Below are 58,122 nucleotides of genomic sequence, written 5' to 3'. Positions count from 1 at the left end.
TAAAATGGACTCGACTTGGCTTGTCAACATGGGGTGACAGGCCACAGACGCACTATCCAGCCCGTCCCAATCAACAACTCTTGGAGTTACACACTCATGAGGCCTACATCAAATAACACGGGTAGGCGATGCAGCTTTTAATGTAGGGTAACGTGCATGGATGAGTAGACACGCTGGCCGCTGGCTGGCGGGTCTGACCCTTTAGTCTAGCGGTTAGCGAGGCCTCCTGCGGTGCGGGCGATGCGGGTTCGCTTCCCGGCCGCGGCAGTTCCTGTGGTTGCGTTGTCCCCCCCCCCCCCCAAAATTCGCTACATTGGTGTCAGAAGTGGGTGGAGCGACCGTAAGGCCATCGGAAGCGCATGCGCCCTGAGGCGTGAAGGAGCTGATATGCTTAAGCGCGGGGACGCGCTTCCCGAAGGAGAGGGGGTAGTGTCACGTGCATGGATAAGAAGACACGCTGGCTGGCGGGTCTGACTCTTTAGTCGAGCGGTTAGCGACGCCTCCTGCGGTGCGGGCGACACGGGTTCGCGTCCCGGCCGCGGCAGTTCCTGTGGTTGCGTTGTCCCCCGAATTCGCTACAGTATAAAATAAACAAAAACGTAAACATCCGTGTCGATGAACACCCCGTGCGTGGATCTCTGCGGTTCTTGTCGGTGTTTTCGGACTCGGGGCCGCGGTGGAAACGGGACGCTTGGCACCAGGGCGCCGTGACTCTGAGGAAGCGCTCCCACAGACAATAGGCTGCCTGCGAGCAGGTGGGTGACTAAGGAAGGCCGCGCGCGCGCGCGGGGGAGTCGTTATGGCAACGGGAGCTTGCCAAACAGAATGCTGAAATTGGACAAGTGTGAACGTCCAATCGATACCCCTCCCCTCCCATATGACTCTTTAGGCGCCGCCTCTCGCTGCGGAAAATGTGCTTATCATGTACAGATTCAGTCCGGCGGGCGCAGCTCGACATAGCGGGGCTCCAATCAACAGCTCACCGAGAGGCGTTTCCGTCAATATCGTGACTACCGGAAGTGAGAAGTGTCTAAAATATTAATACATTTACCATGGCGGAACAATCAAAGGTGTCTATTTATACTGTAACGTGCATGGGTAAGAAGACACGCTGGCCGCTGGCTGGCGGGTCTCACCCTTTAGTAGAGCGGTTAGCGACGTCTCCTGCGGTGCGGGCGATACGGGTTCGCGTCCCGGCCGCGGCAGTTCCTGCGGTTGCGTTGTGCCCCGAATTCGCTACAACTTTTCAGGCACACGACACGTCATTCCTGCACATGTAGGGCAGCAGCGTGGCGACAACACAAACTCAGCCAAAATCCCTATTTCCGCTTTTAGAGACCCGTCCGTATGTTGACATTACATTAAGCGAACCTTGGCCGCTGTGATGGCGGAGTAACCCGCCGTTCTGGCAGTCCGCTCGTCACGTGGCTGGGAGGTTCGTATCCCAGACTCGCCGTATCCGCTCACGGCCAGAGCGTCCACGGGGTCAGGGCGTTCTTTACGCCACCCTTACCCGAGGGATAGTGGGTGTAGCTCGGTGTAGTGTTCGGGGACTCGTCGCTCTCCGGCGACCCCTCTGGCCCATCCGGGTGCCTGCAGCCAAGCGACCGAAAGCGTTCTCCCTACGCCTCCTTCGCGGCCTGAAGGTGATGCGATCCACGCGAGGAGGCTTCAGCGTGGAAAATAGCGCGAGCAGCCGACGCCAGTTTGAAGGAAGCGATACTTCAAGTCGTCCCCCAAATTTGTTGTTTTTTAAATGAGTTTAGATTATACTGGAAATCTTTAAAACCAATGACCGATACAAAAGCTCTAAAGATTTATGAGGTGTTAAGACATTTTCCCGCCGAATCAGAAGACTGATATCCTTATTAATCCCCCCTTGTATGATGGACTATGTCTTATTGTTTTCAATTAGTGTATGTCACGCATTTCATTTATTATTGTTTTTACCCTTATTTTCGTAAAACATTACCGTAGATTTGTAAAGTGAAGAAAAAGAGGAAGAGTTTGAAGGAAGCTGGTGTAACGACTATCTCCTTCCCGCGGAAACGTGAGCCAGGGCAGTTGTCCGACAAGAGTTCCGGCCACATGCCACTGGGTTAATCGGGTGGGATAAGGGGAAAAACTAGAAATACATTTATGAAAGAAAATATAAAAAAGGAAGTTAAGCTAACCTCGGTCGTGTGAACACACTGTAAAACATCTTCATTGCAACGTCATTCAAACTGACAACTGCTTAACTGAAAGAAAAAACAGTCCAGTAATGCCACTGGATCTAGATAGAGGCGGTCTTTTAATGCTGTATGTATTTGTCCGCTGAGTTAAACTCCAGATAGGTGGGGGTGGGGTGGGGGGCGTCCGGGTAGCGTAGCGGTCTATTCCATCGCTGGTTCGAATCCCCGTGTTACCTCTGGCTTGGTTGGCCGTCCCTAGAGACACAATTGGCCGTGTCTGCGTGTGGGAAGCCGGATTGTGGGTATGTGTCCTGGTCGCTGCACTAGCGCCCCCTCTGGTCGGTCGGGGCGTCTGTTCGGGGGGGGGGTAACTGGGTGAAACTCCTCACTGTCAGGTGAAAAGCAGCGGCTGGAGACTCCACATGTATGGGAGGGGGCATGTGGTAGTCTGCAGCCCTCCCCGGACCGGCAGAGGGGGGTGGAGCAGAGACCGGGCCTGCTCGGAAGAGCGGGGTAATTGGCCAGATACAATTGGGGAGAAAAGGGGGGGGGGGCAAAAAAAAAGAAAAAGAAATTGAGAGCTTGTCAGAAAGCTCAGTAAGCAGAAGGCGTCTCTGTGGGAGCAGTGTGGTGTCCTCAGCACCCGTCCATGTTAAAATAAGGACTCGCTGACACGAGCCCGAGACTCTCGTGGAGAGAGGTGCTCGGTGACAGAATATAAGACATGACTGTAACTTTATATGATGACCGTTTAATCGATAACAAAAGGTCCACAGCAGAAAAGTTAGCCACTTTAGCATATAGTCATTTATTACAATAGGCATCTCTGAATTTTGCTTAAAAATATATATTTTTTATGACAGGCATTAATCATCGGTCGTTCTCAAATTTACTAGACGATAGAGATGGATTTCTTTTAAAATAAAGAAGCCAGGAAGCCTTGTTTTCCAAGTAAAAGCGCACGCTCGCTTAAACAGATCCCGTCCTTATACTCCTTAACAATCCTCCCGTTTATTTCGTTTGGCCGAGCTTAACGGGAGGAGGCACAGACTCGGGTTCGATGGCGTGCTGAGCAGGTTAATGTGAGCGTGGGCAACACAACACAACACGACACGACGCGACAACACAACATCAGGCTTTGGTGTGCTGCGTCCACTGCTGCAACGGATGAGTCCGACAGGAGATGGTGTGGGTTTTTTTTGGCACTTGTTTCGTTTCAGGCTACTGGAGTTACACGGTGCAAATAATAACTTGCTCGTCTTTTTTCAATAAATACACTGCAGCAGAAAGAGGGGACGCACAACTGTAACAACAAATACTGTATGTATGAAACTGGGGCCGGGGGGAAGGGGGAGGGGGGGGTTTGAGTACTTCCCGACAGGGAAGAGCTGGTATCAACACGGTTCGGGCTGGCGAGGAACATCACGTGTACCTTCTTTATGTGCAAAACAACAGGATTGTCTGGCCAACATCTTAAGACAATTTGGTAAACTCCCCGCACAGTTTAACGCCCGGCACGTTTTTAAGGTGTCCGGACCCCAACTGCTGTCGGGAGATAGACAGTCTTCTTTTCAGTCGTCCTTTAAAGTGCCGCTCTTCTTTTCTGGTCCTCTCGGTAGTGTTGTGGTGCTAGTGGTCGTGGTAGTGTTACTGTGCCGAAGCTTTCGTTGAAGGTCGAGAAGAAGAAGGGAGTTCGTGGGTGTCGTTCGGAGAAGCGAGAGGGCTCCTTGTCCTCGGTCAGCCTACGATGGCGGACAGGAGGGCCATGACGGCGACGCCACAGCAGATGAGCAAGATCTGCAGTATGGAGTGTCTGGGGAAACACAAGAGAGAACGGACTCAGAGAAGCGGTACTTTACGCCATCCTGCCGCCGGCGCCTTTCACGACATTCTTTGTAAGTACAACAAAACACCAAGAGGGGATTCTCACACTAAAATAAGCAAAGCAGCCCCCCCCCCCCAAATTGCACTCGGCCAATCACCCCGCTCTTCCGAGCCGTCCCGGTCGCTGCTCCACCCCCTCTGCCGATCCGGGGAGGGCTGCAGACTACCACATGCCTCCTCCCATACATGTGGAGTCGCCAGCCACTTCTTTTCACCTGACAGTGAGGAGTTTCACCAGGGGGACGTAGCGCGTGGGAGGGTCACACTATTCCCCCCAGTTCCCCCTCTCCCCCCTGAACAGGCGCCCCCGCCCGACCAGAGGAGGTGCTAGTGCAGCGACCAGGGCACATACCCACATTTTTTGGATTTTGAGATACTTTATGGATCCCTATGGGGAAATTACTCTCTGCATTTAACCCATGCTAGCTGTGCAGCTAGGAGCAGTGGGCGGCCGCTGTGCAGTGCCCGGGGACCAACTCCAGCTCTTCTTTCCATTGCCTTGCTCAGGGGCACAGACAGGAGTATTAACCCGCACATGCATGTCTTTTTGATGGTGGGGGAAACCGGAGCACCCGGAGAAACCCCACCGCAGACACAGGGAGAACATGAAAACTCCACACAAAGGACGACCTGGGATGACCCCCAAGGTTGGACAACCCCAGGGTTCGAACCCGGGACCTTCTTGCTGTGAGGCGACAGCGCTAACCACCACGCCAGCGTCCCACCCGCAGACACGGCCAATTGTGTCTGTAGGGACGCCCGACCAAGCCGGAGGCAACACGGGGATTCGATCCGGCGATCTCCGTGTTGGTAGGCAACGGAATAGACCGCCACGCCACCCGGACACCCAAGCAAAGCATTTCTGTAAAGGCCAAGTCACACAGCTAAATTTGGCAGAATTATACAGGAACAGGAGAAAAGGGTGGAGATACCTAAAACTGGACTCCTCTAACAAGTCAGGCACCACGTTCACCAAGGCGATGTAGAGGAAGCCTCCGGAGGTGAAGGGAAGTATCCACACAGTTGGATTCTCTGGACAGGAGAAGACTTCAGATGGTGAACGATGTCAAGACAACAGACACGGTTGCAGGTAAATGTGCTTTCACACTGAGCGTGATGCAGAACATGGCATCGCTCTTTTTTTGCTTGTGCAATGAAAGTGAAAATAGCACAAAAAGCAGCAACATTAAATACAACTTAACATCACCACGGCAACATTCAAGCGGGTTGTTAGCACACTAGCATCTTTCCTTGCCATCATGCAGGAGGAGCACAACTGTATTTACTGACCTATTCTTGTAGATGGCAGCAAGTCGACATTTTCAAAGTGAACAAAATGGATGTTAGTCGGAATTCAAACGCTTTTTGTTTCTTGTTTAGATGCCGGTACGACATTGGCACCGGAAGATGATTATTTCTTTGTGGGATGGTGCATACTGCAACAACCCTTTTTGTCCTCCACCTCAACCAGAGCTTGAGAGGTTGGGAGTAGCTATCTAGTAGCCATGCTATGCGAAATTTTGTTACAATCAGAATCAGAATCATACATCCATCCATTATCCAAACCACTCATCCTGCTCTCAGGGTCGCAGGGATGCTGGAGCCTATCCCAGCAGTCATTGGGTGGCAGGCGGGGAGACACCCTGGACAGGCCGCCAAGCCATCACAGGGGCAACACACACACACACACACACACACACATTCATACCTAGTGACAATTTAGTACGGCCGATTCACCTGACCTACATGTCTTTGGACTGTGGGAGGAAACCCACACAGACACGGGGAGAACATGCAAACTCCACACAGAGGACGACCCGGGACGACCCCCAAGGTTGGACTACCCCGTTCAGCATGAACACACAAGGACTCCCGCATAAAAGCAGACCTATGCAAAAAGCTCTTTATGATGAGGTCGTTGTGCGCAGCCCGTCTCACCTGTGCCTTTTGTAGACTGAGCACAAAGGGCGAAGCAGGCTCCCAGCACCCCGACCAGGGCTGTGGAGAGCTGCATGCGTGCGGCACTCCAGCGATCAAATCCAGCTCGCAGCAGGATGGCAAAGTCTCCCACCTACAAGCAGAAAGTTTAATGGTGATGTTGCACCCGCCAAATAATATAACCATGCATCCTGTTCAGGCTGGGAACTGATCTTTTCTCCAGGACCAGGGAATTTCTTTTAGTTTCATTTATTTATTTAACCCCCCCCCCCCAATTGTATCCAGCCAATTACCCCACTCTTCCGAGCCGTCCCGGTCGCTGCTCCACCCCCCTCTGCTGATCCGGGAAGGGCTGCAGACTACCACATGCCGCCTCCAATACATGTGGAGTCACCAGCCGCTTCCTTTCACCTGACAGTGAGGAGTTTCGCCAGGGGGACGTAGCGCGTGGGAGGATCACGCTATTCCCCCCAGTCCCCCCCCCACCGAACAAGCGCCCCAACCGACCAGAGGAGGCGCTAGTGCGGCGACCATGACACATACCCACATCCGGCTTCTCGCCCGCAGACACAGCCTATTGTGTCTGTAGGGGGACGCCCGACCAAGCCGGAGGTAACACGGGAATTCGAACCAGTGATCCCCGTGTTGGTAAGTAACGGAATAGACCACCACGCCTACCGGACGCCCAACTGGTGAATTTCAAGGGGCTGAAAACGTTTCGTTTTTTTTTTTTTCTTGCCATACTAATGGGCAAGAATGATTAATCTACCCCTTCTGTCAAGTGTGGCGCTGCTGTGTACCACATTTCCTTTGTGAGGATGACTTGCTTAGCATGTTTAAGCTAACTGGAGGGGCACTTCCTGTAAAAAAAAACACCCTCGCTGGCAGGAAAACTTGCTAGCTTTACGTCTTGAAAAAGAACTACATGATTGTAAGGACCTCTAAATCTACTGTACAGACTTTGTGGTACTTCATTTACCAGCATGCTTTGTGTCTTAAGCATTTCCTATGTTCTTATAAGTGTCTAATCATGTAAACCAATGGAATGTATTTGCTCTTTGTATTTTTATTTGAATTTTGTTATTAGCCAATGATATGGTGTAAAGTTATTATGCCCGCGAAATCGCGAGGTTGTCAACGTTCAATCTCCTCATGGAGAGGGAGGAGTTGGGCAGTCCAAGCCAGTACTCCGAGGAGAGACGTCCATTTTTCTGCTGCTCCGTCTCAAGTACCAGTTTTGCGGAGACTTTATACACAGCCCGTGTACTAGGCCCACATTTGAGTTCAGGAGTGTTGCGATTGGCCCGTGGTCATATGCTTGCTGGTGGGGTTTGTTTTAGTATGCCGATTATTTTATTTATGCCCCATAGCCCGTGTAGCCGCTAGCTAACTAAGTGGATTTAGCATCCAGTGCTAGTGTGTTAGCCGACTAGAGTTGTGGAGGCTAGCCAGAAGTCATCGGGCTGTGCTGGACGGTGATCTAACTAGGGGAGGTGCTCTGCTCCATTCCTGGGACCTGTCTGCTGTCCAAAGACAACTCGCTTCATCTGCTCTCCGGCGCTGGGCCCACCGGAGGACCACCATCTTCGCCAGGGTTTTCTGAACATTGCAACCTGTGGCCATCTTGCGGGTGGAGGCCGCTACAGGGGAGCCGACGCCTGCCAGTTGCTAGGCTAGCACTACGCCTTCCATGCTCTGGACTGCACACAGCCTCCCGGTCGAGGGAGCGATGGGTTGTGAGTAACCCGAAAATTTCATTTATACTGACACACACACACACTTTTATCTCGTCGCCTGGGCATCGTAGCGGTGGCTGCCTTGCCCTCCGCTCAGAGAGCTGTTTTATGTGCACCAACGGGCCCCAACGGAAAGCGCTGGGTATTTTTGTGTTCTTTTGTTACTTTTCTTCCTGTTTATTGTGACCAATTGTCACACCCTGTGTAATTTCAATTAATGTTTATTTAATCAACAATACTACACTCGAGTGGTACTCTCTCTCTCTCATTATTATCAAATAAATCCTATTATGATTAATTATATTTCGGGTGTATTGGCAGCTCATTTTCCGCTTATGCAAAGCCTAGGTTACTTTTAGAGTGCTGGTAATAAGCTTGTACAGTAATTCAGTACACAGCAGGGTTATAAGATCTGCATTAACCACATGTTTGTTTAATTCTGGGAAGATACACCATTCACTAGCCTTAGGTAAGTGTAGTATTTTCACAGTGGAGGCACCGCGCTATTAAATTGATTATTATCTTGGTTAATTATTTCTATTATCAATTATCACTAATATTGTCATTAGTGGCATCAGCCTACTAGTACACAGGAGGTTCTGCCAGCTCACCATTCCACCGCTGAGAACTCAGGATCCTGTTGTGCCATTGGATTGGATTGTAACACTTTAGTAACTGGTAGCATTAGGCTTTTGTCTTGTTTAAATGTGCTTGGCGTTGCCCGCCAGTGAAAAAGGGGTTAGATGATATTCACTGATAAGAGCTGTACTTCCTCAGAATACACTGCATTACTGCACACACAGAATACACAGCTGTACTGCACACACAGAATACACAGCAGTACGGCATTCATACTCTCACCTCATGGGGGATTTCGTGGAGGAGGATGGCAAAGGTGGTGAGGAACCCAACCTAAAAAACACAATCACATGATCACTGAATGATCTTAACTGGTAAACAAATCTGACACTGTGTCGTATGACACATCACCACGCCGATCCCCGGTGCTGAGCAGTAAAACAGCCTCCATCCTCAGTCTGATCTGCTCCTGTTGACCCAGCACTGTGCTGTGTGAGGTTAGCTGCAGCGAGATGTCACAGTGACACACGCGTGTAAACAGCGAGCAGTGTGTGTGTGTGTGTGTGTGTGTGTGTGTGTGTGTGTGTGTGTGTGTGTGTGTTTGAGACATCTAGTCAGCTTCCTCTCTGGCACAGTGACCCATAGTTCACGCTGCTCGCCTTATGCCTCTCCAGCTGGACACGCTCCTTCCCACTGCTACCGCGGATCCCACTTACAGCGGCGACGCTTTTTTAACGTTACCAGTACGCAAAAAGTTCCTCTTATCTGCACAGTTTTGTCACCCGATAACAAACAAGTCATTGTACATTTTAAGAAAAAAAAAACAAAAACAAAAAGGATGATGATTGTGTTGCAATAGCTGCTAAGTTGTGCCCCCTTAGGACAGCAGGAGAGCTGATAGAACAGGATCTGCTGCTCTGCCAAGAGGTCTGCAAACTGCGCTAAACACGACAGTCACAAGGCCGATGCCGTCTCTGCCAATTCCCGAGTCACCGGGTCTCTGTCCTCTGCTTAATATTACAGCACTCTGCTGCTGCCATTATTCATCCGTTTTAACACCAGACCGACCGGGAGTTCACTCTTACCTACCTAGAATGTCTGCCTGTTCAATAGCTTTCTTATGTATCGTTATGTTTTTACTTCTGTATTAATTGTTTGTTTGCCTGCCCAGGGACTGCAGATGCAAATTAGCTGCCGGCTAACTCTGGTGCAATTGTAAAATTGTGCGTTGTCCCTGTCAAATAACAATAAACTAAACTAAACTAGAATGACCACGGGCGGCCAAGATGACGGCTTGTTTTTAAAGTCTGTATTGCGTCAAGATAAACACCCAGTTGAGATATTACTGCATTACATATGTTGGTATGTCTGTTAAGAAACTAACTGACACCAAAATTAGCATGTTAACAACTTTAATACTGTAGCGAATTCGGGGGGCAGCCACAGGAAGTGCTGCAGCCGGGACGCGAACCCATGTCGCCCGCACCGCGGGAGACATCGCTAACCGCTCGACTAAAGGGTCCGACCCGTTAGCCAAGAGCTAACGTGTCTACATATCCATGCACGTTACACTATTTAACATGGCTGCTGTCCAACGCCTGTAAATACGGCAACGCCTCGGTGGTGGTCATGGTGCGTCTGTAACGGCGTCTGTAACCAGACATGTTGGAAATAATCAAAAATCAAGTTTAGACTATTTCTCTCCACTGGAGGACGCTAGTGTGTCTCTAGGACAGAGCGACGAACTCATAAATAGTGACGTTACGCGCATCATCACGCGCAAACCACGAGCCGCCATGTTGACCGCTCATGGTCATTTTAGGTAGATCGTATCATAACTTTTTTGTGCAACTGATCAAAAACTCATTTTAATGCAAATGTATGCAATTTTAGGAGCATTCAGGGAGCAGCAGGTCTGTATCTCCCCCCCACCAAGTTATTAAACTCTGAAAACCCAAGGTTGACGGCCTTGGTTGTTGTCGATCTGTAACATCAGTACTGTAAACATCCTTCATGAAACAGCCGTCACCTACACAACTACTGGCACTCTTTAGAAAGGTCTCGGTAATAACCACCCTTCAGCTTCTGACCGCAGGACCAACACCACGTCACAGCTACACCTGTCTTACACACGTCGGGGTTGGAGGACAACACAAAAAAACACAAACAAGAATCAATACATTGGATGGATATTGGTCTGCCCTTAACGCCGGGGTAGCGCACTTTCTTTCAGCGTTTTTGTTTTGTTTTGTTTTTTGTTTTGTGAAAGCTGTCGAACCCCTGTCACAGCTGTGGGTAATTCAAGAGTAAATCAAGCGTCTGTGTTTAACGGTCGGTAATCAGGGTCTCAAACTCTCACCTGAGCTCCCCTGCTTGGTTTAGGCTTTACCGCCTCCAGCAGCCCTCAACCAATCAGGGGAGCTCTCTGTGACAGGCGGCCCTGCTGCCTGTCAATCATTCGTGCGCAGCCGTTCTGCCGGTTTTCTTGTCACTGGATCTGTTAAGGGGTACAGGCTCAATACTGTTCATCTTAATAAAGACCTCAAATTTAACTACTAGAATGATTCACAGCATCAGTGTTGGGCTAATTAAGAAAATCGTTTTTACGTGCATAGGTTACCAACTGACATTGTGATCCGTAGCGAGAGTAGGGAGCAGGTGGAGGAGAGCCTGGAGAGGTGGAGGTATGCACTGGACAGAAGAGGAATGAAAGTCAGTAGGAGCAAGACGGAATATCTATGCGTGAATGAGAGAGAGGACAGTGGAATGGTGAGGATGCAAGGAGTAGAGGTGATGAAGGTGGATGAGTTTAAATACTTGGGGTCAACTGTACAAAGTAACAGGGAGTGCAGGAGAGAGGTGGAGAAGAGAGTGCAGGCAGGGTGGAGTGGGTGGAGAAGAGTGTCAGGAGTGATTTGTGACAGAAGGGTACCAGCAAGAGTTAAAGGGAAGGTTTACAAGATGGTTGTGAGACCAGCTATGTTGTATGGTCTGGAGACAGTGGCACTGATGAAAAGACAGGAGGAGGAGCTGGAGGTGGCAGAGTTGAAGATGCTAAGATTTTCACTGGGAGTAACGAAGAAGGACAGGATTAGGAACAATTATATTAGAGGGACAGCTCAAGTTGGACAGTTTGGAGACAAAGCAAGAGAGGCAAGATTGAGATGGCTTGGACAAGTGTGGAGGAGAGATGCTGAGTATATTGGGAGAAGGATGCTGAATATGGAGCTGCCAGGGAAGAGGAGAAGAGGAAGGCCAAAGAGGAGGCTTATGGATGTGGTGAGGGAGGACATGCAGGTGGCTGGTGTGACAGAGGAAGATGCAGAGGACAGGAAGAAATGGAAACGGATGATCCGCTGTGGCGCCCCCTAACGGCAGCAGCCGAAAGAAACAGATTAACAACTGCCATAATACATTTTACCCCCCCTGGCATCGGGATGCGGGACAGAGATAGTGATACAGGCCCAATTTCAGTTCCCCCCCTTGGCCCTACCCCTCCGTTTTGCGTGCGGCTGTGTAGGGTAGGGTGTCCCGTTTCTTTTGGGGATCGAGGGGTAGTGGTAATCTAGCCCTCCAAATGGTGTGTTTTCAGATGCAGACTCCAAAGGGAGAGGTAGAAGAAATTTCCCACAATGCTTTGTGAACTGAGGCAGTATAACATGGAACATAGCTACCAGGTGTGGGGAAAGAAGCCCATAAATGTGCATATCTCCGCAAATAATCATGCAAAAATGTTAAAACTCCGTTGGAATATCTTAATTCAACATAGCTGCAAACAAATATGTAATTGGATCATTATAACAAGCATTTCAGAAATATCACTATTCAAGATGTCGATAGACATGATGCAGGCCAGAGCGCAAAACATCCCATTTTCAGTACAGCCCCAAGTCCAAAATTCAACAAGAATCCCAGATATCCATGCCCTGGGTGTTTTTCAGCCTGAACAGAAGGATTTGTGCATTATTTCCACGTCCCCTGTATCATCTTCTTCTTCTTTCGGCTTATTCCCTGTTTCTCAGGGGTCACTGCAGCGGATTTGGGCCATCAATACCCTGTGAGTGCACAGCACCAATGGCAGCTGTTGTTAACCCGGGCCTCAACTGATCCACTACGGTCTTGTCAATCCACATAACGATTTGGCAAAATTTTACATCGGCTGCCCTTCCTGACACAACCACTCACCCTACGGATGGGGGCACAGGTAAAGCGCTGGATGCCATCCCGGTATTCAGGGACTTGCGCCCACGCCTGTCGCCTGCCCATGTCCCCTGTATGAAGCTGGAAAAAATGATCCAGCAGCAAATTTTCTGCCCTTCCCCGCTCATGTGGTATCAGTGCAGGGCAGAAATGTCTATGGGCAGGACTATACTGACATAGCGGAAATGCAAACATGCTTCCTGGCTATTCAATAGATTAATCTGCCTTGTTCTGTCCTGCAAATTTGGTCAGATTTGTCCTGCAAATTTGTCTCCAGTGCATACCTCCACCTCTCCGGCATCATGTCTAACATCTTCCTGGCTATTCAATAGATTAACCTGGCTATTCAATAGATTAATTGTTCTGTGCTGCAAATTTGGTCATATTTGTCACTATTATATTTGATAATGGTAGAGAGCAACATGCTTTAATATCAAATGTGTAGTACTACAGTACTATAATGTTATAACCATGTTGTAACGCTCCAGCCAGGGACTCCTGAGCAAACCAGGCACATAAAAGTCCAAGTGGCAGATGTTGACGATGACGGTGATGACATGACGAGGGGTGTCTCGTTTCCCTGGTAAAGACTTTAAACCCTGCCCCTTGTAGCTCTGTTCTGAAAGGCCACTACCCAGTAGAGGGCACTCCAAAACTAGGGGTAGGGAGGTGCCAAGGGAGGGAATTGGGATTGGGCTTATAAATACCTAAACACAAAAGTACAAAGAAGTGTCGGGGTAACTGGGAAACCGATGGGGGTTTTTTTTCTACATGCATGGATTATTAACCAAAATATGAGTTTTTTCAGTTACAACAGCCAAACTCAGCCATGCGCATGAAGCTGGTTTGAAGGGGGGGGGGGTATAGGAGGAAAGGATGAAGCAGAATGAAGGAGGAAGGGGGGGGGGGTTTGGGGATGGAAATAGCTCACTTCTCCAAAGCGGCCTACCCTTGCTCTTAACGATTCTCAGCTTTCCTGTCCACTGCAATATGCCACATTTACGAACTGATTTGTTTTTAATTCTACAACAGGATTAATCATAATTTGTAAACATACGCATACTGCACACTGCACATTGCACATATTGCACAGCCATAGCTAACATTATTTCTTAAAAAAAACTACAGCAAATTGAGGAAAAACTGAATTGTGTTTACACAAACTAGGCAGACATCTTAATGTACTGAAATTCAATATAAAGATGCATCGAGAGTTGTCTTAAAAAATGAATCGTAGCATTCTGACTTGAAATTTAATTAAAATACGAGGTATCTGGACATTCCCAGTCCTACATGCCTAAATTTGTGAGCCTACATTTAAAAGGTTTGCAGTCACTTGAGTAAAACAGACCCGTCTTTTTGTGCGGACAGGCTTTGAAAATTCGGGGAGACAGACAGATCTAGGCTAGTGGTTCCTATTACAATCTAGACAATACAACTGTTGGTTCCATTGTAACACACTATGATTGATGATATTACATTTTTGTATTCACGATTCTTTATTCCTCCCTTCATCCATTCTCCAAACCATTATTGAGTGACAATGGGAGCGGGGTAAGGGGCAAGACAAAATAGTTTGACCTCGCGGACTAAAGTTTGAATCAACACTCCTTACCTTTTTGCTGACCAGGAAACTGCCCGCTACAGCCAGACCATGAGTGAAGTTGTCAATACAATTGGCCAGTAGATTTAGGTAGCCACTGATCTGAAACACAGGGAAAAGGTTGTTAAATCAACTGGTTAGACCTCTAAAAACAAGAATCAACAACAATTTAATGAATTATCAAATACATAGAGCATTTCATTACAAGAAACAACGGTGGTGGAATTCCACAAGTCAAGTCAAGTCAAATTTTATTTGTGTAGCCCATTATCAGAAATTACCAATTTGCCTCAGGGGGCTTTACAGCAACACAACATCCTGTCCTTAGACCCTCTTATCGGATAAGTAACAACACACTAAATAAAATAAAAAACCTTGTACAGAGAGAAAAAAATAGGAAGAAACCTCAGGGAGAGCTACAGAGGAGGGATCTCTCTCCCAAGACGGACAACTTGCAATGGATGTTGTGTTTACACAATTTACACAACACAACACTGATAGAGGATAACAGAATTATAATGGAATCATAAGATATATGAGGAATATGATGAGGAGGATGCCAAGCAGTGCCCAGATGCCACCGAAACAGCCCAGCACCCGAGCCACGCGACCACCATCACCATGGATACCTGACGGGAGGACAGACTACACATTCACACAGGGGAGACTCACATCACACTATCCACACACACAAGAGAAGAGAAAGGGGGGGAAAAACACATTAGTTACACATCAGAGTGAGAGAAGGATGTAACATTGAAACAGGATAATAAAATGTATGGATTTATAAGCTATATGAAAAGAAAATGTGATGAGGGGGATGCCAAGCAGTGTCCAGGTGCCGACCACCATCACCATGGAGACCTGGGAGGAGGACAGACTACACATGCACACAGAGGAGACTCACATCACACCCTTCACACACACACAGAAGAGAAAGGAGAAGACATCATTCAGAGCAAGAGAAAAGACGTGAGAGAAGAGAACAGTTTGCAATAGTCAATCTATACGCTATAATCTCGTCGGCAGAACGGTGCTTGGTAAATTCACTGAGACAGAAACCGACCCACCATGCAGTACAGGTTGTGAAGCACTCAACTTAAAGGCAACTAAATGTAGGCTAAGGCAAAAAGATGAGTTTTAAGTTTGGATTTAAAGGACTCAACAGACTCCGTCTGGTGGCAGCAGGCAGGTTATTCCACAAGAACGGCACCTAATAGGAAAAGTCTGCCACCAGCTGACTTCCTCTTAACTTTAGGTACACAAAGGTGCCCTTATTTTGAGAGCGGAGAGTTCGAGATGGACTGTAGGGTTTAAGGAGATCAGACAGGTAAGATGGGGCAAGCCCATTTAGGAGTTTATAAGTCAGCAGAAGCACCTTGAAATCTGATCTAACATGGATAGGAAGCCAATGAAGGGAGGCAAAAATTGGTGTAATATGGTCAAATTTCCTAGATTTAGGATTCTAGGTACAGCATTTTGAACCATCTGAAGACTTTTAGTACTAGCATATGGCAAACCTGAAAACAGAACATTAAAATAATACAGTCTGGATGAAACAACAAAAAGAAGAAGAAAAGAGGGAAAGCAACTTTATTTTGTCATTGTATTGTTACAATGAATTGTACTCTTACAACGAATTTGTGTTCTGCGTTTAACCCATCATATTGTACAGGAGCAGTGAGCAGCTGCAGCGCCCAAGGACCAACTCCAGTTCTTCTTTCCATTGCCTTGGTCAGGGGCACAGGCAGGAGTATTAACCCTAACATTTAACAAAACTTTTGATGGTGGGAGGAAACCGGACCACCCGGAGGAAACCCACACAGACTACGGGGAGAACATGCAAACCCCACACAGAAAGGACCTGGGACGGCCTGGGGTTCGAACCAAGGACCTTCTTGCTGTGAGGCAACATTGCTAACCACTGGGCCACTGTGCCAGCCCTTCAAAATGCATGTATTAGTCTCTGTGTCAACCATACACAGGAAAGACTGAATTTTAGCTATGCTACATAAGTGAAAAAAAGGCAGTCTTGGTGATTTTTTTTAATGTGCTTACAAAGAAAAGGCTGGGATCGAATGCAAAACCAATATTTTGGTAACACTTTATTTTAGGGGGTCGGAAAATACCTAGTAATTTCCTGGTACCCTTATTTCTAAGAAATTACGTGATAATTACCACCTTATTACTAATTACTAGGTAATTTCCAACCCCTCCGACCCCCTACAATGAAGTGTAATCAGAATTTTGGCTGCCACACTTTGTGAAATCACAGAGTTGTCAATTATTATTGTTACTTGATTATATTGGTGTCTGTGTCTAGCAGGGCCAATGACTAGCATCTCAGCTTTATCTGACTTTACAAGCAGAAAATTTAGAGACATCAAATTTTTCACAGCAGCCAAGCAGGCCTCTAAATTAGTCATTTGAGTATGATCATCAGCCCTTATAGGCATATACAGCTGAGTAACATCAGCATAGCAATGGAAATTTATTCAATGACTGCATATACTTTGGCCAAGAGGCGAAATATAAAGAGATAAAAGTAGAGGGCCAAGAACCGAGCTCTGAGGTATGCCATATCTAACGTCACAGAATTTTGATGTAATAAATAAGATTTTCATGGGAGTGACGAAGACGGACTGGATTAAGAATGAGTATATCAGAGGGAACATTCAGGTTGGACGGTTTGGAGACAAAGCAAGAGAGGCAAGACTGGGATGGCTTGGACATGTGTGGAGGAGAGATGCTGGGTATATTGGGAGAAGGATGCTGAATAATACTGAATATTTTGGTGGCATGGTGGCCCAGTGGTTAGAGCTGTTGCTTCACAGTAAGAAGGTCCTGGGCTCGAACCCCAGGGTTGTCCTACCTTGGGGGTCATACCAGGTCATCCTCTGTGTGGAGTTTGCATTTTCTCCCCATGTCTGTGGTGGGTTTTCTCCGGGTGCTCCAGTTTCCCCCACCATCAGAAAGACATGCACGTTAGGGTTAATACCTGAGCCCCTGACTGAGGCATGGCAAGATGAACTGGAGTTGGTCCCTGGGTGCTGCATGACAGCTGCCCACTGCTCCTAGCTACACAGCTAGGATGGGTAAAATACAGAGCAGCATTTCCCCATGGGATTAATAATGTATCTAAAAAAAAAATCAAATCAAAAAGACTATGGTGTTGCCAGCAAAGAGGGAAAGAGCAAGGCCAAAGAGGAGGTTTATGGATGTGGTGAGAGAGGATATGCAAGGGGCTGGTGTGACAGAGGAAGCTGTAGAAGACAAGAAAAAATGGAAAAGGATGATCCACTGTGGGGACCCCTAATGGCAGTAGCTGAAAATAGTAGCAGTAGTAGATTATTATAGCAGACGCAATGTGTTCTTCCAGATAAATAGGACTTAAGCAAAGAGAGAGCTAAGACAGAAACACCAAAATTACAATTTATTCTGTCTAATAGTATACAGTGATCAATGGTGTCAAAGGCTGCACTGAGGTCCAGTAGTAGAAGCACAGAAGTGGAATCAGAGTCCATAGCAAGTAGAAGATCGTTCATCACTCTGGTCAGAGCAGCTTCAGTGGAGTGACAGGCCCTGAAAACTGATTGAAAAGGTTCATATAGATAGTTTTCTTCTATATGGGTCGAACGTTGTTGATACACAACTCTCTCTAGTACTTAAGAAAAGAATGGATGATTAGAGACTGGAAGATAGTTATTAAGAGACCCTGGATCAAGGTGCGTCTTTTTTTTAAGTAGAGGTTTAACCACAGTTGTCTTAAAACTGCTGGGAACAGTGCCAGTAGTAAGTGATAAATTAACAATGTCTAGCATTGTAGGTCCCAGGAAAGGCCAGAGGTCTTTAAAACATGTTGCTGGTAAAGGGTCAAGCAGGCAAATAGTTGGTTTAGAAGCTGACATGATTCTAGTCAAAGTATAAAGAGAGAGAGTCTCAAAAGCTGTAAAGGGACTCATTGTATAGATATGAATTTGGTAAGACAGGATCTGCCAGAGTAGCTGGAGCTGAAGAACAAATTTTGTTTAAGATCTCATCAACCTTATTGCAGAAAAAGTCTAGAAACTCTTGGGCCGTGAATGGTGAGCAGTTAATGGACAGCTGCTTCTTGGTAAATTTAGGTAAACTGTCAAAGAGAAATCTGGGGTTATGTTTATTAATATTGATTAATTGAGAGAGATATGCTGCTTTTGCAGCAGATAAAGCATGTTTGTATTTCAATAAACACTCATGCCAAGATAAGTAAAAAACTTCCAGTTTTGATTTTCGCCATTTACGTTCCAGTCTCCCTGCAGGTCCGCTTAAGAGCACGTGTCTCATTGTTAAACCAGGGTGTAGGCCTCTTTAGTCACCTAGCTCTGGTAGTGACAGGTGCAACTGAATTGAGGAGACTATAGAGGACTATGTTTAAGTCACTAGTGAAATTTTCAACAGAAACAGTCTCTAAAGTGAGAGGAGCCAAGACTTCAGGCAGTTGCTGGACAAATGCAGCTACAGTGGAGGGACGAACGTGGCGAGTGGCAATTACATCTGTGCCGACATTAACAGGACAGGCCAACAATGCTTCAAATTTGATGAGAAAATGATCTGACACAGCAGATGTGGTTGGCAAGACATTCAGATCAGAAACAGCTATCCCTTTAGATCAAACCAAATCAAGGGTGTTACCACTGCAATGAGTCGACTCTTGAACAAACTGAACGAACCCAAAAGTATCAACTAGTGCCAGAAAGGCTTTACTTAGAGGATCAGCAGCCTTATTCAGATGAATACTGAAATCACCAAGAATTAGAATCTCATCAGAGTGAGGAACAAGGCCTGAGACAAATTCTCCAAATTCTTCAAGAAATAGTGAGTAAGAGCCAGGAGGCCGATAGAGTATCAAAATCTGGACTGAGCCGAGTCTATTCATGGCTGAGGGAGATGGACCAAGAACAAGAGCCTCAAAAGATTGGAATGTAGATTCAAGGTTAGACGTTAAATTGAAAATAGACTTGTATATATTAAGGTGACACCCCCACCTTGTTTATTTGCCGGAGCTACATGGGCATAAGTATAGTCGGGTGGGGAAGCTTCATTTAAGGGAAGGAAAACATTTGGTTTCAGCCATGTTTCACATAACAAAATCACATCGAAACTATGTTCAAGAATCAGATCATTTATTAGTAAGGTTTTGGTAGACAATGACCTGATATTTAACCAAATTTAAGCATCTTGTATTATTAGTTGACCATTTTAACGACCTACACTTTGGACGATATGTGGTCACACTTTTGATAACATTAGATGTTTGATTCTGTAATTTATTAGATACTTCCATCATTAGATACACCAGTGGCAAGAATGATTATTAGATTATTGTGATTCACACATTCAGGAGAGAAGAGCTTGGGAGCAATACAACAAGGTAGGGAGCCGGTCTCAATGTTAAAGACCAGGCTGTCAGTCTGATAATTTGTACTATGAGAAATTCCTTGACTAAACATATTAACTAAACTAGCTGATGCCACATCCACACGATATTTAACCCTAACAGGGTTTAACAGCAGAGAAAAGACTCTAAATTATCTTTTTTCAACCTGAAATGTGATGACTTTTCCTAGAGTCACCCCAACATTAGAAAAAGTGAGGCACTGTTTTTGTTCAAATTTCGATGAAAGCTGTACACCACTAGGGTACTAAGAGTATCTTAGGGTCATGTGTGACCCTAAAACATGTTTGGGTCATGTGTGACCCTATAAAAACGAGTGGTGTCCATGGATTAAATGCAGTCTTTCTGCACTGTGAAGAGGGAAAGTTTGTGATGAATGACAGGTTGTTTCTTCATGCAAATTAGATTTGGGGTTTAAAACTAAATTAAGTTACTTTAATTTAGAGGTTTAATGAAGGCGGGTCACAAATGACCCTTAAGACAAGGGCAGTATACAGAATGTGAGGACAACACAAGGGTTAAACCTAGCAGGCTCTGTAATGACGTGCAACCTGCTGCATGATAAGTCCCTAGTGTCAAGCTAGGGACTTATCATGCAGCAGTAACAATAACACATTCACAAGTAACAATAACACAATTGTGGCCTCTTCCTCATCTATGGGAACCTTAATAACTGACCCAATTCCACTTATTAGGTTTTGCTATGGTGTTGGTTTACTTTGCTTCTAGTTTTGTATCCTGAGATCATTCAACTAATCTTGTACAGTCTATCCTGCCCGCTGCTCTTCAACAGGGACCTCAGTAATTTCTCTTTACTCGTGGGCACAGGGATGGCACCTGCTTGTTTTGAGTTCTGAAATCATTTCTCAGCACAACAGACTTTGTCTATTTAATTTTGTTCCAGGCACCACTTTCTTTTTTCGGGGGGGGGGGGGACTTTTTTCTCCCTTTTACTCCCCAATTGTACTTTACCAATTACCCTATTTTCTGAGCCGCCCCGGTTGCTGCTCTACCCTGTCTGCCGATCTGGGGAGGGCTGCAGACTACCACGTGTCCTCCGATACATGTGGAGTCGCAAGCCGCTTCTCTTCACCTGACAGTGAGGAGTTTTACCAGGGGGACGTAGCGCGTGGGAAGACCACGCTATTCCCCCTAGCCCCCCCCCCCAAAAGGCCGCCCTGACCGACCAGAGGAGGCGCTAGTGCAGTGACCAGGATACTTACCCACATCCGGCTTCCAACCCACAGACACAGCCAATTGTGTCTGTAGGGACGCCTGACTAAGCCGGAGGTAACACGGGGATTCGAACTGGCGTTCCCCGTGTTGGTAGGCAACGGAATAGTCCGCTACTCTATCCAGATGCCACAGGCACCACTTTCTTGGTGCCTTTTAGTTATTTTAGTACCAACCAGTGGTACCAGTGGCTGCCAAGCAGCCACAGCGTCGTTTCAGAGTGGATTTATTGGGAGTTGTGTTACCTCTTTTACAGGGGCAGCAAGAGACTTAGCACCATCTAATTTTGTTTGCGTTGATTTAGAAGTTATGGAAAACTAGTTAGATGTTATGGTACAGCATTTGCATAAAACATATAAAAAAAGCATACAACACAGAACAAGCGCAATCCATGACGGTGCTCCAGCTGATCCATTTGGTTCATCTTTTCCTGTTTTAAAAACCTTTTTACTTCCCTACAAACCTTAATTTTCCCAGATCCTCCCTGCTGGCTGATGTTGGTCTTGGACTTCCATGTCTCAGAGTTGTGTCCATTCTTGAGTGCTGTCATGGACTTTCCACCGTTGGCTGTAGCAGACGATGTCTACAGAAAAGAAAAATAAACAGAATCATTTTTGGGGGGATACCATGAGTATTGTGATCTGGACCGCCGTCCCTTGCTTATGAAAGAGGATCCAGGTTTGCTTGGCCTCCACTTGACCTTGTTTCAATTTTACTTTAATGACGAGTTTGTGCTTTCTTTTTTTTTTTGTCTCCCACAGCTAAAATCGTGAGTTTTATTCTCCTTCAGAGATCTGGAATATTCCGGTGTTTAAATCCACGTTTTAGGATTTAAAAAATAAATGTCCACTATGTCAAGTCAAAGACTGGCATCGACATCATTTTCACCCTCGCCACCAAATTTCTCTAAACTGTATAAATAATAATAATGAATTTTATTTTTTATAGTGCTTTTAAATATACACAAACATACATTGCACAACACCAAAGCAATACATGTAACACACAAAATTAATCACACATTAAAAGCAGTTCTGAAGAAGTGAGTTTAGGTTAATGGTGTGAACGTGGACAGGTTGGTGCAGTCTCTGATGGGTTTGGGGGGGGGGGTTCCAGAGGAAGGGGGCAGCTATGGCGAAGGCTCTGTCACCCCAGGTCTGGTATGTTTTCTTCCCATTCTCCAACAGAGCCCCCCCCATCCGGTTTCAGACCCAAATAATGCTGCTTTCTCCCATCAATGCCGCTCTAAACTGCAGTTTATTAAAAAGACAAAACCCTACAGACTATCTTAAGCGCTTTAAAATGGAGCCACAAGCAGTCATCACCTTATTTTCCACGCACAAGACACCACATTTGATTCTCAGCACTGGAGTACAGATTATGAATATCAGACAGTCAACTCAGGCTATTCTTATTTTCCAAGAAGGGTCAACTTCCCTGTTCCATCATTCAGAAACCACTTACGCTGCCATTTGCACTAAGGGAAAACACCCTGCTGTCCTCTGCATGTGGTCAGAAGATGTTTTGTTCAGTCTCCACGACTGAAGCATGAGAACTAATGAAATGAAATCAATAGTCAAGATCACTCAGCCATCAGGAATATAAAGCAGCAACAGTGTGGGAACTAAGTGGACACAGGCACTCGCTTTACGAGTTTATGACCCAGCACGTTTAAATCTGCTAAATTTCGTGCATGAACTGTATGTATTCTACACTACCTTGCTCTGTGTAATCTGTGATGTGTCATTATTATTCGGTTATTTTTGTGTATTTGACACCTACTGCTAGGGCTTTCACAGAATAGTCGACTATCAAAACCACTAGTCGACGCTGTGCCTACTTATAGACGAATCATCTGTGGTTTTAGCACTGTGCAGCATTAAAGTGGCAATGCATCAACAGCAGATGTGCAGCTGGGGGCGCTGTGGGAAGGTGGACATAACTTTGGCTGTTGTTGAACATAGATTTGTTCGAACAATCATTACCATGCTAAATAATCAGAATTTAAGGTATTTTGAGAAGGAAAGAGCCCCGTGTTTCGGTTTAATGAGTGACCATGTTAACTGGTTCTGTCCTGGATACGACGTTAAACTGCAACCGTTGGGTCGTTGGCGACTAAACCGGCACCCCCACTTCAACCCTCGGGTTGTTGTGAGGAGGGTGTGTGGACACCCAGCAGGGCTAAAAACAAAACCTGCCAAAGGGCGGATGAGTTCCTCTGTGAACCAACGGCCATCCATACCTGGCGAGGGGATAGGGACCACCAGGTACTCCCCCTACTGACACACAATGATGACTCAACCTGTTGAGGCATCAGCTGTGCTCGGAACTGGTGACTTTAGCAACAGTAGCTGCCGAAAACACAAAGAGAACACATCAACACAGGGATCGCTGGTTTGAATCCCCGTGTTGCCTCCGGCTTGGGCGGGCATCCCTACAGACACAATTGGCCGTGTCTGCGGGTGGGAAGCCGGATGTGGGTGTGTGTCCTGGTCGCAGCACTAATGCTTCCTCTGGTCAGTCGGGGCGCCTGTTTGGGGGGGGGACTAGGGGGAACAGCATGATCCTCCCATGTGCTACCTCCCCCCGGCGAAACTCCTCACTGTCAGGTGAAAAGAAGTGGCTGGCGACTCCACATGTATCGGAGGAGGCATGTGGTAGTCTGCAGTCCTCCCCGGATCGGCAGAGGAGGTGGAGCAGTGACCGGGATGGCTCGGGAGTGGGGTAATTGGCCAAGTACAATTGGAAGAAGGAAAAAAAAAAAAAAACCGGGGGAAAAAAAAAAAATCCCAAAAAAATTAGGCTGTTAGGCTTTTCAAGAGCTGCCGTCACCATGACAACCACAGACGCACTCGGCTGAAAGTCATCAGTAAACACCTGTAAGATAGCAGTCAAGTTGTTACTGCAGTCAAAACGCTCAGATAGGCATGCTGGGGGTTTAGTCCAATCAGATTGCGGCTCATTTGTAAACAGCCTCTAAGAGCCAATCAAGGACTCATCTATCCCCAGGTTGGTCCCACCTGCATTAGTTAACCCTTTACTGGTTGTATTGGAGACCTTTTTGATGAGAATTGATCGGCTGCCCCCATTAGGGGGTCGCCACAGTGGCTCATCCATTTCCATCTCTTCCTATCGTCTGCATCTTCCTCTGTCACACCAGCCACCTGCAAGTCGTCCCTCTTCTCCTCTTGCCTGGCAGCTTCCTCATCAGCATCCTTCTCCCAATACGCCCAGCATCTCTCCTCCACACATGTCCAAACCATCTCAAGCTTAAATCTTTTGCTTTGTCTCCAAACCGTCCAACCTGAGCTGTCCCTCTAATATATTCATTCCTAATCCTGTCCTTCTTCATTGCTCCCAGCGAAAATCTCAGCATCTTCAACTCTGCCACCTCCAGCTCCACCTCCTGTCTTTTCATCAGTGTCACTGTCTCCAAACCATATAACGTAGCTGATCTCATTACCATCTTGTAAACCTTCCCTTTGCTGGTACCCTTCTGTCGCAAATCACTCCTGACACTCTTCTCCACCCACTCCACCCTGCCTGCACTCTCTTCTCCACCTCTCTTCTGCACTCCCCGTTACTTTGAACAGTTGACCCCAAGTATTTAAACTCATCCACCTGCGTCACCTCTACTCCTTGCATCCTCACCATTCCCCTGTCCGTCTTGCTCCTACTGACTTTCATTCCTCTTCTCTCCAGCGCATACCTCCACCTCTCCAGGCTCTCCTCAACCCACCCCTACAGATCACAATGTCATCCGCGAACATCATCGTCCATGGAGACTCCTGCCTGATCTCGTCCATCAACCTGTCCATCACCACTGCAAACAAGAAAGGGCTCGGAGCCGATCCTTGATGTAATCCCACCTCCACCTTGAACCCATGTCTTTCCAACCACACACCTCACCACTGTCACACTGCCCTCATACATATCCTGCACCACTCCTACATACATCTCTGCCACTCTGCACTTCCTCATACAATACCACACCTCCTCTCTCGACACCCTGTGATATGATTTCTCTAAATCTACAAAGACATAATGCAACTCCTTCTGGCCTCCTCTATACTTCTCCATCAACATTCCCAAAGCAAACATCACATCTGTGGTGCTCTTTCGTGGCATGAAACCATACTGCTGCTTGCTGATCATCACCTCTCCTCTTAACCTAGCTTCTACTACTCTTTCCCATATCTCCATGCTGTGGGTGATCAACTTTAACCTCTTTAGTTGATACAGCTCTGCACAACACCCTTATTCTTGAAAGTTGGTACCTGTATGCTTGAAAAAAATATACATCCTGCGATTAATCGACAACTACAAAAATGCAGCAGTCGTGAGTGCCCTACCTACTGCGTGTCTGTCCATCCTGGAAGAGGGATCCCTCCTCTGTTGCTCTTCCTGAGGTTTCTCCCATATTTTTTCCCCTAATAAGGTTTTTCTTGTGGACTTTTTCCTTATTCGGGTTTACGGTCCAAGGATAGAGGGTGTCGTGTGTTGTATACTATTGTATATTGTACTGATTGTAAAGCCCTTTTGGGGCTACCTTGTGAATTTGGGCTACACAAATAAAGTTGACTTGACATGCATGACACGAAATGAGTTGTGATCATTGAATAATGGTCCCAATAGAAATATAAAAAATAGCAATTAATGAAGTTTCATTCGTTAGACTCTATCAATATTCTTAATCCTTTACCCTCAACAAGATCTCATCATTTGCACATTCCACATGGCTCACTCAATCATCAAATCAATGTAAAAATATGAATTAAGACAATTTTTGAATAATTATTACAATAATTGTCACTGAAAGTAGAACTGTGAGTAAATAGAACATCGTCATGTTCCGTTGTTGTCTAACAATATAACATTACCGGTCAATAATTGTCAACAGTATTTCGAAACGTATAAAGGGCGAAGGAATGGGGAGCTACTGGTCAGACACATCTTGTTGTTTTCTACTTGGCTGTGTCAGTGAGCAGTGTTCTGGTGGACATGCTGAAGTGGCTGAGGCAGCTGCTTCAACCCAGCTCTATAAATAGCTATGATGTCCGAGCCCAGACAAGAATGCCAATCTTCCTCCTCATTGGAAAAACAAGGACAAGATGGGGGATAAGATGTGGTTTTATGTGAAGGACGCTCAAACAGCTATTCACTACAATCAGCATATGTAGGGAAAAGGCTCTGTGTTGGAACATCCTGCTTGTGGAGCTTATAGAACAATAAAAGACGCCAGACTCAGCTGAGGTGGGAATACCCTCTCTAGGGCATGAATAAGACAAGATACTCTGGAAGCACAGGGAGCCCAACACTGATTCATAAAGGATATTGAATTGATCTGTCATTGATGCTTTAAAGTGGCTATTAGGAACTTTAATTTGGAAGACTTTTTATAAGACTTTGTTCAAATTGTTGACCAAAAAAAAAAAAACTGCTGTAAATGGAGACAGAACATTGTCTCTGTACCAGCTCCTTATCAGCAAATCAGGAGGGTTCTTTACAAGCTGGTATCTCCATTGCAACCTCATCTCATCTCATCATCAGCCGCTTCTCCAGGGTCGGATTGCGGTGGCAGCAAGCTAAGTAGGGCACTCCTGACGTCCCTCTCCCCAGCAACGCCCTCCAGCTCCTCCTGGGGGATCCCGAGGCGTTACCAGGCCAGATTGGATATGTAGACCCTGCAGAGAGTTCTGGGTCAACCCCGGGGTCTCCTCCCAGTTGGACGTGCCTGGAAAACCTCCAAAGGAAGGCGCCCAGGAGGCATCCTAATCAGATGCCCGAACCACCTCAACTGATTCAGGCATCCGAGTGTGATAGCCACAGTTGTTGTACAACATCGGGAATGATTATAAAGAACTGCTTCTACCATTTCCTTAAACCAACAACATCCAGATGGATTGGTTGTAAATTTGATTATCATAAATCTATAAGTTTTACAACAAAAACATCATGTTCCTATAGAACAACAAGGAAAATGGATAAAAAAAATAATAATTCAGCTACCCCTTTTTTCCTGTTAAGTGTCAATAAATCCAGTAGGGCTCCAAAGAGGTTCAACAAGGATCCTGTTTGAAGATCTAGCAACTGGAAGCTAGAAAATGCCTGCCAAAGCAACTCTCACTCGGAAAAACCATCGCACCACAAGTACCACGGAGGGAAATATACACAACTATCAACCGCAGTGGCTTCAGAAAGTATTCACCACCATTCATTATTTCTTGTTGCTATCCTCTTTCAATGTTGTATTGTGTAAAGTGTGTAAACACAACATCCATTGCACGTTGTCCATCTTGGGAGAGAGAGCCCTGCTCTGTTGCTCTCCCTGAGCTTTCTTCCTATTTTTTCTCCCTGTTAAAGTTTTTTTTTAATTTTTTTTAGGGCGTTGTTCCTTATCCAATGCAAGATAAGGAACAACAAAGGATGTTGTGTTGTTGTAAAGCCCCTTGAGGCAAATTTGTAATTTGTGATATTGGGCTATACAAATAAAATTGACTTGACTTGTTTTGCAATGCTGCTGAAAATTGTATTGTTTTGCTGAGAAATTTAAACACTTACACTGGAATTTCCACCCCAAGTCCTATAGAAGTAATTCTGTGTAATATCAAAATGAAAAAGTATTTAGATGTCTTCAGTTATATTAAAAGCAAAAACCTGAAAATTGCTTAATTAGTAAGTATTTGCTCCCTTAAATTGGGCCAGGTGAATTAAAGTTTCTTGAGTGATCACACTAAATGTGTTGTCACGGCCCACCTATTTTCATTTTGAATCCAATTGTGTTCAGTTGCAGGACTGCACAATAAATACAACAGACTGAGTTTTCTCGACTGAAATATCAAATCAGTTCAGCTGTCACGAAGACCAAGGAACTGCTGGTGGAACTTCAAAATGAAGTTGTTAGGAGGAAAAAAGGCAGAAAAGGTTTTAAAGAGATTGATTAAAACTTCCAAAGAGTACTATAAAGCCCATTGTTACAAAATGGAAAAAATACAGCACAACTCAGACACAACCAAGATCAGGCTGTCCTGCCTAAGTGAGTAGCCAGACAAAAAGGGCAATTGTCAATATCCAAGAGACCAGCTACAACACTCACAGAGCTTGTTAGCTGAAATGGAAAAAAAATAGTCCAGAGATCTACAATTTCTTCAGCTCTCAGTCTCTTCAAGCCATTATTAAGTTGTGCCTGGAGTTTGCAAAAAGCCATGTGACCACAGCCATGGGACCTTGTGGAAGAAAATATTGTGCTCTGGTGAGACTTAAGTTGAGCTCTATGAACTGAAAAGGCAAAGTGCCATATGTAGCTTTGAAAAGGTTTACATTCTGGAATGGCCCAGACTAAAATTCCATTAAAAATCTGTGGAATGACCTTCAAATTGCTGTCCATCGACACTCTGGCCATCCAACGTGACAGAATTGGAACACATTTGTAAAGTGGAATTGGCAAAAATAAAAAAAAGATACATGTGCAAATCTCATACAGAGATACCTGAGAAGTCTCACAGCTGAAGTTGTTGGCAAACGCCAATCTACGAAGTACTGCCTCTGGTGGAGTGAACACTATACATGAGAAATGTTATTCTTTCATTTTTGAAAAACATGTGTCCTTCAACAAAAAACTACTTCATAATTGTGTTGAATTCATTATGTTAGCAAAGAAAAACCTTTCAGTGAATTAAGATCTGTGTATGTCAGAAACAAGAATGTGTGTGAATACTTTGAGGGCATTATGGGTCTGCACTAGAATGTGAAGGCTTGTATTTACATGTCAGACATCAGCCTTTAAGAGAGGCGGCGATAACTACCAAAGCTGAGCTGGATCCTCTTTGGAAATGCCTACATTCCTATGAATCTTGATAACAAATAGCAGGGCTGACTTCAAATACAACAATTATGTGGCTATTCTGAGTTTTATATATTAAAATTCGTATTTTTTGGCTCCATGCAGTGACCAAATCACAAGCGGTATTATTTGTCATACCCCTGGGTCAAGCACAGTCATGGACTCCAGCTTCTCGTAGATTAAGCCCGTGACCCTCTAGTTATGAAAAGCATTTTTCAGCTCTGAGTTTACCTGCTATTAGGCCACTGGGAATGATTATAATGATGAATTTCTGTTTAACTTGGATTTTGATGACTCAAAATAAAGTACTAAATCAGTCGTTAAGAGACATAATTTCAACCGCAAAACTTACAGTGGAATTACAATAAAGGCCTGGAGATGGGGCAACATCCTCGTGGCGGTCCTGGTCTGGGAACATCTTCTCCAGGACCAAGAATGATAGCAGGCCAATGATTACCCACAGACCCTGGGTCATGTAGCAATGATGGGCACCACCTGGACAGAGAAAGATGGAGGCAGCAGAGAAGTATTGTGTGTGAGTGAGTGAGTGGGCAAGTAAGGGACAACATAATTAAAAACAGTACTGATAACAGAATGTGAATATGAGCACAATAAACAGCCCTGCTTCTGGCACCTTGTAATTAATGTGGGGAAAGCTATTAAACCCACGAAGAAGCATAGTATTAAGTCTTTTCTTCACACCAACTCTGTTGCAAAGTTACAGTTTTGCAGGACAATGGAAAAATCAATTGATCTCTCTCTCTCTAAAAAAAAGAAGATCTAATATTTGACCAATTCCTGCCCCTGGATTAGTTTAATAGGGTTCTTACTCTTGCTATTATTCTGGAAAAGAAAAAAAAGAACGAGAGAACCATTTGACGCAGTGGTGCCTAAAGTAAAAAAGGAACTTTTTCCAATTTAAATGTGTAAAAATAGCTGACCAAAACAAAAAAATGAACACTCCTTTTTCCCAGGTAGACGCATACACTCTCCTACTACAGAAGAGCATGAAAGCATGTTCAAAAGTCTGGAAGGGACTCATTTTTATTCAACTCCTTGATCCATCACATCATCAAAGATCACAGTGATTTATTTAAAATTAGCCTTACGTGCTTTTCTATGCTAATATATGTACGTGTTTAAGGTGGCAAAGGGGCCAAAAAGGGAAGCCATGCAAGAAATGCATGAACATATTCGGGAGGCAGTGGCAATTTCAGAGAGTGGGATTTTCAGAAATTTCTCAAGGGGTGAGCATGCTGTGATCTTACGAGAACATGAAGAAAGAACAGATTCACCATGGCGACACTCAGCTGCAAGATCGTAACGCTGACAATCAGCTCCGTCTCAGATACAAATAAACTTCTAGTTAGAAATAAAATAAAAATCATCTGCCCAGTAGTTAGCACTGTTTCCTCACAACCAGAAGGTCCTGGGTTCAAACACCAGGCCGTCCCAGGTCCTTTCTGTGTGCAATTTGCTTGTTCTCCCTGTGTCTGCGTGGGTTTCCTCTGGGTACTCCGGTTTCTTCCCACCATCAAAGATATGTATGTTGGGGTTAAGACTCCCGTCTGTGCCCCAGACCGAGTAAGGGCAAGAAGAGCTGGAGTTGGTCCCCGGGCACTACGCTGCAGTTGCCCACTGCTCCTACTGTGTGTGTTTAGGATGGGTGAAATGCAGAAGATGAATTACCCCACAGGGGTTAATAAAATACATCTTAATGGAACTTTACACCATATATTACACCCAATTTCCCTTCGGGGATGAACAAAGTATTTCTGATTCTGATTCCGATATGCCAGAGTGGAGGACCTTGATGAACTTATTGATCGTTAGGACAACTGGTACACGATAGAGGACGATTGCAACAACTTAGCTAAGAAGACGGAAGACTCATCCACCAACACAGACGACCTACTGACCACCGATGTAGAGGTAAGTGTCCTGGCGTCCATCAATAAAAAGCTGGATGTGATCCAGACATTAGACAAAGATTTTACAGTGTTGAGAGCCAGCCTGGACTTCATGTGCCACATAGTCGCCAAACTACAAAAAGACAATGCAGAACTTAAAACCACCGTGAGGACTCTCAGCACCCAGACTCACCGGCTAAACGTAGTAAAATCCCAAGTCACCTCTCCAGGATGCATCCCACCTTCTGTTTACTACAAGAAACTCACTTCACTGAATTTGAGCACCTCAAACTTGAAGCTAAATGTGTTAATCAGAACTTATCTGTATCATACAACTCTAAAAAAGAGCCATCTCTTTATTGATTAATAAAAGCATCCCATATCAGAATAATAACACCATCTTTGACACAGAAGGGTGCTACATCATCATTAATGAAAGTATAGGAAACACAAAATTGACTATAGCTAATATTTATGGCCCCAATTAAGATGACCCAAACTTTTTTCACACCATATTTTCACGGAATTCTCAGACTCAAATATTACAGTAGGACAAGACTTTAACACAGTACTCAACCCAAATTTAGACTGCTCACAAACTAGAAACAGTCGCAAGTCCTGGCACTCTTCTGACATTATAAAACAATATATGAGTGATCCCACACTTGTCAATTGTTGGCGATAAAAAGATCCAAATAACAATTACTCATATTATTCACCATCCCACAAAAGCTTCTCCAGAATTGACCCCCCCCCCAAGTAACTCTGTAATATCCAAAATTACTTACCCTGAAACCCACTCCATTGTTATCTCTGATCACGGGCTGATTAGTTTCAGCTGATTAATGAAACTAACCCAAAATCCCCCAGTAGGGGGCAGTTTAACATCTCACTCCTTAAAGACAAAGAATTTAACAAGTTCTTTTGAAGAGAATGGATGTCCTTCATTGAACTGAATGACTCCAGAAACAGCCAAGACAGTTTTGAGGGGTAATACTATTTCCTTCTCTTCACACAAGAAAAAGAAAGGAATGCAAAAACACATTAGAACTGAAAATAAAAGACTTGTACTCCCAACTAGCCCTTACACCCACTGAGCAAATCTGAAATGAGCTAACAAAATCCCAACTCAATACAATCATACATCAAAAGATTAAATTTCTCATGCAATGAGCATGAGTGAACCATTTTGCATTTAATGACAAAACAGGTACATTTCTTGCCAACCAACTGCAATGCGATAAAGAAAAAAAACACTCATTACAACCATCAACGATCCACATGGTATTATAAGACATGCTCCACAAGAGATCAATACAATTTTCAGGGACTTTTATAATAAACTATATCACTAAGATAAGGAATCCACTATTTCAAACATTAACTCATTCCTCAATGACACAGACCTCCCAAAATTATCCCAACAGCAGGCCAATGAATTAGACTTACCCATAACCTGAGAAGAACTCAGGAAAGCTCCTCTTTCCATGCCGAAAATAAAAAATCTGGATCGGATGGCTACCCTGTGGAACACTTCTGGCCAATCATATCCCCACTAATCATCCAAATAATTACAGAGATTAAATCATCCTCCTCTATGCCTCATCATATGAATACTGATCTCATTTCAGTTTTGCTCAAAACTAATAAAGACCCAACTCTCCCCTCCAGTTATAGACCCATAAGCCTAATTGATTGTGATGTAAAGATCATTAGCAAATCACTAACCAATAGAATTGAATCAGTCATTTCTTATATAATTCACCCAGACCAAACACGCTTTATCAAAGGCAGACATTCGTCCAGCAATATGTGCTTTTTATTCAGTCTCATCAGCATATCCCAAAGAAATAACCTAAATACTATTATTGCTTCTGTAGATGCAGAGAAAGCATTTGATAGAGTTAATTGGATATATCATTTCACCACTGTCAAGATACTTGGTTTTGGAAGGTCACTCATTCAATAGAGTAAAATTCAGTACAAATCACCATCAGCTTCTACTATCACCAATGGGTTCACATCACAGCGTTTTACCCTAAAATGTAGTACAAGACAAGGATGTCCACTCTCACCTCTGCTATTTGTCATCTTCATTGACTCTCTCGCAGCAGCCATTCGCTAAAACAATGATATAACTGGCATACAAACACAGAGCTCTTCACAAAATCAGTTTATATGCAGACAACATTTTGTTATAACTACAGAACACATCAACATCCCTACTGCAGGTAATAAATCTAATTTTATATTTTTAACAGTTTCAGACTATTCACTAAATTGGTCTAAAATTACAGTCTCACCACTCGGTGGGGAAGACTGGAATACTGTAATTCAGAAACTTCCTCAAACCACCACAGCAGGCAATATTAGAAACTTGGGTATAGATATCGCCAGCAATCTGTCAGACCTGTTTGCTGTTACCTTTACTCTGTTACTTAAAGCCATTGAAAACCTTACCCACTGGATCAACCTAGCCTTCTCACGTATTGGCAGGATAGCAGCAGTAAAAATGTATATACCACCAAAAATAAACTACTAAACTTTTGAATCAATCTACTACTACTACTACTACTACTACTTTCGGCTGCTCCTGTTAAGGGTCGCCACAGCGGATCATCTACTTCTATCTATTCCTGTCCTCTGCATCTTCCTCCGTCACACCAGCCACCTGCATGTCCTCTCTCACATCATCCATAAACCTCCTCTTTGGCCTTGCTCTTTTCCTCATCCCTGACAGCTCCATATTCAGCATCCTTCTCCCAATATACCCAGCATCTCCCCTCCACACATGTCCAAGCCATCTCAATCTTACCTCTCTTGCTTTGTCTCCAAACTGTCCAACCTGAGCTGCCCCTCTAATATACTCATACCCAATTCTGTCCTTCTTCATCACTCCTAATGAAAATCTTAGGATCTTCAACTCTGCCACCTCCAGCTTCACCTCCAGTCTTTTCGTCAGTGCCACTGTCTCCAAACCATATAACATAGCTGGTCTCACAACCATTTTGTAAACCTTCCCCTTAACACTTGCTGGTACCCTTCTGTCGCAAATCACTCCTGACACTCTTCTCCACTCACTCCTCCCTGCCTGCACTCTCTTCTGCACTCCCCGTTCCTTTAACAGTTGACCCCAAGTATTTAAACTCATCCACCTTCGTCACTTCTACTCCTTGCATCTTCACCATTCTGCTGTCCTCCCTCTCATTCACACATATTTATTCCATCTTGTTCCTACTGACTTTCATTCCTCTTCTCTCCAGTGCATACCTCCACCTCTCTAGGCTCTTCTCAACAGGAAACCTACTCTCGCTACAGATCACAATGTCATCCGCAAACATCATGGTCCACAGAGACTCCTGCCTGATCTCATCCGTCAACCTGTCCGTCACCATTGCAAACAATAAAGGGCTCAGAGCCGATCCTTGATGTAATCCCACCTCCACCTTGAACCCATCTGTCTTTCCAACAGCACACCCCACCACTGTCACACTTCCCTCATACATATCCTGCACCACTCCTACATACTTCTCTGATACTCCCAACTTTCTCATACAATTCCACACCTCCTCTCTCGATACCCTGTCAATTGCTTTCTCTAAATCCACAAAGACAACCTAACTCCTTTTGACCTTCTCTATATTTCTCAATCTACATTCTCAAAGCAAATATCACATCTGTAGTGCTCTTTCGTGGCATGAAACCATACTGCTGTTCGCTGATCATCACCTCTCCTCTTAACCTAGCTTTTATTACTCTTTCCCATATCTTCATGCTGTGGCTGAACAACTTTATACCTCTGTAGTTGCTACAGGTCCGCACAACGTCCTCATTCTTGAAAATCGGTACCAGTATACTTCTCCACTCCTCAGGCATCCTCTCACTTTCTAAGATTGTGTTAAACAATCTAGTTAAAAACTCCACTGCCATCTCTCCTAGACATCTCCATGCTGCCACAGGTATGTAATCTAGACCAAGTGCCTTTCCACTCTTCATCATCTTCATAGCTGCCCTCACTTCCTCCTTGCTAATCCACTGCACTTCCTGATTCACTATCCCCACATCCTCCAGCCTTCTCTCCCTCTCATTTTCCTCATTCATCAGCCCCTCAAAGTACTCCTTCCACCTTCTCAACACACTCCCCTCACTTGTCAGCACATTTCCATCTCTATCCTTGATCACCCTTACCTGTTGCACATCCTTCCCAGCTTGGTCCCTCTGTCTAGCCAATTGGTACAAGTCCTTTTCTCCTTCCTTAGTGTCTAACTTCTCATACAAGTCACCATACACCTTTTCCTTTGCCTTTGCCACCTCTCTCTTCGCTTTACGCTGCATCTCCTTGTACTCCTTTCTACTTTCTTCATCACTCTATCTGACTTCTTCTTTGCCAACCTCTTCCTCTGTATACTTTGAATACTTTGTATTCTTTCTGAATCGATAAAGGAACATAATTGCTTTAAAAATCCATTTATCACAACAACTGACAGCCTCGTGGAAATTCAACAAACTCTCAAGTTACACTCTATCCCCAAATAAACTCACTCCAATTTGGCACAACCCAGGTTTTCCGGTTAATAAAAGCCCATTAATCTTCAAGCTTTGGAAGCAACATGGAATCACTCATCTGGAATATATTTTCGAAAACAATTCATTTTTATCATTTCCAGAAACATGACGTTTGTAGCCACAACTTTCTGCAATACCACCAACTGCAGCAGTCTCTAAAAGCAAAAATCAAATTAACCAACGGCACTCTTCAACCACCTCCAATGATCAATGATCTTACTCATATCACTAGCTTAAAAAAAATCCTCTTTCTAGAGTATACAAAATCTTATTAAAAACACTGACACTGTCTCACCTTGCATAATAAAGTATATATTAAATCTTAAATCGCTTGCTGTCACCACCAATGTCACCTCCTGGTAGTATATTTGTAATATCACTTTTTCTATAACCCACAATTCATAAATGCAACTTATCGAGTACAAAGTCTTACACAGAGCATATACACCCAACACAAAATGTTCAAAATGGGGATTCCAAGACAAAGACACTTGCTCACATTGTACACTCAATACCACGGACGATTTCTTCCATGACACTTGGCCCTGCCAACCTATTCAAACATTTGGACCAACATAATAAACATACTATCTTCTCCCCTGGGCCTCAGCATTCCAGTTTGCCCATCGGTTTGCCTTCTGAGAGACCTCTCTTCAGTCAAAACACCACCCAAACTCCAGCAACCCATTTTGATGGCTTTAGCATTTGCCAAGAAAACAGTTCTACCCAACTGGAAAATTAGATCCCAATGGTTACACCTATTAATACAATATATTGCAATGGAAAGACTAGTGGCATTATCCAAAAATGAAGTTGATTCATTTAATGAAATATAGGCTACTTTCATCAATGTCTTAGGCACCATCCACTGACACATAGGTATTTCTGATCCAGGAATATGCCATGGGTCTCAGGCATGTGGGGGGGTTTCTGGGCCAAAACGGGTACCTATGGTTGGGTGGGTGTCCTGGAGCTATCAGGGTTGTCCTGAGAGCTGGGCACTGTGGCTACAGCGGGATCCCGGGCCTATTGGGGTGTTGGCTCCCATTGCCTGGTCGGGCCAGCGGAGGCACAGGAAGGGTCTGTGGTTACAGGGGGAGCCTGTAGCTGGCTTTCAGGTGTGCGTAATGTGTGCATTCATGGGTTTGGGGCTCAGGTCGGGGAGCAGTGGGTGCGGGTCGCTGTGTCGGGGTTGGGCCCTGTGGTGGGCACCCTAGGGGCGGGTACGCTGGTGTTGGTGGGATGTCAGAATCCTTTATGTGCCGTCTGGTCTTGAGCACCTGATCCTGGTCAGGTGCACCCGAGGCGGGTTCACCTGGATGGTGATCACCCTTGGTGGAGGCAGGGCCCTGTCATTGTCCTGGGCCATGTGGGTGTGGTCTCCTTGTTGCTCTCGGCACATGGGATGCTTCTTACTGGGGGGCCGGCAGGCGGGTGTGACATCAGCCATATCCATGTCCGTGGCAGCGGGGTGCTGGTCAAGGGCTTGCTGGAGGCGCAGGACAGCCTGCCATGCTGGAGGTGCTTGGCGGGATGCCGAGTGCCCTTGGCTGGTTGCTGTGAGTGGGTTACCCTCCGGTTCTGGGAATGAGCCACAGGCTGGTCCCGAGGGGGGGTTCTACTTGGATGCTCTCTGGCCAGCTGCACTCCTGCTTTGGTCATGCTGTGCCTCCCCTTCTCTCCCAGTTCTGGAATGCAAACGCAGCACACACACCAAATGATAGGACTAGGGTTTGCGGAACAGGTGAGATACGAGCCATTTGCGTGGATGCAAGCTGAGTGATTGAGATCTTGCCCACAACGACCCTACCCCTGCTTGCACCTCAAAAATGTCCTGAAATTTTAATCCCAATCACAAAGTTTAACACGCACATGCACACGTGTACACGCACATGCACACACAACACCCACTACCAGGTCAGGGTTGACTGGGAAGGAGGATAGCAAGTGGTTCGGGCCTGATGAGCCCAGATGGCTCATACCCCCAACACCCCGCCATTTTAACTACATACACAACACGAGTGCAAAATAAACACTGGGACTACCAGCATCGGCAGTTCGGCAGCAGGTCGGCATTGGTGGGTCCCCTGTCCAGGTGGATCACTCTGTCCTCAGTGCTGGGTGGTGTCTTGCCTGCTGTGTTCCGACAGGGCTGCGGTGAACATTGCCAGGTGCTTTCTGGGGCCCCTGTGTGGTGGCTTATTGTCATGGGTGCGGGCTGCAGAGCAGGGGAGTGGCTGCCGGACTTGCTCCCTCTGTGTGGCTTATTTTGTGATGGCCGCTGCAGTTGCCAGGAGCGGTGGGGAGACTGCATATCCGGCTGTCCACAGGTGCTGACAGGGCCCTGCCCAGCCCAGGGAGGGTTGCCGTTTGGTTAGCCTCGGTTGGGTGTATTCAGCTATGTGGGAGTGTGCTCAGTGCATGCGGCTGGATGAGGCATCTACCCGGTGGCAGTGTGGCAGGCCTCACCCCTTCGTCGGGTGAGCCAACCCCCCCCCACCTGCCCACTGGGTGGGCAGTACCAGCCCACCAGTCCATCTGTTGGTCATGGGGCCAGACTCCGAGCCAGAGGTCTGTGCTTGCCATCCACGACTCAGTTTCCAAGCCTGCGGGTGCACTTTGTGCCTGCCCCTGGGGGTTGGTGGTGGGGGTGCGCCTCGGGGGTGTGGGCTCAGCTTGTGCTTTTGGGGATTGGTTTGTGCTCCTCGGGGGCATGCAGGGCTGTTGTTCTACTGGCTCCTGGTCCCTCTGTGGGCTCAGCATTCCTCTGGCATTGCGGTGCTTTGGGTTCCGGCTGTTCTCTTGGTCGTGAGGTGTCTGCATGACTGCGGGGCCTGTGGGTGGCTGCAGAGCCTTTCTGCTGCTTGGAGGCACTAATACAAGTCATGGATCTCAGACACCAGGATTTATTGGGATTAATTCCTATACCCATAGGTGGACATGGCACATGCTAGCACACACTGCTAGCATCTGCCTCATCCACCCTCTGGAGCACCTTCTGGATTACATCCTTCGGAGTCCATTCTCCCTTTTTTCTGTCTTCTCTTTAGAGCTATAACTGCTATCCTAAATGTACCGATGAGATCAATTTAATTATGCTCTGTCAAACGCGTCAGCATCTGTTTCTATGTTTAATCAGATACATGTTGTCATTTCCCGTTTCCAAGTGTCTTAGTTTCACTTGTGATTGTTCCCGTCTTGGAGAAGCGATACCGATTGCTTGTTTAGCTGATCAAACATGCAGAAGAGGGGGGCCGGTGCCGGCAATAAATGTACAACAAAAGTAACCTGTGCCCTTATCATCCCACAGATCATACAAAGGACAGAACCTGAACTCCACCTGCAGAATGACTCCGTCTAGGACACATCGACATACAAATCCTGTGTTGTATGCCAAACCTGCTGACAGCACAGGCTTTAAAAGAACAAAATAAAAAATGGGTATTCAGGAAGGTGTCACTCACCTGAGTGGTCAGAAAGGGCCCAGGCTTCAGGAAGGAGGTGAAGGAACACGTCCCCTAGGAGACCTCCTATAGCGAAGCTCAAAAGCTGCTTCAGTTTCTGGCAGCCAGCTTAAGGAAACAAGGGAACAAAAAGTTAGCAGAACAAGTCGAAATCTTCTCACTTTAACCCACGGAGGGGTACACATTACATTTACAATTTACGCTTTCTCATTTGGCAGGTACTGTCATCCACAGTGACTTACAACAGCAGTTAGATATACATATATTTGTGTGTCAGCCTACAGGCAACTTAGAGCACTGAATAGTAATGAGGATGACTTCATAGCCATGTGATTCAAGCACAACTAGTGTTAAATGTGTAATAGGTAGATCACCAGTAGTGACACAAGTAACAGTAGTAGGGGATTAAACTTGGAAATTAATGTGACAATGCCACAAATTTGTGTAACAACCACATTTGGGGGCCAGTTATGGATTGAGGTGACTTGAAAAAAAGTTTTTAGATTTTTAGCGAATCAGGTAAGCGAGTATGTAGCTCTGGTGGAAGACAGGAGTTCATTCCACTAGTTTGGGGCCAAAAAAAGCAAAGTTTGGGCCTTGAGCTTTTGAACTGCTGCAAACACAGAAGCCTTCCAGGGGTAAAAGGAAGAGAATGAACAGGAGTGTGCATGTTAATATGGGTTTGTAGGTCTTCAACCTCATGAGGTCAGCAACTGCCATTCAATATTCCATTCCAATAACTGAGCTGCTTATCCTACTTAGGGTCGCGGGGATGTTGGAGGCTAACCCAGCAGATACTGGGCGGCAGGCGGGGAGACACCCTCGACAGGCCGCCAGTCCATCACAGGCCAACACATTCACACCTAGGGACAATTTAGTATGGCCGATCCACCTGACCTACATGTCTTTGGACCGTGGGAGGAAACTGGAGCAACTGGAAGAAGCCCATCACAGACACGGGGAGAACATGCAAACTCCACACAGAGGATGACCTGGGACGACCGCTCAAACTCAGGGACCTTCATGCTGCGAGGCGACCGCGCTAACCACTGCACCACCGTGCTGCCTGCACCATTCAGTATCTACTACTACTACTTTCGGCTGCTCCCGTTTGGGGTTGCCACAGCGGCTCACCCGTTTCCATCTCTTCCTGTCCTCTGCATCTTCCTCTGTCACACCAGCCACCTGCATGTCCTCCCTCACCACATCCATAAACCTCCTCTTTGGCCTTCCTCTTTTTCTCTTCGCTGACAGCTCCATATTCAGCATCCTTCTCCCAATATACCCGGCACCTCTCCTCCACACATGTCCAAACCTTTTCAATCTTGTCTCTCTTGCTTTGTCTCCAAACCGTCCAACCTGAGCTGTCCCTCTGATATACTCGTTCCTAATCCTGTCCTTCATCACTCCCAATGAAAATCTTAGCATCTTCAACTCTGCCACCTCGAGTACCATTCAGTATATGGGTACAAAAAGAGACGAGATGTGTGCGCATTTAGGAGGGTTGAAAATGGTTGAAAACACAGCATCATTCTGGATTCTTTGCAGCAGCTGGATTGCACGGTCTGGGAGACCGGTGAGAAGTGCATTGCAATTGTCATGCAATATATGTGTACCACTTCATGCAGAAAAAAATGGAAATTCTTGCACTCGGGTAAGAAAAAAAACACAACAGACTTGTTCTTTCATATTTGACTTGACCCAATTGCCACGGTCAAAAACAGGATTTTACATCTCTGCTAACACTGGTATTTCAAAGCATTCCTTTTTCACTTAAACTTATTAACAAAACCCGTTAGTCTGATTTCTCTGTTCATTTGAAATAATCAAATAATACCACAATACCGACAGAGACAAATCCTTGTAATCATCTCTGACTCAGACCACTAGTATAGACACTGAAAAGCAGTAATTTTCCATGAATGACTTCCCTTGGAAACCAGCTGAGCTCGGGTCAGGACTGCACTAGGAAACCCATGGCTTAAAATACGAGCTGGAACGCCGAGTTCCACTGGGTGGGGCGTCTCCAGAGATGACAGGGTTCAGGTTAATTTAACTGTCAGCAGTGTTTCTGCACAAAAAGGAAAGCTGACCTCGCCAGTCCATAACCCATACACAGAACTAATCCGTACTTTGGTCCAGATAGAAATTTAAGAAATTGAAAGCCAAATTTGGCAAATTCTTTTTTCAGTGACAGAAATGCCTGCTGTGATATAGGATTAGAAAAATGTGAATTAAGGTATACCATGTCCGTTTTTTTTTCTTTTTTGGAGGGGGGGGATTTCCCCCCCTTTTTCTCACCAATTGTACCTGGCCAATTACCCCACTCTTCCGAGCCGTCCCGGTCGCTGCTCCACCCCCTCTGCCGATCCGGGGAGGGCTACAGACTACCATGTGCCTCCTCCGATACATGTGGAGTCACCAGCCCCTTCCTTTCACCTGACAGTGAGGAGTTTCACCAGGGAGACGTAGTGCGTGGGAGGATCACGCTATTTCCCTCAGTTCCCAACTCCCCCCCAAACAAGCGCCCCAAACCGACCAGAAGAGGCGCTAGTACAGTGACCAGGACACATACCCACATCCAGCTTCCCACCCGCAGACATGGCCAATTGTGTCTCTAGGGACACCCGACCAAGCCGGAGGTAACACGGGGATTTGAACCGGCAATCCCCATGTTGGTAGGCAACGGAATAGACCGCTATGCTACCCAGACGCCTGTCAAAGTTATTTTGATAACATATTAGCATCGGGGAAGCTGAGGTATCATGGCTCGACATGGTTCTGCACCAGGGCTCACCTTCCTACAACATCAACGCTGTAACTTTGCTCGAGCAAAAGGGGAAGAAAGTCAGCCAAAATAAAGTGCTTAAACTGGCAACAAAGTACAAGTGCTTATTAATTCAATTTCTATTTTTGCAGGTGTTGTGATATGCAAATTTTCTATCTTTTTCCAATCTGTAAAAAGATAATCATCCCCCAAGTCACTTTAATTCCTTATCCACTTGATACCCCTTGATGTGAAGATACTCTAAATTTCTGACAGACCCTTTTCTAGACACTCTCAGGAACTGAGTTTTGCTGATTTTAAAATGTCCCTACCTGTCCCTCGTGTCTGTTCTTGTGTCTGTTCTTGTGCGCATCACACACGTTAAATTCTTCATTCATGCAAACTTTCTTGATGGTCATTAAAACCTGAACGGTGTTGCCGGTCACCGTCTTCGAAATAAAAGACAACACTGCTGAAGAAACTAAAAGAACACCACTCCCTCCCTGTTTTTTACTAGATTAGAGGAGGGGAACTCAAAACGTAAAAAAAAAGAAGTTTTAATTAAGATTTGGTTTAAAAATGAGTGTATTTTTTTCGCCCTTCTCTGTGTTTATGTAAATGAGGTCATTGTATATCTGTTGCACATTTATTTGTACTTGATGCCATTTTGGAGGATGTTGGGGGAGGGGGGGTTGGAGACATGTTAGGGAGCAGGGGAGGGATGGGGATAATACTGGATTTATTTCATATGTTGATTCTGTGATTTGTAAAATGCAAAATGCAATAAGTAAATATAAGTAAAAATATAATAAATATGTTAAATAAATATAAAAACATTTAAACAAATATAAGTCAATAAATACAAGTTAAAAAAAAAGGTCTTTGGGATTAAGGACAAGATGTTGTGTTGCTGTAAAGCCCACTGAGGCAACTTTGTCATTTGTGATAATGAGCTATACAAACAAAACTGACTTGACTTGATTCTACTCTGTGGCTCTGCATTGGGGTCAGACAGACGACCCACACACACATAAGTGACCAGTCAGTCAATCACTTCCTGTCATGCTACGGCGACCCCCTGCTGTGCTGGAAGTCAGCAGTGAATGACAGTTGTCCCCAGACTGACTGACACATTTGGATGAGGGCGACTTACGGAACTAAGGGTCCTTAAAACATACTATGGACAGAAGAGTATGCATTTTACACACACACACACACTTTTCATTTTATTAATCCCCGTGGGGAAATTCTTTCTCTGCATTTAAGCCATCCTAGCTGTGTAGCTAGAGGCAGTGGGCAGCTGCCGTGCAGCGCCGGGGGACCAACTCCAGTTGGTCTTGCCATGCCTCGGTCAGGGGGCACAGACAGGAGTATTAACCCTAACATGCATGTCTTTTTGATGGCGGGGGAAACTGGAGCCCCCGGAGAAAACCCACCGCAGACACGGGGAGAACATGCAAACTCCACACTGAGGACGACCTCGGATGACCTCCCAAGGTTGGACAACCCCGGGGTTCGAACCCAGGACCTTCTTGCTGTGAGGCCACAGCGCTAACCACGGGGCCGCCGTGCCGCCAATGTAGTGAATTCAGGGGGAAGCCGGGAATCCGCCGTAGCCGGGAATCGAACCCGGGTCTCCCGCACCACAGGCGACTGCGCTAACCAGTCAGCTAAAGGGTCCGACCCGTTAGCCAAGGGCTAGCGAGTCTAGTCACCCATGGTTGTTACACTACCCCCCCTCGTTCGGGAAGCGTGTCCCCGCGTTTCAGCATATCGGCTCGCTCACGTGCTTCCGATGGAACGGATCTTGGAATGTTTTACAGCTGTGAGCATTTGTATACCACAGCAGTGCGGGTAGAGTGGCAAAAACGTCATCCTAAAACGAAAGGTTGAGAGGTCTCCCCCCTTCGGAGCTCCACCACACCCATGTTCTGAAACGTCAGCAGATTGTGACAATTTTTGTGGACTAAAGAAAATTCACCCTTGACACCCAACAGGGACACAGACACACGGATGCGACGTCTGCACAGCTGTCAGCAAATGCAACCGCCTGAAGTGTCCTTTATTTTTAAATACATTTCTCCCTTGAAGGCAATGCTAATTAAATATATTTTCTTTTCTTTTTTTTTTTACAAAGAAAATATATTCGTCCCCAGCCAGACCAGCTAGCGTCCCCAGCCAGACCAGCTTTACAAGCTGATCGAACTAATCCTACTGCATGAACGGTCTGGCAGCCCCTTCACACAGGAGGCTGAGAAGTAAGACGGGCTGGACAATGACATGGACGGTCCAGTCACAGCTCTGAAGGCTGTGTTAATGACTCACAAGTCCTCCGGTGGCACTGAAGAGGCTGCTCTTAGCCGCCCAGACCTTTGGTTCCTCTTTAGTAAAAAGGGGAAAAATTCCCTCATCCACGTTTTTCCACAGCTCAAGAAAATCCTGTTGTGATTATTGTGGATGAAGTTCACATCAAACAGAAATGCTATGCGACATAAAACTGATTACAAACACAGAATGAAGCACGGGCAAGAAGCTGGTCACGACTGGCTAGCGTCTTCGCCTGGTGAACCTAGTGTAATGACCACGGATGAATAGACTCGCTAGCCCTTGGCTAACGGGTCGGACCCTTGAGTCGACTGGTTAACGTTGTCGCCCGTGGTGCGGGAGACCCGGGTTTGCAACCTGGCTGCAGTGGTTCCCGGCTGCCCCCCTGAATTCGCTACACCAGTCATAAATATTAAAGCTGGGAGCCGCTTCCAGGACAACAGACCACATTTACTTGCATGCGGAGCGGCACTGTGCCCAAATAATTTATTCTCGCAGAGGCATCAAAATACAGGATGCACCCATATCATGTCAGCTCACTCCCAAGGAAGAGGCCGGGTGGTTTTCTGCGGTTTGATTACCAAGACTCAAACGATTTGCAGGGTACGTTCACCGGCATTAGCGTGTAACCAGTTAACCAGTAGATAATTACTGGCTGCCCATCAGGTTTTTTTAAGAAATGTCACTTGCTTAGATCTAGAAAATCATGATTATTGACACTCTCCTGTTCGAGTGTAGTTGGAAGACTCGAATTTTGCTTTGGGATGCTTAATTAATCACTTGACAACATCCAGCCATCCATCATCCATCCATCCATCCATTATCTGAACCGCTTATCCTGCTCTCAGGGTCGCGGGGATGCTGGAGCCTATCCCAGCAGTCACTGGGCGGCAGGCGGGGAGACACCCTGGACAGGCCGCCAGGCCATCATAGGGCCGACACACACCCACACACACCCTAGGGACAATTTAGTACGGCCGATTCACCTGACCTACATGTCTTTGGACTGTGGGAGGAAGCCAGAGCACCTGGAAGAAACCCACACAGACATGGGGAGAACATACAAACTCCACAGAGGATGACCTGGGACGACACCCAAGGTTGGACTACCCGGGGGCTCGAACCCAGGGCCTCCTTGCTGTGAGGTGACAGCACTAACCACTGCGCCACCGTGCCACCCCCACTTGACATCTCTTTTCAATTCTGTTGGAGTTGCTTCAGTGTTTTGTGGGCCAATGCTGACAAAGAAACTTGGGCTGGGGACGTCAGGGTGGAAGATGGTATGTTTGTACACTATGCCATTATGATTGCTTTTCCCATCATATACAAGAAAAAAGAAAAGAAAAACAGACAAGTGATTTATTCTTCCACCTCTATTACTATCTCTGATTTTGTTTTCATCGGTGGGATAGCTCGACTTGCCAGGCAGTCTGCTTTTTAAATCAACAATCTGACAGGTACATTCTGCTCAAAACGTCCATCGCTTACCTTCTGTTTTGAGGGCTGCTCCAGCTTCAATGGGAATGACCAGCAGGGGGAATATCCCACTGAGGCCCACTGCTACAGATCCCAGAAGGGAGCACATCCAAACAGCATGTTCACTGGCAAAGAAGTCTGCCACGACCTGGAAGCCGCCAAGCAGATCTTCTGTCAGGCTGCGGCCTGGTCCCGCAGCGGCGGCTGTAGCATGAGACATGGCAGTCTTTGTAATCTTTTGGCTGCTTAAGGTCCCCCTGGAAGTTGCCACCAGAAGGGTTACACTGGTGACCACAGCAGCTAGAGCCCAGCCGGGCCGTCCACAGCTTTCTCCTTTCATCCGTCCCAAGGTCCAAAGAGCACATGCAACCAGCAAAGGCACTGCTGTAAGACAAGATGACCTTCAGACAGGCTTGAGATGGACCCTGCTTAGCATGTATGAGTGAAGAAGTAGTGTTAACCGTGTTGAAACATCTTTGCCAGCATTATTGCCGGGTGCATATCATGGAAATTAGGTGGAGGTTTTAAAGGCTTGAATGAGATTTAATTCCTTTACCCATCAATAAAGAAAACGTGTGATAAAACCATTTTTATTTCCGTTTATGGTAAAAATAAAAAGTTGGAGAGCAAGCTCATGCTCCATGTGTGCCAGATAGAGCCAAACCCTTGGATTTAAACATATTAAATGATTAACAATTAAAATGACTTAAGTTTTTCTGATTTAATATGAGCCAGTAGGCTTTTTGATATGCTGCTGTGTAGCAACATTTTCTTTTTTAAATTCCATATTAGCTAACATCTTTTTCGTAAGCCCCTTTTTGACCTCCAAAACTCCCTTCACTTTATTTATCTATTTATTTTAGCAAAGTCCAATAGAGGCCATTAGTAAAATATCCCGCAAGTGTTTCGGAGCATCTGAGCCCACACATGTTCCAGATGTTGAAACAGTACTCTGTACACTCTGCTGACCAGTTTATGATAGTATTTACACTTGTTGATTATGTAACTTTCAAAAATTTATATGCGATACCAATATTTTCAACACGACAAAATGTTCTAACGACGAAAACAGCTGGCTTGTCAGCCTCCCAGTGATGTTAAAGGACAAGTCTCATGAGTTCATAATGACTTAAGAGCTTTTATAATTTTAAGAGCAAAATGACTAACAGTCAGATACAGGTGATCCCACTATGATCCCTTTTTTACAACACAGGCTTATCAGAAATCATCTAACCCAGCCACTGCGGACGCACACGCCAGTGCAGGCCCGGGCAACTGGGGAGGGTTGTGTCAGGAAGGGCATCTGGCGTAAAACCGTTGCCAAATCAAATATCATAAATCAGATTTCCGTACTGGATCGGTCGAGGCCCGAGTTACCAACGACTGCCACCGGTACTGTTGGCCCAGCTGGCTGCCGGTGGAAACTGTGCTAGCAGTATCAGGTGGTATGTACTGGTATCAGAAATCATCTGTACACCTGAAGAAGTTTGAAGAGGTGGGAAAAAAAGCCATTGCTCGGATCACTTAGAGCTGCAGGAAATACTCGCACGCGCAGTTCTTTTCCAGTACTATCCACGATACCGCTCACACAGGTATCGCTGCATGTATTTTACAACTTTGTGTGCTTATGTTTTGAAGGGCAGGGTTACACTTACCCTAACCCAATTATTTCTGGAAAAAAAAAAAAGGTAACACTTTAGTATGGGGAACATAGTCACCATTAATTAGGTGCTCATTAGCATGCAAATTAGCAACATATTGGCTCTTAATTGGTCAATATTACGTACTCATTAATGCCTTATTCTGCATGGCGTTATTATACAACCAGTAAGCCATTAACTATGAGTTTTCCCTCTATAACCTCAGAAGTATTGCTTATTAGTAGTACCATCTCAATATGCTTTGCTTAGTATGGCCTTTATAAGGTGGTAGTACCACAAGAAGAGTTATTCTCCCTTACTAACACTTAATGAATATGCTCTGTTCTTACATAACAACACACAAAACTACAAGCGTTAATAGTGTTAAATTACTCTAAATTAAGTTTTTTTACTTAGAATATGTTCCCCATACTAAAGTGACATCTTGAGCATTACTAATTCACTAGTAATTAAGGTTTTTTAGTTAGAATATGTTCCCCATACTAAAGTGACATCTTGATCATTACTAATTCACTAGTAATTAAGTTTTTTTACTTAGAATATGTTCCCCATACTAAAGTGACATCTTGATCATTACTAATTCACTAGTAATTAAGTTTTTGTTACTTAGAATATGTTCCCCATACTAAAGTGACATCTTGATCATTACTAATTCACTAGTAATTAAGTTTTTGTTACTTAGAATATGTTCCCCATACTAAAGTGACATCTTGATTATTACTAATTCACTAGTAATTAAGTTTTTTTTACTTAGAATATGTTCCCCATACTAAAGTGACATCTTGATCATTACTAATTCACTAGTAATTAAGTTTTTGTTACTAAGAATATGTTCCCCATACTAAAGTGACATCTTGATCATTACTAATTCACTAGTAATTAAGTTTTTGTTACTTAGAATATGTTCCCCATACTAAAGTGACATCTTGATCATTACTAATTCACTAGTAATTAAGTTTTTTTACTTAGAATATGTTCCCCATACTAAAGTGACATCTTGATCATTACTAATTCACTAGTAATTAAGTTTTTGTTACTTAGAATATGTTCCCCATACTAAAGTGACATCTTGATCATTACTAATTCACTAGTAATTAAGTTTTTGTTACTTAGAATATGTTCCCCATACTAAAGTGACATCTTGATTATTACTAATTCACTAGTAATTAAGTTTTTTTTACTTAGAATATGTTCCCCATACTAAAGTGACATCTTGATCATTACTAATTCACTAGTAATTAAGTTTTTGTTACTAAGAATATGTTCCCCATACTAAAGTGACATCTTGATCATTACTAATTCACTAGTAATTAAGTTTTTGTTACTTAGAATATGTTCCCCATACTAAAGTGACATCTTGATCATTACTAATTCACTAGAAATTAAGTTTTTTTACTTAGAATATGTTCCCCATACTAAAGTGACATCTTGATCATTACTAATTCACTAGTAATTAAGTTTTTGTTACTTAGAATATGTTCCCCATACTAAAGTGACATCTTGATCCTTACTAATTCACTAGTAATTAAGTTTTTTTACTTAGAATATGTTCCCCATACTAAAGTGACATCTTGATCATTACTAATTCACTAGTAATTAAGTTTTTTTTACTTAGAATATGTTCACCATACTATAGTGACATCTTGATCGTTACTAATTCACTAGTAATTAAGTTTTTTTACTTAGAATATGTTCCCCATACTAAAGTGTTACCAAAAAAAAGAAGCAAAAAAACAAAAACAAAAAACAAAAAAAAGGGGGGGGGGCATTTTGTGCTGGACAGCTTCAGCAGAAATCTGAAACTGGTGTTTTTGTTCTTCCTCAGCCTGGATACATAATGATGTAGCCTGACAAACATCTGCGCACGTGTTGAACGCGGAGACGGACCAGCCCCCCGTGTATCCCGAGCGCGGCTCGAGGCTCGGCGCGCAGCCTTCCATGTTTCCGTTGGCAGCATTCGTCATCGGAACACGCCACTAAATCGCAGCTCCGCCGCATTTCAGCAACCGTGTTAACAAGTCGGGCAGTTTACACTGAAACCGAGCCGTCCGGTCCCCATCTGCACAATAAAGCTAGGGGCAGAACGCACCCTGCTTCACATTTAACCTTGAACGTTTCGTTTATGGTTATGAAAACAGCCTATTAAAATAAGTACCGTCAGCATCGATGCAAAACTAAGAAAAACTTTTGATGCTCACAATAAGTCAAGTCAAACTATTTAGGTAGCGCACTTCTTGCATTCTCATGCATTCGTTAAGACAACGTGCGAAGAGGAGGAGGAGGATGATGAAGAGGTGATGAGAGAAGAATATAGCAGAATATTAAACCCCAGTAGGCGCCTGAAAGCGTGCTCGTTTGTTTTTTTGTTTGGTACACCCATTTTAAGACGAAACTGACAAGCTGAACTAAAATAACTCCAATTTAACTCGTATCGGATCCAAGCGGGCGTTTGGCTTGAGCTACGATTAGCCATCAAGTGTGGCACCGTCCCCGCAGCACCACCGTAATGCCCGCCGCTAGCGCCGCTAGCATCACAAACAAGCTAGCCAAACACGACCCGACGGCGATATAACGGCGAAATGCGCCAGCCGCAGTCAAAAGTCTCTCACTCAAAAAACATTTTTTTAAAAAAATTAAAAATTAAAAGGTACATTTTCAAACCTTGTAATTTAGCGAGTCCTCACACCGGTGTGTCCCTGCCATCCAGCCCGGCTCGGTAACAGGCAGCAGCGGCTCCCAGCTGACGATACGAGATCCGCTTCACTCTAGTTCAGCTAGCGGGCCACCACGTTTTCCCCCAAAACAGCCACGTATCACGGCCCGCAAGCGGGGGGGAAAAAAACAGAAGCGCGCAGGCGGGGAGGTTGCCCCGCCCCCATCCCGGCACCAGGAAGCGTTTTATTCAGCGCACCACCACGGCTGAATCCGTGGCCCATTCCCAACGCCCCCCCCCCTGCCCTCCGCCCCCATAAGGCCTTAACTTTTTTTTTTTTTACTGACAAGAATACAAACCGTACGGGAACACTGTGCATATGTATCATTAGACCACCACCTATTACATTCGATGGTCATAACAAGAGCAAATAAAGAAAAGATGAGATACTTTATTGTCACTGCGCTGCGGCCATACACAAATGAGGGTGGATTCACCAGGGGGCTGCTGCCCCTTTAAGGCGGACGTTCAGAGTGATGACGTAGGCACTGCGGAGGGTTTCCGGGGCGGAGCCATGTTTGCAGCAGCCTAGCGGTTGGTTGGTTAGCTGGTTGCCAGGGGAGATTGTGCCGTATCGGTGTCGTTTTGTGTGGCGAGTAAACGGGATGGACTCGACTCGATCTCTCCGTCCCCTCTTTCCTGCACTCCCACATCGGTGACCCCGCACGTTGACAACGAACATGTCGACCCAAAGCGATGACGACACCGCTCCGGCTCCGAGTGATGCTAACGGGATGGCTCATGTTAGCGCTAGCGTCTCAGCAGCACCGGAAGTTGCCCGAGTTTTGGCAGCACAGTCCCCGCCCGGCCATGGTTTCAGCACATTGAAGCCCAGTTCTAACTGAGAGGCATAACGCGGGACGGTACGAGGTATTTCCATGTGGTGGCGGCGTTGGATGCCCGGACGACGGCCCGAGCTATGGGGCTACTGGAAGCCCCCCCGGCTGTGGGGAAATATGGCGCACTCAAGGCTTCCTTTTGCAGCTCTTCGAGCTGTCGGAGATGGAGAAGGCGGATCGCCTGTTGTCACTCAACGGACTCGGCGATAGCAAACCTTCCGAGCTGCTGGAGAAGATGTTGGCCGTTTTGGGCTCGGCGGACCTCTCCTTCATTTTCAACCATATTTTTCTACGGCAGCTCCCAGCGCCTGTACGCACAGCGCTAGCCAGCTCCCCCCTCTCCTCCACCAAAGACTACCGCGCTCTGGGTGCGGAAGCGGACAGAATTTTCCTCGCCAACCGGCAGCAGTTCGTTCATGCGATGCTCCCAACCCAGACCTCGCCCCTGCCTCTGGAGGACGCAGTGGGCACCGTAGCGTCACAGGCAGACCCGATCAAACAACCCAGAGCCCGCAGGCATCACCAATCGATCCCAGCACAATAGAACAGCGCCAAATCAAATGCAGCACTGTCGATGTGTGCAGACATAACACCCCCCCCCCCCGGCAGGATTTAACAATAACAGAACTACTGGGCGTCACACATCAATCAAGGCGCAATAGAATGATACCAACATCAACCAAATGCAGCACTGGTGATCCAGTGTGCAGACATCACATTTCAAAGATTAAACAATCATATAATCACTAGGCAACACATTTCAATCAATCACAGCACAACAGAACAATACTATCATTAACTAATTGCAGCACTGGTGATCCAGTGTGCAGACATCACACCTCCCCCCCCCCCCGCCAGGATTTCAAACATGAAAGGTTGACACAAAGTCCTCTAGGTGGCCAGGGTGTAAACATGTGCGAACAGGTCGCGAGGCGGCCTGAGGCCGGGCAGGTCGAGGTGGGGAGGGGGAAGGCAGGGGAAGCTGAGAACCAGGAATCTCTGGGGCCCGTGGTAGGGAATGGCTAAGGTTGTGTCACCAGCTGTGTGTGGCGGAGCTGACACCTTCCGCAGATGACTGGAGTGCCACCGAGTGCCATCGCTGAGGAGGTAGGTGGTTGGGCCCAGCTGACAGGTGACTTGGAGAGGAGAGGACCAGTACGAAGCCATTTTATTGTCCCTGTGGGGCCTGTGGACCCTGACCCAGTCTGACGCATTGATGTCTGGCACCCTGGTTCGTTTTGACTGGTCAAACCGTTGCTTCATCCGCGTCTGCTGATGAGTGACTGAGGCTCTGACCCCAGAGGGAGGTGTAGGGGGCATGTACAGTTCCCGGCCCAGCATGAGAGGCTGGGGAGATGCCTGTGGTCGAGTGCTGTGTCGCCCGATAGTGCAGCAGTGTGATGGATGGCCTGCGTGAAAGAGCACCCTTGGGCCGTGTGTGCTCTGAGGCCGTTCTTCAGTGACTTCTTCAACGCCGCCATTGGCCTGGGGGTGGTAATACGCAGTGCGTATATGACGGATGCCCTTGTTTTCAAGATAAGCAGTGAACTCAGCAGAGACCAGCTGAGGACCGTTGTCAGTGGTGATGGTCTTTGGGAGGCCCCAGTGAGAGAAGAGAGAGTCCATCCAGGAAGTCAATGCTGACCTGTGAGGTCACAGTGCCAGAAGTGTTGAGTTCAGGCCATTTTGAGTGTAGATCATAGGCGACCACCATGAAGCATTGGTGGTGGGGAACTCCATGGATCTCACCACAGATGTCCAACTGCAGGTGTTCCCAGGGCTGAGAGGGCCAGGCGAGAGGTTCCAGGGGTGGGGGAGCCTGGTGGCCAGTCTTGCCACTCACAAGGCAGGCAGAAGAGTCCTTCACCAGAGCCTCAATATCTCTGTATATCCCCAGCCACCACACCAGGTCTCGGCAGCGCTGTTTCAGTTTCACAATGCCCCGGTGGCCTTCATGCGCCATATTCAAAACATGCGCACGGAGAGCACCTGGGACCACTGTGCAAAACCCATGTGCCACGCAGGAGTCGTTCCAGCAGGAGAGCTCCTGTCTGACTCAGGAGAACGCAGCCAGCTCCTCTGGGACCTTGTGAGGCCAGCTGTTCTGGATGTAGGTGCGGAGCTGGGAGAGGACAGGGTCCTGTTCGGAGGCTGCCCTCAGCTCCTGCAGAGAGACAGTGGCCTGGAGGGGTGTTTGTAGCATTTGGACAATGTCCTTTTCCACACAGTCAGTTTCTGTCTGTGGAGCTGGGGTGCAGACAGAGCGAGAGAGCAGGTCGGCGACAACATTGTCTCTGCCTGGGGTGAACTGCAGGCTGAAGTTGTACTGGCGGAGGCGGTCAGACCAGCGGTGCAGCCTCAGGGGTTTGTGGCCTGTCCCAGGTGTGGACAGCAGCGCTGTCAGGGCCTGGTGATCTGTCCTGAGGGTGAAGGAGTGGCCATAGAGGTAGAGGTGCCACCTTTCACAAGCCCAGATGCAGGCTAACGCCTCACGCTCACCCATGGAGTACCACTGCTCGGTCAGGTTGAGGGCACGGGAGGCGAAGGCAATGGGCTTCTCCACACCGTTCTGGGTTTGAGACAGCACAGCCCCTATCGCTATGGCTGACGCGTCACAGATCACAAAGGTGGAGCTGGAGATGTCGAAGTGAGCCAACACTGATGGTGAAGTCAGCTGAGTCTTGAGATCACGCACAGCGTCACTGCATGCCTTTGACCACACCCATGGCTCGTCCTTACGCAGCAGCTGGTGCGGGGGGGCTGTGGTCGCAGAGTACTGGGGAAGAAACCTCAGGTAGTAGCCTGTCATACCCAGGAAGGAGGCGACCTAGGCGGCCGAACTGGGCTCAGGGATGGCCTGAATGGCGTCCACGTTGGATTGTAGTGGAGTTACACCGCTCGCTGACAGCCGGAACCCCACGAACTCGATGGCTGGCACAGAGAGGACACATTTCTCAGCATTGAGAGTTAGCTTGTGCTTGGACAGGGCTGCGAAGTCCATGTTGAGGCGCTTGTCGTGGATTTCACTGGTTGGCCCGTGTACCACTATATCGTCCAGATAAATGCCACGCTCGGTATGCCAGCCAGCATGGAGACCATGACTTTCTGGAAGCAGCTAGGGGCGGAGCTGAGACCGAAAGGCATCCTGGTGTAGCGAAACACTCCTGCATGTGTCACAAAGGCTGTGAGGTTTTGGCTGCTGGGGTGGTGGAGGGGCACATGTAAGGACCCCTGTCTGAGGTCGAGCTTGGAGAACACCTCAGAGCCATAGAATTGAGCAGTGAGTTCTTCTGAGGTGGGCAGTGGATACTTATCAGGGACCACTGCCTTATTTACTGCACGTAGATCGACGCAGACACGCAGGCCCCCCCCCCCCCCCCCGACTTCTTCTTAGCTACCACGAGGTTTGAGACCCAGGGTGACGCATCTACCGGTTCAATGATGCCAGCTTCCAGCAGTTGTTGCAGCTCGGCGGAGACCCCATCACGGAGAGCCAGCGGGATGTGGCGTAGTCGTTGGATGACAGGTTTCACAGCAGGGTTGAGGAGAGGTTGATGGGCGACGGCGGAGAGGCAGCCCAGCCCCACAAACAGTGATGGCCACTTCTGCTGCCAAGGTGTGGCAACAGTCAGGATTGCTGCCCCTCCTTTGTCTAAGAGAGAGAACCCCAGAGCGGAGAACAGGTCCAGGCCCATCAAGTTGGCCCCACGGCGTGCCACATGAAAAACTGCATTGGGCACCAGCTTGGTTCCATAGCGGACAGTCACTTGGAGAGAGCCAACCAGATCGATTTTGGAGTCACCATACCCACAGAGGACAGCTGAGGGTGCGGACAGTGGCAGTGAACTGAAAAATTGACTGTAAGTATCAACATTCAGGTGAGACACACCTGCACCGGTGTCCAACAGCAGGGGGATGCACACATCATTAATGTTGACTGCATAATTTGAATGGCCCTGGCCCAGAGCTCACATTGTGAATGATGGCGGTTGAAGACTTGGGGGTGTGGCCCTCTGACCCACCCGGGGAAGATCGACAGACGTTGGCAAAGTGATTTTGCTTACCGCAGCTACGGCATGTCTGGCCACGGACATGACAGTTCTGAGCCCTTGAAGCATGAGACCGAGAGCCACAGTTACCACAGGACTGTTGATTGAGGGCGGGGCCGAGAACGCTGTCGTTGCAGTTGCAGGACGTCCTCAGTGGAGTCGGCGCCCGCCTCGCTCTGGCTGGGTTGCGTCCCGGGGGGCAGCCGTGAGTAGAGGGAGAAGTCGTTGGCAGCTTGACTGGAGGTGGCCACTTGCTGTGTATTTAGCATAGCAGCACACTCAGCTGCTCCCTCAACCTGTAGTGCGATGGTAATTGCTCTGGACAGCAGCAGATCGTCTTTTTCCAGCAGGAGAGTCTCACGCACCTTTGCGTTGTTGGTGTATTCGATTAGCTAGTCGCGAACCATCTCGTCCTGAAGCACGCCAAACTTGCATGAGCTAGCTAGCCCTCGCAAATTAGCTACGTACTGCTGCACAGACTCATCAGGCAGTTGGTGTCGCTGACGGAATATAAATCGCCGAAGGAGGGCACTCTGTGGAGCAGCGAAATGGGTGTTCAGAAGTCCCACAGCTCCGTCAAAGTTTGTGAAGTTCCCCAGAGTCCCGAGCACACGATGACCCTCTGCTCCCCAGCAGTGTAGCAACAGAGCCGTCTTCCTAGCCTGGCTCACGTCGTCGAGCCCTGAGGCTATGAAGTAATTTTCAAAACTATGTAGCCAGCGAGTCCATGGTACCGGGGGCTCGCCAGGTAATGCCAGGAAGGGAGCAGGTGGTGGGAGAGAGATATCAGCCATCCCCGTCGCCAATATTGTGTTTAGAAATCACGTCAGGACACAGCGCTGTCGCTCGACACAACCTCTGCGTTGCATTGTTTATTTTGACCGACACAGCGTCACAGGCAGATCCGATCAAACAACCCAGAGCCGGCAGGCATCACCAATCGATCCCAGCACAATAGAACAGCGCCAAATCAAATGCAGCACTGTCGATGTGTGCAGACATAACACCGTGCACACTGGGAGGTGCAGGGACGCTCGGCCTGTCAAACATGCTTGCCACCGGAGACACGTATCAACGACTGCTCGCAGAGTTCCCTGACCTCACCACACCTACGTTCTCGTCAGCGGTGGCCAAGCATGGCATGGAGCACCATATTGCCACCAACGGCCCCCCGGTCTATGCACGTGCTCGGCGCCTCGACTCTGCTAAGCTCACGATCGCCAGGGAGGAGTTTGCCACCGTGGAACGCCTCGGCATTGTGCGCCGCTCGGCCAGCCCGTGGGCCTCCCCCCTCCACATGGTTTCTAAGGCTGACGGCGGTGGGCGCCCCTGCGGCGATTTTTGTCGTCCCGCACATACAGGACTTCTCCACCCACTTGGCGGGGGCCACCATCTTTTCCAAAGTAGATTTGGTGCGGGGCTACCACCAGGTATTGGTCCACCCTCGGGATGTGCCCAAGACAGCGGTCATCACGCCATTTGGACTCTTCCGAGTTCCTGCGGATGCCCTTCAGTCTCAAGGGGACAGCGCAGACGTTCCAGCGGCTGATGGACTCTGTGCTATGGGATATGCTGTTCTTGTTTGTTTACTTGGATGACATTCTCGTGGCCAGCGCATCCGCGGAGGAGCACCTGACGCAGCTCCAGCAGTTGTTCGAGCAGCTCAGTGCGCATGGACTCATAGTCAACCCAGCCAAGTGCCAGTTTGGCCTGTTGTCCATCGACTTCCTCGGCCACCGCATCTCCCCGCAAGGAGCCGTTCCGCTTCCTGCCAGAGTGGACGCCGTCGCCAGTTTTCCACGCCCCCGCACTGTGAAGTCCCTGCAGGAGCTCTTGGGCATGGTGAACTTTTATAACAGGTTCATTCCCCATGCAGCTCACCGCATGCGGCCCTTGTACGAGGCCCTGCGGGGCAAGGAAGCCAAGGGTGAGATAGACTGGTCCCCAGGGATGGACGAAGCTTTCCACGACGCCAAGGCTGCGCTGGCCAATGCCGCTTTGCTGGTGCACCCGTCCCCCACTGCCCCGATTGCCCTCATGACCGACGCCTGTGACTATGCGGTTGGGGCGGTGTGCGAGCAGTGGGTGGGCGGCATCTGGCAGCCCCTCCCCTTCTTTAGCAAACAGCTTAAGGACAACGAGCGGAAGTACAGCACCTTTGACCGGGAGCTCCTGGGTCTCTTCCTCACCTCCTGACACTTCAGGTTCCTGTTGGAAGGCCGGCATTTCACTCACCTTCTCACCATGGTGGACAGGACCACCAGGTGGCCGGAAGCTGTTCCTCTGTCATTGACCACGTCTACTGAGGTGGCCCGGGCGTTCATCGGGTCCTGGGTGGCCCGTTTTGGCACGCCAGACCTCACCTCCGGCAGGGGCCCGCAGTTCACGTCGGAGCTCTGGACTGCAGTCGTGGAGGTGCTGGGGGTGAAGCTCCACCGCACCACAGCGTACAACCCGCAGGGCAATGGACTTTGTGAGCGGTTTCATCGGTCTATGAAGGCCACTCTTCGTGCCAGCCTCACGGACAGCAACTGGTCGATCGCCTCCCGTGGGTCATGCTCGGCCTTCGCTCTGCCCCCAAGGAAGACCTCCAGTCCTCGTCTGCTGAGCTGGTTTACGGCCAGCCACTGCATGTCCCGTGTGATTTTCTCCCGGACGCTGTGGCTCCCTGGTCAGCAGCTTCTCATCGAGCTGTGGCCCAGGACAGTGCCAACACTTTCACTCCGATCCCTACATCTCACCACTGCCTCCCTCAGTCCTACGTCCCTAAGAATCTGCTGTCGGCCAGGTACGTCTTCATCCGCCACGACAGCTACCATACCCCTCTGCAGCCCCCCTACGACGGGCCCTTCCGCGTCCTGGAAGCGGGGCCTAAGAACTTTGTGGTGGACATCGGGGGCAAGCCGGAGTGGGTCTTCAGCGCAGCCATTTTGGCCGCCTGGTCCGCCCCCCGAGACGTTGACTGTTTCACTAAGAACTGTTCGCCTGTTAGCTGTTTGTGTTTCACTGAGTACTTTTGTGTTACATTACTATTTTGCATTTTTTCGTGATGGTGAATTCTGGGGGGGGGCTGTGTGGTGATACACAATTGAGGGTAGATTCACCAGATAAAGTAAAGATAGCAGCGGCTTTTAAAGTTCAAAATAGTGCATGGGATGATTGCACACAGTGGTCCATATTGTAGCGGCTTTAGTACCAGTTAGTCCTCAGCAGCTATAGGCAGGTGTGTGTGTGGGGGGGCGGGCAAGGCGATGGAGGCCACAGCTCTGGGGAAGAAGCTGTTCCTCAGCCTGTTAGTCTGGGTTTTGATGGTGAGGTATCTTTTCCCTGATGGCAAGGCACCAAACAGACATTGACCTGGGTGTGTTGCGTCTTTGCTGATGTTGCTGGCTGTCCTCTGTAGGTGGCCAGCATACACAGCATCCAGGTCCGAGGGCTGTGCTCCTGCACCTGGATGAAAATGAATGGATGAAACCTGATGAAAGTTAATGAACTGTAGTATTAACGATGATAATGATGATAATGTTGAACAAAAATAAAGCACTTTTGCCAGGGGGTAAGTTGCAGTGTACATTAAGTGAACATTTTATAACGTAAGCAAGCATTATATGTTTTGACTGCTTTTCTGTTTGTGCTTCTGGAAATGGTAGAGATATATTTCTCAGTTTCTACAATTAAAGCAGGGAAGAATGGGTTATTATTCTAAAAAATTACTTTTATAGATGGGA

General features: G+C 46.9%; 1 protein-coding gene across 1 annotated transcript; it reads right to left on the bottom strand.

The window, feature by feature from the left end:
• Nucleotides 1-2,958: 2,958 nt before the first annotated feature.
• slc39a13 (solute carrier family 39 member 13) lies at nucleotides 2,959-49,650 on the bottom strand. The gene is made up of 10 exons (XM_056278416.1): nucleotides 49,455-49,650; nucleotides 45,145-45,516; nucleotides 38,565-38,672; nucleotides 28,977-29,119; nucleotides 21,245-21,364; nucleotides 14,127-14,216; nucleotides 8,594-8,644; nucleotides 5,997-6,129; nucleotides 4,991-5,090; nucleotides 2,959-3,987 (listed from the first exon to the last, which is right to left on the bottom strand). The coding sequence occupies exons 2-10, from the start codon at nucleotides 45,470-45,472 to the stop codon at nucleotides 3,912-3,914; spliced, it is 1,149 nt and encodes a 382-aa protein (XP_056134391.1). The 5' UTR covers nucleotides 45,473-45,516; nucleotides 49,455-49,650; the 3' UTR covers nucleotides 2,959-3,911.
• Nucleotides 49,651-58,122: the final 8,472 nt, after the last annotated feature.

Source organism: Lampris incognitus, chromosome 4 (genome assembly GCF_029633865.1).
Source record: "Lampris incognitus isolate fLamInc1 chromosome 4, fLamInc1.hap2, whole genome shotgun sequence".
In the NCBI taxonomy this organism is placed as follows: domain Eukaryota; kingdom Metazoa; phylum Chordata; class Actinopteri; order Lampriformes; family Lampridae; genus Lampris; species Lampris incognitus.
This window is presented reverse-complemented; position numbering and strand designations above follow the sequence as displayed.

Coding starts and splice junctions, on each gene's coding strand:
- slc39a13 (XM_056278416.1), bottom strand. CDS start 45,472: ATGAAAGGAGAAAGCTGTGGACGGCCCGGCTGGGCTCTAGCTGCTGTG. Junction 29,120..38,564: donor GGCCCTTTCTGACCACTCAG/GTGAGTGACACC, acceptor TTCTCTGTCCAG/GTGGTGCCCATCATTGCTAC. Junction 8,645..14,126: donor GTTTCCTGGTCAGCAAAAAG/GTAAGGAGTGTT, acceptor TGTGTTTTTTAG/GTTGGGTTCCTCACCACCTT.